We start from the raw sequence: 67,598 nt of genomic DNA, 5'->3' as shown, positions 1-67,598 counted from the left end.
GTGTCTCAATCTTCGACTACAAATTATTGCAAAACACAGGAACGTAAGATGTATAGTGAGTGTCCCGTAGCTCGATTGCTAGATCACACACTGGGGTCTGGGGGTCGATCCCCAGGCACGGCTGGAAAACATTAGGATGTGTTTCCTCAAGACATCTGCTGTCGTTGATAACCCATCAGTAAAATAGGTACCTGGATGTTAGTCGACTGGTGTGGGTCGCATCCTGGGGACAAAATAGACCTAATTTGCCCGAAATGTTCTGCATAACAAGCGGCTTTCTATATATTAGACTGTCATTAATGTCAATTAGGCCTGTGTACCTTATACATATACCTGTAGAAATAGATATTAAAGTAAGTAAAATTGTGTAAGATTTACTTATCAACTTGGTGAGTGTAGATGAGATGGAGATCAATCTGTACGGACTTTTGTATTCTCCTGTTAACACTAACTTCTGGGACCAGACATGTCTCAATCTTCCTACGACCCGTTTTGATCTAATTATTCGATTGGTGTGATAGTTTGCTGAGCAAGTCTTCATTATGACTTTGTGTCGCAGAGTGTTGAACTTGATTTAAAATTTCATGACTTGATGAAGGTCAGCACTTACCGAGGAAGCGTCCTAATAAGGACTTGCTTTGCAAACGTATTATTTACCATTCATGGATAAAGACAGATGCAGTATAATGTGATCCTTTGTTGACATCGTTTCGCCCACACAATGGGTTTTATTAAGGTATGAATAGATCGTATTATACTGCATTTGGCAGCACTGTATAGCCCTTGTGGTTTAGCGCTTCTTTTTTATTGTAATAATAATAATAATATACTGCATTTGTCTTTATCCATCGTGTATGTATTTAATTAACAATTTCTCTTCATTTACCCTTCATGTCGGCACGATGTTACTCAGACCGTCTGAGTGGTGTGATGGCTCCCAAACCCCATAATAGGATTGATATCCTTCAATATTAACCAGTGAACTCGTACATCGAAGTTGATAGTTGACAGGGCTTTTTCCCATGCGAATGGGGCCAGAGCTTCGAAGGAAACGTTTTTAACTCTGTACCCATCACTCTACCACCAGCACCTGACAAGCCATTACGTATTTCTTGCAAAATTTGAGTGCAAGACAACGGGTGTTACCACGTTACGGGTGGGGATTGAACGCGTAGCAAGTGAGTCACAAAACTCCAGGCCAGCGCATAAGCCACTGGGCCAGCTGGTTTTTTTATTTATTTATTTATTTATTTATTTCCAATTTGAGCACACATACAGAGGTACAAAAAAATACAGATAAGAGCAGCATGCCAAAGCCACTTATACTATGCATAGCATTACGGGCTGGCTTAAAATTAACTTAAGATTAACTAAGCAATGATGAAATCAGTGATAAAACATTAATGTAAACAGATTACTATAAAACACAAGTGAGTATTACAAAGACAGGTCATATGGTTGCATTCAGTCATATGAAGGATTCTGTTAGGTAGTGTATTTAGAAAATAATAAAGTTAGATTCGGTTTTAGGTTTAACATTTATGTGATATAATTGTGAGAAACATTTAAGATATACAATTTATAAGGTTCAGTTATTCAGTATTTATTTGGTTTTGGGTGAGTAAGTGATCTTTGAGAAGAGACTTGAATTTATAAACAGGTAGTGTTTCTTTTATATTTACAGGTAATGAATTCCAGATTTTAGGGCCTTTTATGTGCATTGAGTTTTTGCATAGTGTGAGATGGACACGAGGAACATCAAAGAGTGATCTGTGCCTTGTGTTATGGTCATGTGTTCTGTTGAGGTTGGCAAGGAGATGTTTGAGGGGAGGGTTAATATCAGAGTTAAGTGTTCTATGTATGTAATAGGTGCAGTAATAAGTATGGATGTTTTGTATGGTGAGTAGGTTTAGTGTATTGAATATTGGTGGAGTGTGCTGCCTGTAGTGAGAATTTATCATTCTAACTGCAGCCTTTTGTTGGGTAATTAGTGGTCTGAGATGGTTAATTGTTGTTGAGCCCCATGCACAAATTCCATAGGTGAGATAGGGGTAAATAAGAGAGTGATATAGGGCCAGGAGGGCTGACTGTGGAACATAGTACCGTATCTTCGATAGTATGCCTACAGTCTTGGAAATTTTCTTAGAAATTTGTTGTATATGTGTATGAAATTTGAGTCTATTATCAAGGTGGATTCCTAAGAATTTTCCCTCTGTTAGTTTTGTGATAGGTGATCCGTTTATCATTATGTTAAGAGGGACATCTGTAGCTCTGTTACCAAACTGAATGAAGTAGGTTTTGTCAATGTTTAGTGAAAGTTTGTTAGTCCTCATCCAGGTAGATATTTTCTGTAATTCGGTATTTACAGTATTGGCTAGCGTGACTGGGCTCGGGTGGGAGAAGACGTATGTAGTGTCATCTGCAAATAGTGTGGGTTTGAGTAATTGCGAAGCATTTGGAAGGTCATTTATGTATAGGAGAAAGAGAAGAGGGCCAAGGACACTTCCCTGTGGGACACCAACTGTAATTGGTTGCGCAGAAGAGTTTGCCCCATTTGCGTACACATATTGGCTTCTGTTGCTGAGGTATGACTTGAGGTAGTTGAGGGAGTGCCCTCTTATACCATAGTGTGACAATTTTACGTGGAGCAAGTCATGGTCAACTGTATCAAAAGCTTTACGTAAGTCAATGAAGATCCCCAGTGGGACTTCTTTTTTCTCTATTGCAGTGTATATATGTTCTAGCATGTGTATAATAGCATCATTAGTATTTTTATTAGGCCTGAATCCAAATTGGCAGGGGTTGAGTATGTTTTGGGAGATAAGGTAGGAGTAGATTCGTTTATGAATTAATTTTTCGAAGATTTTTGAGAGAGGGTGTAAGTTGGATATTGGCCTATAGTTATTCAACTCTGTTTGGTCTCCTTCTTTGTGGATCGGGGTGACCCTTGCTATTTTGAGTACTGTAGGGAAGGTGGAGGATTCAATGGATTTGTTAAAGAGTGTTGCAATGATTGGTGATAGCACTTGTGACACTTTTTTGTATATAAAGGGTGGTAAGGTATTTAAATCTCCTGCCTTGTTACAATAAGATTCATCCAATTAGTAATATTTATACACCAAAGGGGGGTTAGCATGGGTCCCACTGTGACCACAAATCCAAGTTCTACAGATGAATCTCCCGCTCGCACTTCACAGGACGGATTGGCTCAACGCCAGCATCCAGACGACCTAGACTTGTATTTGACGATCCAAATCTCATTACAAACATTCCTTATTGAGTTCCAAGCCTAAGAAATGTGCTACCTGGAAGCCTGCCACCTTCCCCACTTACCTGGAGTATACCTGGAGAGGGTTTCAGGGATAAACGCCCCCCCCCGTGGCTCGGTCTAAGAGAGGCCTTGTGGTAGATCAAGGTCTGATCAACCAGGTTGTGACTGCTGGCTGCACGCAAACTGACTTACGAACCACAGCTCGGCTGGTCAAGTACTGTCTTTAGGTGCCTGCCCAGTGCCTTCTTGAAGACAGCCTGGTGTTTATTGGTAATTCCCCCCCCTATGTATTCTGAGAGGCAGCTGAACAGTCTTGGGCCCCTGACGCTCATTGTGTTGTGTCTCAGTGTACTCGTGGCGCCCCTGCTTTTCATTGGGGGAATGTTGCATCTCCTGCCGAGTCTTTTGCTTTCATAAGGAGTGATTTTCGTGTACAAGTTTTGTACTAATCCCTCCAGGATTTTTAAAGTGTATATTATCGTGTATCTCTGTCGCCTGCATTCCAGGGAATACAAATCAAGGGACTTCAACCGTTCCCAGTAATTTAGGTGCCTTATCGTACTTATGTGTACCATGAAAGTTCTTTGTACACTCTCCAGATCGGCAATTTCGCCTACCTTTAAGGGGGCAGTTAGTGTACAGCAGTATTCCAGCCTTGAGAGAACAAACGATTTGAAGAAAATCATCATGGGCTTGGCATCCCTTGTTTTGAAGGTTCTCATTATCCACCCTATCATTTTCCTAGCAGATGCGGTAAATACATTGTTGTGGTCTTTGATGGCGAGATCCTCTGACATTATCACTCCCAGGTCTTTATGTATACAATTTAAACGAAAAAAAAAACACAGCTATACTAAAGAACAGAATAGAGAAACACAATGACCCATTCTAGGCCAGTTCTCATCAAGCTCAGCTCTTCTCTCTCCTGTTGAATGCCTATATGCAGAGGCAAATGTTCCTTCCTTGAACGATCACTGCGATGCCCATTGCCCTCATTATTTTGTCTGCTCTTATGACCTTCACGATCCTTCTACATACAGGATAGTAACTGATGTTAGCAGAGGTCCATTATTTGTTTCGTCTCTTTTCTCTAGTCTTCACTCTCTCCTGACTCCTTCAGTTACCCCCCTTCATATGTTCATCTACCATCTAACTTTTCTTCCCTGGGAGGTTCCGACAGTTCATGTCTGTTCTTCCTCACTGCCGTGCACAAAAGCTCAAATACCTACAGCTGCTTCTCACTCCCTTTTTCTTAACCACTTTCAGTCTTATTTTTATGCCATTGCAGTGTACTCTGATGGTTCTAAATCCTCTGACGGTGTCAGGTTTGTAGCAGTTTATTTGTTTATTTATTTAGTAATTTAAGCATACATACAGAGGTACAAAAAAAATACAGGTAAGAGCAGCATGCCAAAGCCACTTATATGCATAGCATTACGGGCTGGCTTAAAATTAACTTAAGATTAACTAAGCAATGATGAAATCAGTGATAAAACATTATTGTAAACAGATAACTATAAAGCACAAATGAGTATTACAAAGACAGGTCATATGGTTGCATGCATTGCTGTACATTCAGTCGAATGGAGTATTCTGTTAGGTAGTGTATTTAAAAAAATAATAAAGTTAGATTGGGTCCTAGGTTTAACATTTGTGTGATATAATTGTGAGTAACATATAGGATATACAATTTATAAGGTTCAGTTATTCAGTATTTATTTGGTTTTGAGTGAATAAGTGATCTTTGAGAAGAGACTTGAATTTATAAACAGGTAGTGTTTCTTTTATATTTACAGGTAATGAATTCCAGATTTTAGGGCCTTTTATGTGCATTGAGTTTTTGCATAGCGTGAGATGGACACGAGGAACATCAAAGAGTGATCTGTGCCTTGTGTTATGGTCATGTGTTCTGTTGAGGTTGGCAAGGAGATGTTAGAGTTAAGTGTTCTATGTATGTAATAGGTGCAATAATAAGTATGGATGTTTTGTATGGTGAGTAGGTTGAGTGTTTTGAATATTGGTGGAGTGTGTTGCCTGTAGTGAGAATTTGTTATCATTCTAACTGCAGCCTTTTGTTGGGTAATTAGTGGTCTGAGATGGTTAATTGTTGTTGAGCCCCATGCACAAATTCCATAGGTGAGATAGGGGTAAATAAGAGAGTGATAAAGGGCCAGGAGGGCTGACTGTGGAACATAGTATCGTATCTTCGATAGTATGCCTACAGTCTTGGAAATTTTCTTAGAAATTTGGTGTATATGTGTATGAAATTTGAGTCTATTATCGAGGTGGATTCCTAGGAATTTTCCCTCTGTTAGCTTTGTGATAGGTGGTCCGTTTATTGTTATGTTAAGAGGTACATCTGTAGCTCTGTTACCAAACTGAATGAAGTAGGTTTTGTCAATGTTTAGTGTAAGTTTGTTAGTCCTCATCCAGGTAAATATTTTCTGTAATTCGGTGTTTACAGTATTGGCTAGCGTGACTGGGCTCGTGTGAGAGAAGACGTATGTAGTGTCATCTGCAAAAAGTGTGGGTTTGAGTAATTGCGAAGCATTTGGTAGGTCATTTATGTATAGGAGAAAGAGAAGAGGGCCAAGGACACTTCCCTGTGGGACACCAACTGTAATTGGTTGTGCGGAAGAGTTTGCCCCATTTGCGTACACATATTAGCTTCTGTTGCTGAGGTAAGACTTGAGGTAGTTGAGGGAGTGCCCTCTAATACCATAGTGTGACAATTTTACGTGGAGCAAGTCATGGTCAACTGTATCAAAAGCTTTACGCAAGTCAATGAAGATCCCCAGTGGGACTTCTTTTTTCTCTATTGCAGTGTATATATGTTCTAGCATGTGTATAATAGCATCATTAGTATTTTTATTAGGCCTGAATCCAAATTGGCAGGGGTTGAGAATGTTTTGGGAGATGAGGTAGGAGTAGATTCGTTTATGAATTAATTTTTCGAAGATTTTTGAGAGAGGGTGTAAATTGGATATTGGCCTATAGTTATTCAACTCTGTTTGGTCTCCTCCTTTATGGATCGGGGTGACCCTTGCTATTTTGAGAACTGTAGGGAAGGTGGAGGATTCAATGGATTTGTTAAAGAGTGTTGCAATGATTGGTGATAGTACTTGTGACGCTTTTTTGTATATAAAGGGTGGTAAGGTATTTAAATCTCCTGCCTTGTTTTTCAGTGCGTTGATAATAAGGGAGACTTCGTATGGGTTAGTCGGAGCTAGGAACAGTGTGTTCGGGTAGTTGCCAGTAAGGTAGTCATTTGGTGGGGTATCTGAGCTTGGGATTTTATTGGCAAGGTTTTGACCTATAGTGGAGAAGAAATCATTAAGTCTGTTTGCTGTTTCTGTTGGTGGGAGTTGGGGTTCATCTGATTTTGCTAATTTTATTTCGCTATGTCGTGATATCTTTTTTGTTCCCAGAATTTCTGATAGGGTCTTCCAGGTCTTTTTTATGTCACCTCGTAAGTTGGATAATCTGTTCTCATAATACAATTTTTTTGCCCTTCTTATCAGGCCGGTTAGGATTGACGAGTAATGTTTTGTTTGGTCTCTGGTTATGTGACCCATTCTGTACTGTTTTTCATATCGGTGTTTTGTATTTATGGATTTGAGAATGCTGGGTGTTAGCCAGGGACTGTTCAGTCTCTTAGCTGTCATCTGTTTAGTTTTTTTTAGGGCAGTGCTTGTTATAAAGGTATTGGGTCTTTTTTAGAAAATTATTAAAACATTCGTCAATATCTGTATAGATTTCTAGCTCAGTATGCCAGTCAATGTTTGTTACTGCTGTTGTGAAGTTATTACTGGCTGCCTCATTGTGAAGTCTGAAGGTGACTTTAGTAGTGTCTTGGGGTATTTTACCAAGAGTTGTTATGAGGAAAGTAGGGTAGTGGTCTGTGGTATTATCTGTAATTATGCCTGATTTTAAAGGGGATATGGTGTTGGTCCAGATGTGGTCAAGTAGGGAAACACTAGTCTCTGCAACTCTTGTAGGTTTTGTTACTGTTGGTAGCAACATGCAGTTACTCATTGTGTTCCAAGACAGTGTTATGCAAGGGCATTTATTACTCGGCTAGCATTTTTACAGCTCAACTGCACTCGGTTCTTATTGCAATTATTCATATTGCATCTATGCATACCTCAACGTTTGTAGTAGTCTCAGATTCCTTTAGTGCTTTGCAAGCTTTTAAAAACTTTGATTTGCCTCATCCCCTAGTTCTTCGTATACAACTTTGGTTGCACTGCATTTCTAGCAAAAACAAAAGAAATTGCTTTCTGCTGGTTCTCTGGTCATGTTGATGTTTGAGGCAATGAGCAGGCAGACTGCTGTGCAGTCAACAGTGAGATATTCCACACTCACTATTTTGCTGTAATCTCCAAATGCCTTTGCAACTGTTGGCAACACCATCCGTCTGATATGACTCGTTGTTGTTGTTGTTGTCGTCAATGAGAAGCTCTAAACCTACAAGGGTATACAGCCAATATGATTCGTAATAAATTATTTTCCATCAAGCCAAGTTTAGGTTTCTGGCCTTCTCATTGATGCCAAGGTTGGGAGATTACACTCTGTCTTCAAATTGGACACACACATCTTACTCATGGGTATCTCATGAAGAGAGAACTATATGACATGCAGGAACTCTATGCACCTAACAGAGAGAACCTACCCAAACTATCGAACACGACCGACTACATGTACCGTTAGTACCCCCGTCCCCATAGATCCCAAAGAATGACCCTCCAACAAAGAGTCCGACGCTTCATCGACAAGAACTTCCCTCGATCAAAAATCCTAAGTGACCTCCCCGAAGAAGAATGGATACCACCAGAACCATTCTACGTCCAGTAACATGGATTAACGCTCCCCAATTCTGGGTGACCCACTTTTGTCAATCAACACCTTACAACTAACCTTGTAACATCTACAATCATCCTCCAGCAGGACACCACCTCAGAAACTGCTTAGCCAACCAACTCCAGGTGATCAACCAATCTTCATCAAACGACCCGCAACTACCACCTGCAGCTGCAGCCTTACGACCGACCTCTTGCGCAAAAAAAAAAATCAAAGGCAACTGCAAACAGTATGCATCCTTCTAATTCAGTGGCTCACCGGTATATACCTGATATAGCGGTGTGCAACTGACGGGCTGGAGGTATACCTATCCTATAAACATAACTTTTCCACGAATTACACAACACGCATGCACGCGCGTTCAAATTGCACCAAAGTGGATTGGCCACTTACCTTTAAAACCCCACCTCTCCCCCACCTCCCCAACACCTCCCCCCCCACCTAACCCTCCAACCTCCCCCACCCACCTCCCCCACCCCCACCTCCCCCCCACCTCCCCTAACCTTTCACACATTCCATCCTTACCCATCCTTCTTCCTTCCCCATCTCACCAAAGCTCTGGTCAGAACCCCACCGCTCGCCCTGTTATACTCTGAAAATTGTCAGGTTCCAACTTCAGTTTGCCATATTGTACTGAATTGTCCTGTCTTTCAGCAAGCACACAGAATTTGTCTCCGTTTTTGTCACTGAATCACTGCTGTAACACCTTCATTTTATTTTCCCTCCTTGCTGACAACCCTACCTTTGACTCAAGACTCCCTCTTTGACACCAACCGAAACTTTAATAATACTTCCTTAGCACTCCTTGCATCCTTTTCTAACTCTACCTCTCTTAGCCTCTTCAGCCCTGGCTACTACTCTGCTCCAACCACACCCCCTGTCCTGCAGTGCTGTATAACCCTGGTGGTTCACCTGGAGTTTACCTGGAGAAAGTTCCGGGGGTCAACGCCCCCGCGGCCCGGTCTGTAACCAGGCCTCATGGTGGATCAGGGGCTGATCAACCAGGCTGTTGCTGTTGGCTGCACGCAAACTGACGTACGAACCACAGCCCGGCTGGTCAGGTACCGACTTTAGGTGCTTGTCCAGTGCCTGCTTGAAGACAGCCAGGGGTCTATTGGTAATCCCCCTTATGTATGCTGGGAGGCAGTTGAACAGTCTTGGGCCCCTGACACTTATTGTGTTGTCTCTTAACGTGCTGGTGAGACCCCTGCTTTTCATTGGGGAGGATGTTGCATCGTCTGCCGAGTCTTTTGCTTTCATAGGGAGTGATTTTCGTGTGCAAGTTCGGTACTAGTCCCTCTAGGATTTTCCAGGTGTATATAATCATGTATCTCTCCCGCCTGCGTTCCAGGGAGTACAGGTTCAGGAATTTCAAGTGTTCCCAGTAATTGAGCTGTTTTATCTCAGTTATGTGTGCCGTGAAGGTTCTCTGTACATTTCCTAGGTCATCAATTTCACCTGCCTTGAAAAGTGCTGTTAGTGTGCAGCAATATTCCAGCCTAGATAGAACAAGCGACCTGAAGAGTATCATCATGGGCTTGGCATCCCTAGTTTTGAAGGTTCTCATTATCCATCCTGTCATTTTTCTATCAGACGTGATTGATACATTATGGTCCTTGAAGGTGAGATCCTCCGACATGATCACTCCCAGGTCTTTGGCATTAGTTTTTTGCTCTATTGTGTGCTTGGAATTTGTTTTATACTCTGATGAAATTTTAATTTCCTCACGTTTACCATGTCGGAGTAATTGAAATTTCTCATCGTCGAACTTCATATTATTTTCTGCAGCCCATTGAAGGATTTAGTTGATGTCTGCCTGGAGCCTTGCAGTGTCTTCAGTGGAAGACACTGTCATGCAGATTCGGGTGTCATCTGCAAAGGAAGACTTATATCCCTGTCTGATATGAGGATGAGGAACAAGATGGGAGCAAATACTGTGCCTTGTGGAACAGAGCTTTTCACCGTAGCCGCCTCAGACTTTACTCTGTTGACTACTACTATTTGTGTTCTATTTGTCAGGAAATTATAGGTCCATCTACCAACTTCTCCTGTTATTCCTTTAGCAAGCATTTTGTGCGCTATTACACCATGGTCACACTTGTCAAAGGCTTTTGCAAAGTCTGTATATATTACATCTGCATTCTTTTTGACTTCTAGTGCATCCAGGACCTTGTTGTAGTGATCCAGTAGTTGGGACAGACAGGAGTGACCTGCTCTAAACTTATGCTGCCCTGGGTTGTGTAATTGATGGGTATCTAAATGGGTGGTGATCTTGCTTCTTAGGACCCTTTCAAATTATTATTATAATCAAAAAGAAGCGCTAAGACCCTTTCAAAGATTTATATGATGTGGGATGTTAGCGCTATCGGTCTGGATTTCTTTGCTATTGCTTTACTGTTCCCTTTGTGGAGTGGGGCTATGTCTGTTTGTTTTTAGTAACTGTGGGACGACCCCCGTGTCCATGCTCCCTCTCCATAGGATGTTAAAAGCACGTGATAGGGGCTTCTTGCAGTTCTTGATGAACAGGGAGTTCCATGAGTCTGGCCCTGGGGCAGAGTGCATGGGCATGTCATTTATCGCCTGTTATACAGCACTGCAAGACAACTCGGCTACATATTTGTCCAACCAATTCTGAGAGATACTCAAGATGCTAGTCTCAATCACTCCATAGAACAGTGTACCACTCTTTAACAACTCTTCCCAAAGTGATATGTTCTTACATCTTTTCAAAATTTGAATTTCTCCAATTTGAATCCTTTGTTATTTAATGCTGATTGGATATCCTCAGTGTTCCTCGTGTCCATCTCACACTATGTAAAAACACAATGCACATAAAAGGCCCAAAAATCTGGAATTCATTACCTGTGAATATAAAAGAAACACTTTATCAATTCAACACTCTTCTTAAAAACCACTTACTCACCCACAACTAAATAAATACTGATTAACTGTATCTCATAAATGTATAACCTGTGACCCTATCAAACTGTTTTTTTTGTAATTACCTACAAATTTGTACAACTATTTATTTATTTATTTATTTATTTATTTAATAATTTGAACATACATAGAGAGGTACAAAAAATACAGGTAAGAACAGCATGCCAAAGCCACTTGTATGCATAGCATTACGGGCAGGCTTAAAATTAACTTAAGATTAACTAAGCCTCTTATCTGAAATACTCATTTGTACTTCATGTTGTAATTTGTTTACTGTATTTTTACCACTGAATATATAATTGCTTAGTTAATCTTCAGTTAATTTTAAGCCTGCCCATAATGCTCTGCATACAAGGGGCTTCTGGCATGTACACTCAACCACTGTATTTCTTTTGTACAACTATGTATCATGGATTTATGAAGGGTAAGGTTAATCATAGAATTGATGAGGGAAAAAAGGTGAGTGGTGCGTTGAGGTATATGTGGAGACAAAACACGTTATGGAGGCAAAGAAGGGAATGTATGAAAGTATAGTAGTACCAACACTCTTATATGGGTGTGAAGCTTGGGTTGTCAATGCAGCAGCAAGGAGGCAGTTGGAGGCAGTGGAGATGTCCTGTCTTTCATAAGAAGAACACTGTTGCAAAAACTGAATGAACAACCCTATGCCAAAGTACAGTTAGATATAGCTGGTTTTTTCCACAATTCTGGTAAACAGACATATGACCTAGCCAGAATCACTGTTGGTCTAGGAAACAGGAAAAAGACAGTAGAAACTGTGGTAGTAGATGATTTGCCTAAGTCTGTGCAGCTCCAGGGATTTAGAAACAGTTACAACACTGAAAGCAGCTAAGGTCAAGTTAGCCTGTCCTGACATACAGACGGACACTATTAGTCCAATTGATTTAATCATTGGAAGTGATTATTATCACTGTTTTGTGCAAAATATAGTAAGTAAACATGATGTCACTTGCTGAAAACAGCAGGAGGCCACATGATATGTGGTCCCATTCCCTCTCAAAGTGGGAAAGAAGCTGATATTGATTCAGTGGAAAATGTACTAGTTACGAGAATAACCGCTGATCATGTACCACAGCAAAAATTATCATTACTGGAAGAAATGAATGAACCAGTTGATAAGTTGTGGGATTTAGATGCGATAGGTATTGATGTAAATAAACCAAGCCCACAAGAGTCTCAGACTTATAACCAATATTTGGACACTGTCAAATATAAAGATGGACAGTATTGGGTTAGGTTACCATGGAAATTAAATCCACCACATCTGCCTAGCAATTATCGCATGGCTTTCGGACAGATGAAAGCACAAATACATGAGCTCAGGAAGAATCCAGAGCTACTGACTGTCTATGATAATATCATACAAGAACAGTTGGACAATAAATTCATTGAGGAAATAGTCGAAGGTAAGTTGAAGACAGAAGCTCATTATCTCCCGCACCATGGAGTCAGAAAAGATTCTGAAACCACTCCACTACGTGTTGTATATAATTGCAGCGCACGTACAAATAAAGATGTAGCAAGTCTTAATGACTGTCTGATGACCGGACCCTCACTAACTGAGAAGCTTGGAGACGTACTTATGATATTTCGCACAAACCCATATGCCTACACGGCTGATATTTCCAAAGCTTTCTTAAGAGTAGGACTACAAGAAATAGATAGAGATTATACTCGATTCTTGTGGCCTGAAAATCCACATGATCCTCAAAGTCCTGTTAAAACTAATCGTTTCAAATCAGTATTATTTGTTGCAACATCCTCTCCATTCTTACTAGAAGCTACTCTAAATACACATTTGAAGAAATCTGAAAGTCCCTTCAAAGAAATCTTAAAGAAAAGTTTCTATGTGGACAATCTTCAAGGTGCTGTGAATAAAGAGGATGATTTGAAATCCTTATACAAAGCTAACAAGGAGATGAAAGAAGCAAATGTGCCTCTAAGGATGTGGAATACAAATTCAAAGCAATTAAGGGAACTTATCAAAGATTTCCCTGAAGCTGAAATTACTGATTGCAACAATATGCTGGGACTTAATTGGAACACAGGAAGATACTTTGAGTCTCAAAAAGATAAACAATAAATCATGCAGTACACTCACTAAACGTAGTTTACTGTCAGAGGTATCACAATGTTTTGATCCTCTAGGACTCGTCTCACCGATTACCATAAAGGGTAAAATACTTATGCAAGATGCATGGAAACTCAAAATTGGATGGGATGAGAAATTGCCTCTAAAAATGAGTCAAGCATGGGATGAAATATCCAAGGAGTTTAAACAACTTCATCAAATTAAATTTCCCAGACAAATAGGTCAAGAGGGAAACAATTACACATTACATGTGTTCTGTGATGCGTCAACCAGAGGTTATGGCGCTGTAGCTTACATGAGTAATGCTGAAGGAAGTACACTAATTACTTCAAAGGCCAGGGTAGTACCCTAGGTCAGAACAGTACCACAATTGGAACTGACAGCACTCTATGTAGGTACAAAATTCGCTGTCTAACTCAACAAAGTACTTGATCATCTCACTATTGAGAAAACTGTGATCTGGAGTGATAATGAAGCAGTTCTCCAGTGGTTAAGAAATAATAAGAGTAAGTTGGTCTATGTACAGAACAGAGCAGCAGAAATAAAAGAGATGCAGAGAGACTATCTTTTTCTCCACGTCTCTACCCAAGAGAATCCAGCTGACATGTTGTCACGTGGTGTCCCACTCAAGAAATTTGAGGATAATAAATTATGGCTCCACGGACCGAACTGGCTCTCTAATGAAAATAACTGGCCTCGGCAAAAAGCTCACATTATGCTAGAAGAAACAGTCTGCTTGAACACAGCAGAAATAAGTTGTGTAAATACTGCAGACACAACAGAAATAGTCATTGATGGATCTAAATATGTTTGGGTAAACTCTTAAGAGTTACAGCTCTTGTCTTTAAATTCATTAAAGGAATAAAACCTAATTATGAATGTCTTGAACCCATTAAATACTGGGTGAAACTAATACAGAAAGATGTTTTCTCTTCAGAATATATTATTATTATTATTATTATTATTATTATAAAAAAGAAGCGCTAAGCTCTACATAATATAAATTTCTAGAAACACAAGATAAATCCCCAAAGAAACCTGTCATGATTAATTCTTTAGGACTTTATCTCGACTCAGAAAATATTATAAGATGTCGAGGAAGAATTCATAATTGTTCACTACCTAAAGAAGCCATACATCCAATATTGATCCCCAAGAATCATTGGCTAACGAAACTGATTGTTCAAAACGCCCACAGTAACGTGTTACATGGTGGGGTAGCTGACACACTTTGTCATATACGACAATCCTACTGGATACCTCAAGGTCGACAAAGTGTGAAAAAACAAATAAAGGACCATATTACTTGTCGTCACTACGATATGCGAGTATGTCAGTATCCAGGTCCACCTCCATATCCCTCTGAAAGAGTTTGTCATGTCACTCCATTTGAGGTGACAGGTGTAGATTACACTGGACCAATAATTTTAACCGAAACAGTTGACAAAGTTCCTATCAAGGTGTACATCTGTTTGTTCACTTGTGCTACGACAAGAGCAGTACATCTAGAAGTAGCCACTGACATGTCTGCTGAAACCTTTATCAAATTATTCAGAAGGTTTGCAGCCAGAAGGGCATGTCCCAGACTGATGATTTCAGATAATGCAACGAACTTTGTTGCTGGCGCTGCTTATATAAGCAAGATCTTTGATCAACCAGAAGTACAACAGATGCTGAATCGACGCAGTTGTCGTTGGAGATACATTCCTCCTAAATCTCCATGGCACGGTGGATTTTATGAAAGAATGATCGGCATTGTAAAACGTTGTTTAAGGAAGTCTCTTCATCGTCAGAGAATAGACTTCGAAGAATTCTGTACAGTTGTGACTGAAATAGAAAATAGAGTCAACAACAGACCTCTAACTTATGTTACCGATGATCTGGACAATTTAGAAGTGTTAAGTCCATCTCATTTACTCCATGGCAGAAGGCTCGAACCTGTTCCTCCCATGAATGATAAAGAAATCATAGAGGATCCTACTTATTTCGAACCTGAGCAACTCAGACGTAAATTCAAACACCTTAATAAAGTGATTGAACGTTGGGAGAAAATTTGGCGAGAAGACTATCTCACCTCATTGAGAGAACACTTCTATGGAGCTGGTGTTCCTGAAAATCATAAGTCCTTAAGACCTGGTGACATAGTGATTATTGACAATGATGGTCTGAGGTCCCAATGGCCAATTGGAAAAATTGTGACCATATATCCTGATGCAAATGGAATCATCAGGACAGTTGATGTTTTAAGCAAAGGTGTAGCGAATAAGCGGACAATAAATAAACTAGTGCCGTTAGAATTACACAGTGTTGAAAACAAAATTAGTGATTCTCCAGAAACCACACAGACTAAAGCTGTTCAGAAAAGACAAGCAGCAGTGGTGGCGAGTGAGAAAATCAAATTAATGTTAAGTGATGAATAGTTCACCTGCAGCGAACCTCTGCCGCCCTCCAGTGGAGAAATTTTCTCCAGGAGGGGGGTATCAGCCCCCTTCAGCCCCTTTCAGCCCTGAGGGGCCCAGCCCTCTCAGAAGGGGCAAATATCTTGTTTACTGCTACAGCGAGTAATTGATCCCAGATGCAGTCCCAGTATACAACCTGTGGTCAAGCGACCGCCGCTCCGTGCGGTCCAGTGTTGCCAAGTGTAGTTTAATAAGAGACAGTCCCTCTCTTACCTTAGCTTAGCAGGACAATTAAGGAAAATCCTGCTCCCACTTTATTATCATAGTAAAGATAGTGTATATTGTTGTCTATGCTTAAGATAGCAAGAATCAAACATTCTGCTTTGCTTCATCGAGGAAGTGGCAAGGAAGCAAAAAGTACTAGGTCAGCTTTTCCTTTGTGCTGGGGGCAGTGACGGCGTGGGGCGTTGTGGGGTCTTGAGATTACTTTTGACTCTACTGAGTGACACTGACGCCAGGATAACCAACAAAGAACGATCTGTGCGTTAGTGTGAACAAAGTGTCTCACAAAACACGATAAACACTTAGAGAAGTGTGATCAACTTCTTAGTGATATTGTGTGAACAATTATTGATGAACAGTGTAACAACGAGTGTTGCGATCCAACAGTGTAGTGCGACATTCTTCAAAGAACACTATTCTTCAATCAACTCACCGGATATCCGGGCGTAATTACGGGTCAGATACATATACCCAGGTAAGTGTTCTAACTCGTGATGTACTACTATTGACTGCGCAGTTGAGTATAAAGTCATGAGTTAGTCACTTATCGTAAACCCCGGTGATATGCGGACCTTTGAGTCCACACAAGTAAGTTTGTCAGCCATCAGTGAATGAAATATGCTGACATAACACCCCCTAGGGGTAATTTATTGTTTACAAATTATAACTCATTTCAGCCCGTTGAGGAATGCCTTCAACAGCATCTCAAGATCTCGTCTGCAGGGGCGGCTGTGCAGGCGATGAGCTGTCTTTCTAAGTTAAGTTTTCCCTATACAAAATGTATAAGCTTAGCTGGTAATACCATTTTTCAACAACACTTGTTGGCATATGAAAGAAGGAGGGGAGAGGGAGGAGAGTTTATTGTTTGGAAGGGGAATCCCCCTCCAATGGGACTTCAGGTATCAAAGCCCTCTCTGGGGTTACTTCCCTTCTTTGTCTTTTACTGCCACTAGGACCAGCTTAAGTCACTGTACCCCTGTTGCACAAAAACTGTCCAGAGAGGTCTATTTCTGGTGTCTCTTAAAGATTTGCCTGAAGTGGGACAAGGCTTTGTCACTGAATGTTGCAGATATGGCTTGGTCAGGGTGATATTTCTCCACAAAACTTTGCAACTCATTCCACTTTGCACACACATCCTTAATCACTGAAGGCACATTCTTCCCTCTCTCTTCCTCCTCCTCTGAAGCAATTTCCTTAGCTGTGGTCTGTTGCTGTTTCAGATGAAGGTCATGCAGCTCTTCAGTGGTTAGCTCTTCCCTGTGGTCCTCCTCCAACTCTTCCACATCCTAGCCACTCACATCCAACCCCATGGACTTCTCCAAAGCCACAATACATTCCACAACAGGCGACAGGGTCAGGGTCAGCCTCAAACCCTTCAAATTCCTTCTCTTGGACACATTCTGGCCACAACTTTCTCCAAAAAGAGTTCAAAGTCCTGGAAGTCACTCCCTGCCAAGCCTTACCTAAAAGGCAGTGGAGGATAGTGAAGAGAGTTAAGTCAGTGTTCGAGGTCACTTCAAAGCACCTTTGAAACATTGCTTTTGTGTAGAGTTTTTTGAAGTCAGATATGACCTGCTGGTCCATGGGCTGGATGAAAGGAGTGCTGTTAGGAGGCAAGAACTTCACTGTTATAAAACTTAACTCCACAGACAATTGGTCTACCAAGTTTGGAGGATGAGCAAGAGCATTGTCCAGTACTAGGAGGCACTTAAGTCGCAATTTATTTCCCTGGAAGTATTTTTTCACATCTGAACCAAACACTTCATGGACCCAGTCAATGAAAATTTGCCTTGTGACCCATGCCTTATTATTAGCTTTCCACAACACACACAATTTACTCTTGACGACATTGCTTTTCTTGAAAACACTTTACACGGGTAAAGGCTTCACTTTGAAATCCCCACTAGTGTTACCACAAAACAAAAGAGTAAGCCTATCCTTCATAGGCTTGTGTCCTGGCAGTGCCTTTTCCTCCTGCATGATGTAGGTCCCCTCTGGCATTTTCTTCCAAAAGAGTCCTGTTTCATAACAGCTGAACACTTTTTGGGGGAGGAATCCTTCAGCCTCTATGTACTCTTTGAATTTATGCACAAATTCTTCAGCCGCACTTTTGTCTGAACTTGGAGCCTCGCCATGCCTTACAGCACTGCGTATGCCACTACGCTTTTTAAATCTCTCAAACCAGCCTTTGCTGGTCTTTAATTCACTAACAGCAGCACTCATTCCAGGCATTTTCTTTACGAGATCAGAATGCAACTGCCTTGCCTTTTCACAAATGATTGACTCCACAATTTTATCTCCAAAAATTGTTTATCGTTGATCCACACCAGCAATAACGTCTCCACATCTTTGATTATTGGTAATCTTTGTTTCGTTAGCATGTTTACTCCTTTCGAAACATTAGCTTCCTTGATTTCTACTTTCTTTGACAGGATAGAAGTACAATTCCTTGTACAACTATGTATCATGTCCAAATAAAGTACAGTGGACCCCCGGTTAACGATATTTTTTCACTCCAGAAGTATGTTCAGGTGCCAGTACTGACCGAATTTGTTCCCATAAGGAATATTGTGAAGTAGTTTAGTCCATTTCAGACCCCCAAACATACACGTACAAACGCACTTACATAAATACACTTACATAATTGGTCGCATTCGGAGGTGATCGTTATGCGGGGGTCCACTGTATTATATTGTATTGTATTGTTGATTTGGATTTCCCATACATCTTGGCAAGCTCCAGGACACATACACCACTTTCACATTATTATTATTATAATCAAGGGGGAAGCGCTAAACCCGGAGGATTATACAGCGCCTGGGGGGGGGAATGTGGAAGGCATTCAGGCTTAATTCGGGGAACTGGAGCACAGATCCAATTCCCTAAATCAAGAGCCCCTCACCAACATCAAGGAACCTTCCTTGAGGGGACCACTTTCACAATTTGCTTCAATTTCTTTCTTGAATTCTATCATGTCTCTCACTTTTTTTTTTTTACCACAGGGCTGGCACTAGGAACTTTCTTTGGGCCCATGGTGGCTTATTTTGCAGTTGCACTCAATAAACAGCCACAAAAAACAATGGATTGTAATGAAATGTTTGGATGAATGCACAGTCTTGCTCACTCACCCAGAGACACAGCCAGACTAACTCATAAACGCAGCGGAGTAGTGGGTGTACACGTCAAATACTGCTGATTTCCGAGTTGCCGGACGAAATCCAGGATAGAATTTCGGCCAAAAAAGCTGCCGAAATCCGAATTGGCCGATATCCAGAACGGCCGATATCTGAGGGTCCACTGTATTTAGAAGAAAGCACTAAGCCCATAGGGCTTTTGAACAGTGCCCCTCTATCTTGTGTACAGAAATTCAGTCTGCTCTTCTATCTAGCTAGAGTTCGAATGGACGGTAACAAACTTTCTCAAAGATAGCAATCACTTTCCACTTCTTACACCTACCCTCTTACCAGTCGTGATGGAAAACTGAACATGGAGATTGAGGACTATATACATGTCATAATCCTCTTCCTATTAATCCTGGATTCTACCTCCACAGACAAGTTAGAGTAGACATTTTTAGATAATATGTATATCCTGGTGGTCTCTTGGACTACACTTGTGCAGTTCATTTGAGATGTACTGTGGGGAGGTAACTGTCACAACCATATGGTAGAACATATCTTGCATATAGGCAATCAAGAACACATGCACATTCTTATACAAGATTTTATTTTAATCAGGGGGGAGACACTAAACCCATAAGGGTCGTATAGTACATGGGAAAATAGGAGTCAATCCATTTCAATCCAAAGGGGGGGTAATGGCAGTTCCTTGGATCAAGAGCCCATCACTGGCATCAAGGCATCTCCCATGAGAGATCTTTTAAAAAAGCCCAATGGCCTTGTTGGCCATATAGGAATGTGTACAGGAATGAAAAAAAAATGCAGATACTTGCAGGCAAATCCTCCTTACCCAGCCTGTCATTAATGTTACTGGTGAAGAATTAGTCCATCCTGTTGATGTAGCTAATGCAGCTGGATATTAGCTTATGTTTCTCAATGGTAGAATTTCTCTCTCCTTTCTTAAGTCCAAATCAGAGCAAGTCTGTTCCACTGGAAATATCTTAAAAAGTTGCTTTCACATTACTTCAACTCACCTCAGTGCTGTCAAGGTGCAAATCAGTAGTGGCTGGGCCTGATGTGAAGTCTGACTGTCATAGCCCTTACATCCTTTGACACTAGACTTGAACATCTTCAAATAGATTTTGTGTTCAGGAATCTTACCTCTTCACTCGAAGACTACACTAAACCTATAGGGGTTATACAGTGCCTGTGGGCATTAGAAAGTATTCGGGTTCAAACAAAGGAAGGGGAGCACAGATCCAGTTCCTTAACCAGATTCACCAAGATGCTACACTTTCCATAATAAACCAGTGCTCTTACCAGCTCTATTTGTAAGTTGTTGAAATTTATGGTTAACATAACTTGTGTGGTAGTCAGACCTGTAGTTATGTTCCCTCATCAATTTGGTTTTTAAAAGGGACTGTTCTGTCATTGTCTTGAGGTGTACATTGACAATAATTTTCTATTGTCATTGATAGGGAAGGGGTAAGGGGCTAAACCCATGATAGTTGTGTAATGCCTGGGAGGCAACTAGGGTCACTAAAAGGAGAGGTAGTCCAATTCCTTGGATCAAGAGCCCCTCACTAGCATCTAGGCACTGCCCTTGAGAGGCAATGAATTTGCTAATTAGATATTCATTAGGAAGTGCTTAACCCACAAGGGTCATGCAGAAACAGGGGAATGGGAAGTACTAGTTTGATCCAAGGAAGACATAATTTGTATGTCTTTGCTGAGCGAATGTTATCGCTAACTTGTTCACCCTAGAGAAGGCATGCACTCAGTAGTGATGTAACATCTTTTCTCAAGTTTATTCCTTAGGCCTATGATGCAAACTATGCTTTTTTCTCAAAGATTTCTTAATACACACATTAATTAATAAAACCTTTTGCCCTGACTAGGTTCAAATGGAAAGCATTACCTTGTACCTATTAGCCATTAATAAACTTTCCCAGGTGTCAAGTTGTCCCTGTTAGGTGATTTTGCTATTATTTGTGTTGGCACTCGGATCATAGCAACTGTGACTACACACTTGACTGGTAATGTTAGCAGTACTGTAGTGGGTTGCACAGCTGCTGTTCTGACAAACAGCATAATTCCAGCTTCAAAAGTCAATACTACCAGCTATTGCTTTGTTGACTGCTCAGTTTGCCTAACTTAATGCTGGTGAGGGGGCTCTTAATCTAAAGAATTAGACTATGCTCTCCTTTCTTGGATCAAACCTAAATATCTCCCATTCTCCTTACAGGTTCAGTGCTCCACCATCAATGTAATAATAAATATGGTTACATGCAAAAGAATTTTTATAGTAACTTTTGTTTCCTTCCTGGAACTTGTAAATTACTTTCTGCAAATTAGTTATACTCTTGATATTTATCAGATACACATTGTTATTTTAATTTACCAAGCTTATACTTGAATACAGGAAACCATTCAGCGATTAGAAACTATACAGGAGGGGCCCTGTTTTTATGACTCTTAGGTTCGCAAACCCCGTTGATAAGCAAAAATTGCCAGCATGTGGAAAAGATATTTTTTTTTCATTTTTGAATGCATCTAAAATGCCTGATTATGTGTTTACATTATCATACATTAAGTGTTCAATACAGATAAGCATAAAAAATAGATAAAATGTCAAATAAATACACAATACATACAATACTCAATTTAAAATATTGCGCTGGTCACCCTTCCTTTGCACAGCTGTTGTGCACAATGACGGAAAAATGGAAAAAGCACCAAATATAATGAACAATGATTTGACTGAAAACCAACAAAAATGTGGAACACCAAAAAGAGGGTACAAAATAAGCAAGGCCCTTCCATAATGCCTGCCTCAGCTTTATAGCCTTGGTGGACTTGTGTAAAATTAAATTTCTGCTTTGAAAGAGGAGTTTTTCACACTTTCAAACAATGTTCTGACTCCAGGATGGGCAATCCCTTAAATGATGTCCTAGCCAAATTCTTCGTGAAAAACCTAGAAACTGAAGGCTTTTATACCACAATCTTGACTACCATGAAATAATTACTTTCCTACTGTACAACTATGATATACTACTCTTTAGTATTAAGCAGAATGTAAGCCAATAATGTTAAGTTGGCCCATAATGCCAAGGCATAATAGAGGCTCTTTGCATTGCAACCCACTATTGTATATACACAATCTCAATGTACTGTTTGCAAAGACATTAAATAAATAAATAAATAAATAAATGGCTCTGGTACACGGAAGCTATCCAACTCCTCTACCCCAGATGTCTAAACATACAAGATCTACATAAAATCAACAATGTAGAACCGACCATCAAGTTTATACTCAAACTCAGTTAAGCTTTTTTTCCCCAACACACTCCCCTGCAGAACACCCAAGAAAAATACAGTATCACCTCAAGATTTATAAGCTTACCAACAAAGATAACCTCACATACTCTTCACACCACAATTCTCACACCAAACAATGAATGGTCATAGGATTCTTCCTGAGGGCTCTATATATCTGTATCCCAGAGATCTTAGAAGAAGAATCCACTTACATTCGACAGTCATTTGCTCATCTTCGTTTCCCTTTCATTTTATTCAGGCTTGCAGATACAAAACTCAAACCAATTTACACAATCTACTGACTACCAAAGATAACCAAAAGTTTCTTGTTACCTTGCAAGAGATATAAGTACACCACACACTCTTGCCAAAAGTAACATGCACATTGCCACTATGGCCATCATATCAACTGATAACTTAACCAGGAAAGTCTCCAGTTAATGCTTTCTCTAAGGAAATAAGAATACAGAATACACTATCCTCATTGAGCGGTATAACAAGGTTTACATTAGGGAACCAAGAGAGACCTGCCCATGAGAATTTATAAGCATAAAAATGCCTGCAGAAGGGATGATGCTAACAGCTCATGACATATATAGAAGCACCAAAGAACATCTCTTGCATTGGCAAGATGCTAATTTGGTCTAGTAAGAACTGGATTAAAAACAAAGATGCCTTGAGGCCTTGCTTATTGCCACCTCCAACACCATCATTCAAAAAGCTAGCAATTATATATCAGAACATGTTTCCACAGGACTGACACGTCAGACAGACATCACCAAGAGCCTACAGAAACCACTACCTCTATAACTCCCAGTTACCATTAATAATAATACCACTACCACCACCACCTCTACAACCAATACTACATGCTCCTGCCTCCTGCCTGTCTCCTCTCATAGTCCTTACATAATTGAAATGATCAAGTTCCAAGGACCAAAACATCTTCAATAAAGTATCCCAAGTAAATGTAAATGTATTAGTGTCCACTTTCCTCAATAATTAAGCATCATTTAAAACAATGTAAGAAGCAGCAAACTCGTATATAAAATCAGTACAGTGAGGGGCATATTTTCTTTGAATTATAATTTGCTAATAAGAGCCATGACCTCGAGCTCAACGAAACTAGTTTGATCTGAATTCTACAATACTTTAAGCAGCTCAAAGTAATCTTGTTTAGTGCTTGGTTTTTATTATAATAATAATCAAAGTAATCTTGCACCATCTTGCCTAATCTTACAGAAATTTTTGTATAATATCTGAAACTTAGCCACATATCCAAAATTACCAAATATAATGCAAAATTTCATAATACAGTGGATCCCCGGTTTGCGAAGTCATCGGTAACCGATAAATCCGGTATCCGAAGCATTATATCGCAAAAAAATTGCCTCGGTTCCAGTTACAAAACCCGGTACACGATACGATTCGTACGAGACGTGTCCACGTGTGGCCTGAACTGCCCCGTGTGTGCCAGTGTTTACAAGCCAGCCAGTGTGTGCGCATCTAAGAATACATTCGGTACATTCCATATTATCCATATTATCACTGTTTTTGTGCTTGTTTCTGCAAAATAAGTCACCATGGGCCCCAAGAAAGCTTCTAGTGCCAACCCATCGAGACCAAGGGTGCTAATGACTATTGAAATGAAGAAAGATATAATTGCAAAGTATGAAAGTGGAGTGCGTGTGTCGGACTTGGCCAAGTTGTATAGTAAATCCCGATCAACCATCTCTACTAAAGTGAGCAGGAAAACAGCAATCAAGGAAGCTGTTCTTGCAAAAGGTGCAACTGTGATTACAAAACAGCGATTGCAAGTGTTAGAAAATGTTGAGAGACTGTTATTGGTGTGGATAAATGAAAAACAGATAGCTGGAGATAGCATCTCTCAAGCGATCATTTGTGAAAAGGCTAGGCAGTTGCATGAGGATTTAATTAGAAAAATGCCTGCAACTAGTGGTGATGTGAGTGAATTTAAGGCCAGCAAAGGTAGGTTTGAAAGATTTGAGAATCATAGTGGCATACATAGTGTGATTAGGCATGGTGAGGCTGCCAGTTCAGACCAAAAAGCAGCTGAAAAATATGTGAAGGAATTCAAGGAGTACATAGAGCCTGAAGGATTGAAACCTGAACAAGTGTTTAATTGTGACGAAACAGGCTTGTTTTGGAAGAAATTGCCAGGCAGGACTTACATTACTCAGGAGGAAAAGGCACTCCCAGGACATAAGCCTATGAAAGACAGGCTTACTCTGTTGATGTGTGCCAATGCTAGTGGTGATTGCAAAGTGAAGCCTTTATTGGTGTATCACTCAGAAACTCCCAGAGCATTCAGGCAAAAGAATATCCTCAAGGCTAATTTGTGTGTGCTGTGGAGGGCAAACACTAAGGCATGGGTCACTAGGGACTTTTTCTATGACTGGTTACACCATGCATTTGCCCCCACTGTGAAAAATTACCTAATTGAAAAGAAATTAGACCTTAAGTGCCTCCTGGTGTTAGACAATGCCCCTGGTCATCCTACAGGCTTGGCAGAGTGACTTTCTGGGGACATGAGCTTCATTAAGGTCAAGTTTTTGCCTCCTAATACCACTCCTCTCCTGCAGTCCATGGACCAGCAGGTCATTTCCAACTTCAAGAAACTGTACACAAAAGCTATGTTTGAAAGGTGCTTTGAAGTGACCACAGATACTCTATTGACTCTAAAGGAGTTTTGGAAGGATCACTTTAATATCCTCAATTGTGTAAACCTTATAGGTAAGGCTTGGGAGGGAGTGACTAAGAGGACCTTGAACTCTGCTTGGAAGAAACTGTGGCCAGAATGTGAAGACAAAAGGGATTTTGAAGGGTTTGAGGCTAACCCTGGGAATCCTATGCCAGTTGAGGAATCCACTGTGGCATTGGGAAAGTCCTTGGGGTTGGAGGTTAGTGGGGAGGATGTGAAAGAGTTGGTGGAGGAGAACAATGACGAACTAACCACTGATGAGCTGCTAGATCATCTTCAACAACAAGAGGCCAGACCTGAGGAAACTGCTTCGGAGGAGGGGATAGAGAAATTGACGTAGTTGCCTACTTCAAAGATTAAGGAAATGTGTGCAAAGTGGCTTGAAGTGCAAACCTTTTTTGATGAAAATCACCCTGACACAGCTACTGCAAGCCGTGTTGGCAACCTGTACACAGACAATGTTGTGAACCACTTTAGGAAAGTCATAAAGGAACGAGAGGTACGGGCCTCTATGGACAGATATGTTGTGCGACAGAAGTCCAGTGACTCTCAAGCTGGTCCTAGTGGCATTAAAAGAAGAAGGGAAGTAACCCCGGAAAAGGACTTGCTACCTCAAGTCCTAATGGAGGGGGATTCCCCTTCCAAACATTAAAAACTTCGACACTCTCCCCTCCTCCCATCCCATCAATCATCACCAGATCTTCATTAAAGGTAAGTGTCAATTATTCTATTGTTATTATTGTTATTGTAATTATTCTGTTGCATTAAACTTTATGACTTAAGAAATCGTAATGACACGATTGCAAATAAACCATACCCCCGGCCGGATTGAACCCGCGGTCATAGTCTCAAAACTCAAGCCCGTCGCGTTAGCCACTAGACCAGCTAGCCACAATAAGATTCATCCAACTAGGTATATTTCTACACCATACGGCCGGGGGTATGGTTTATTTGCAATCGTGTCATTACGATTTCTTAAGTCATGTTGACGGCAGTGAAGGGACTTGAGCTAGAGTTCGTCACGGCCACGCTAGCTGGAGATTCGTCTGTAAAAACTTGCATTTGTGGTCACAGAGGTGCCTGTGCTAACCTTCCTATGGTGTAGAAATATACCTAGTTGGATGAATCTTATTGTGGCTAGCTGGTCTAGTGGCTAACTCGACGGGCTGGAGTTTTGAGACTATGACCGCGGGTTCAATCCCGGCCGGGGGTATGGTTTAAACTTTATATTTCATGTGGTAAGTTTTTTTTTTTTCATACTTTTGAGTGTCTTGCACGGATTAATTTGATTTGATGATAAATCAAATGACAAGAAACAGATGATTGCTGATGTTATGAATGAAAAGAAGTTGGATGTCCTGGCCCTAAGCGAAACAAAGCTGAAGGGGGTAGGAGAGTTTCAGTGGGGGGAAATAAATGGGATTAAATCTGGAGTATCTGAGAGAGTTAGAGCAAAGGAAGGGGTAGCAGTAATGTTAAATGATCAGTTATGGAAGGAGAAAAGAGAATATGAATGTGTAAATTCAAGAATTATGTGGATTAAAGTAAAGGTTGGATGCGAGAAGTGGGTCATAATAAGCGTGTATGCACCTGGAGAAGAGAGGAATGCAGAGGAGAGAGAGAGATTTTGGGAGATGTTAAGTGAATGTATAGGAGCCTTTGAACCAAGTGAGAGAGCAATTGTGGTAGGGGACCTGAATGCTAAAGTAGGAGAAACTTTTAGAGAGGGTGTGGTAGGTAAGTTTGGGGTGCCAGGTGTAAATGATAATGGGAGCCCTTTGATTGAACTTTGTATAGAAAGGGGTTTAGTTATAGGTAATACATATTTTAAGAAAAAGAGGATGTAGGGCGAAATGACAGTAGTTTGTTGGATTATGTATTGGTAGATAAAAGACTGTTGAGTAGACTTCAGGATGTACATGTTTATAGAGGGGCCACAGATATATCAGATCACTTTCTAGTTGTAGCTACACTGAGAGAAAAAGGTACATGGGATACAAGGAGAATAGAAGCATCAGGGAAGAGAGAGGTGAAGGTTTATAAACTAAAAGAGGAGGCAGTTAGGGTAAGATATAAACAGCTATTGGAGGATAGATGGGCTAATGAGAGCATAGGCAATGGGGTCGAAGAGGTATGGGGTAGGTTTAAAAATGTAGTGTTAGAGTGTTCAGCAGAAGTTTGTGGTTACAGGAAAGTGGGTGCAGGAGGGAAGAGGAGCGATTGGTGGAATGATGATGTAAAGAGAGTAGTAAGGGAGAAAAAGTTAGCATATGAGAAGTTTTTACAAAGTAGAAGTGATGCAAGGAGGGAAGAGTATATGGAGAAAAAGAGAGAGGTTAAGAGAGTGGTGAAGCAATGTAAAAAGAGAGCAAATGAGAGAGTGGGTGAGATGTTATCAACAAATTTTGTTGAAAATAAGAAAAAGTTTTGGAGTGAGATTAACAAGTTAAGAAAGCCTAGAGAACAAATGGATTTGTCAGTTAAAAATAGGAGAGGAGAGTTATTAAATGGAGAGTTAGAGGTATTGGGAAGATGGAGGGAATATTTTGAGGAATTGTTAAATGTTGATGAAGATAGGGAAGCTGTGATTTCGTGTATAGGGCAAGGAGGAATAACATCTTGTAGGAGTGAGGAAGAGCCAGTTGTGAGTGTGGGGGAAGTTCGTGAGGCAGTAGGTAAAATGAAAGGGGGTAAGGCAGCCAGGATTGATGGGATAAAGATAGAAATGTTAAAAGCAGGTGGGGATATAGTTTTGGAGTGGTTGGTGCAATTATTTAATAAATGTATGGAAGAGGGTAAGGTACCTAGGGATTGGCAGAGAGCATGCATAGTTCCTTTGTATAAAGGCAAAGGGGATAAAAGAGAGTGCAAAAATTATAGGGGGATAAGTCTGTTGAGTATACCTGGTAAAGTGTATGGTAGAGTTATAATTGAAAGAATTAAGAGTAAGACGGAGAATAGGATAGCAGATGAACAAGGAGGCTTTAGGAAAGGTAGGGGGTGTGTGGACCAGGTGTTTACAGTGAAACATATAAGTGAACAGTATTTAGATAAGGCTAAAGAGGTCTTTGTGGCATTTATGGATTTGGAAAAGGCGTATGACAGGGTGGATAGGGGGGCAATGTGGCAGATGTTGCAAGTGTATGGTGTAGGAGGTAGGTTACTGAAAGCAGTGAAGAGTTTTTACGAGGATAGTGAGGCTCAAGTTAGAGTATGTAGGAAAGAGGGAAATTTTTTCCCAGTAAAAGTAGGCCTTAGACAAGGATGTGTGATGTCACCGTGGTTGTTTAACATATTTATAGATGGGGTTGTAAGAGAAGTAAATGCGAGGGTCTTGGCAAGAGGCGTGGAGTTAAAAGATAAAGAATCACACACAAAGTGGGAGTTGTCACAGCTGCTCTTTGCTGATGACACTGTGCTCCTGGGAGATTCTGAAGAGAAGTTGCAGAGATTGGTGGATGAATTTGGTAGGGTGTGCAAAAGAAGAAAATTAAAGGTGAATACAGGAAAGAGTAAGGTTATGAGGATAACAAAAAGATTAGGTGATGAAAGATTGGATATCAGATTGGAGGGAGAGAGTATGGAGGAGGTGTACGTATTCAGATATTTGGGAGTGGACGTGTCAGCGGATGGGTCTATGAAAGATGAGGTGAATCATAGAATTGATGAGGGAAAAAGAGTGAGTGGTGCACTTAGGAGTCTGTGGAGACAAAGAACTTTGTCCTTGGAGGCAAAGAGGGGAATGTATGAGAGTGTAGTTTTACCAACGCTCTTATATGGGTGTGAAGCGTGGGTGATGAATGTTGCAGCGAGGAGAAGGCTGGAGGCAGTGGAGATGTCATGTCTGAGGGCAATGTGTGGTGTGAATATAATGCAGAGAATTCATAGTTTGGAAGTTAGGAGGAGGTGCGGGATTACCAAAACTGTTGTCCAGAGGGCTGAGGAAGGGTTGTTGAGGTGGTTCGGACATGTAGAGAGAATGGAGCGAAACAGAATGACTTCAAGAGTGTATCAGTCTGTAGTGGAAGGAAGGCGGGGTAGGGGTCGGCCTAGGAAAGGTTGGAGGGAGGGGGTAAAGAAGGTTTTGTGTGCGAGGGGCTTGGACTTCCAGCAGGCATGCGTGAGCGTGTTTGATAGGAGTGAATGGAGACAAATGGTTTTTAATACTTGACGTGCTGTTGGAGTGTGAGCAAAGTAACATTTATGAAGGGATTCAGGGAAACCGGCAGGCCGGACTTGAGTCCTGGAGATGGGAAGTACAGTGCCTGCACTCTGAAGGAGGGGTGTTAATGTTGCAGTTTAAAAACTGTAGTGTAAAGCACCCTTCTGGCAAGACAGTGATGGAGTGAATGATGGTGAAAGTTTTACTTTTTCGGGCCACCCTGCCTTGGTGGGAATCGGCCAGTGTGATAATAATAATAAATGATATTTCTTATGGGGAAAATTTATTCGCTTTCCGATAGTTTTGCTTTACGATGAGCTCTCAGGAACGGATTAATAACGTGAACCTGGGGTCCACTGTATATGCAGAAATTTCAACAAATCCTATGACGAGTATTCTGAATATTGCATGTGTACTAGTTAAGTGACTTCATGGTGATTACGTAATGTCACTTTCTCCAATAGCCCTATGCAATCAATGTGTATTAATTATATACACCAGTAGTGTATATACAAGTTAACTAATGAGAAAAATGTGTGGTGCAAAATGGCATTCTGGCCAACAGTTCCTGGTGCCATGACCCTGGCTTGGAGGGCCTACTCGGCAATTATCATTGTGTGCCATGACTAAGGCCTACAATCCTTGGCAATGACCAAGTCACTTGTGAAGCATTTTACAACTAATGGCATACACAACAACCAGTGAAGCATGAACAATATTATCTTAGGACTTGTGGTAGATAGTCTTCAAACAAATGTAATTCCCCACAAGTAGGCTTGCCATACTGGTTGTGTTTGTTGGCACCATTACTGTCTTTCAATGCTGCCTCAACAACAAATTCAAATTTTTGGCTGTTTTTTTTTAAATATCTGTGATGTATTCAGCTATTTTCAGCACAGTCCAACATGCATGGGGATTTTAAAATAATTTCAATCATTTGTCAATATTAAACCCCATAAACTGCTACATCCAAACGACACTCGTTGACTATCGTTACACTTGGTTATCTCCAGGTTGCTTGAGCAGCAGGAAGCACTCGAGCTCTACTTTACAAGAGCTGACCTCAGTGAGAAGCTCCTCTCATGTGAAAGTATCCTGCAGGAGCTCAATAATCCCTTCACAAAGCTGTATCTTCAGTTTGTAGATTTTGTTCTAACCATCTTCAATAATCTGAACAAGCACATGCAGTCAAGAGCATACAATACAAGTTCATACAATACAAAAATCATTGTCACAGTCTTCCAGAACCTTGCTTGAGTGTTACCTCAGTTACAATTACATAGCAAAGGTTTTTTTTTTTTTTTTTTCAACAAGTCGGCCGTCTCCCACCGAGGCAGGGTGACCCAAAAAAGGAAGAAAATCCCCAAAAAGAAAATACTTTCATCATCATTCAACACTTTCACCACACTCGCACATTATCACTGTTTTTGCAGAGGTGCTCAGAATACAACAGTTTAGAAGCATACACATATAAAGATACACAACATATCCCTCCAAACTGCCAATATCCCAAATCCCTCCTTTAAAGTGCAGGCATTGTACTTCCCATTTCCAGGACTCAAGTCCAACTACATGAAAATAACCGTTTCCCTGAATCCCTTCACTAAATATTACCCTGCTCACACTCCAATAGATCGTCAGGTCCCAAGTACCATTCGTCTCCATTCACTCCTATTTAACACGCTCACGCACGCTTGCTGGAAGTCCAAGCCCCTTGCCCACAAAACCTCCTTTACCCCCTCTCTCCAACCCTTTCGAGGATGACCCCTACCCCGCCTTCCTTCCCCTATAGATTTATATGCTTTCCATGTCATTCTACTTTGATCCATTCTCTCTAAATGACCAAACCACCTCAACATCCCCTCTTCTGCCCTCTGACTAATACTTTTATTAACTCCACACCTTTTCCTAATTTCCACACTCCGAATTTTCTGCATAATATTTACACCACACATTGACCTTAAACAGGACATCTCCACTGCCTCCAACCGTCTCCTCGCTGCTGCATTTACCACCCAAGCTTCACGCCCATATAAGAGTGTTGATACTACTATACTTTCATACATTCCCTTCTTTGCCTCCATAGATAACGTTTTTTGACTCCACATATACCTCAACGCACCACTCACCTTTTTTCCCTCATCAATTCTATGATTAACCTCATCCTTCATAAATCCATCCACTGACACGTCAACTCCCAAGTATCTGAAAACGTTCACTTCTTCCATACTCCTCCTCCCCAATTTGATATCCAATTTTTCTTTATCTAAATCATTTGATACCCTCATCACCTTACTCTTTTCTATGTTCACTTTCAACTTTCTACCTTTACACACATTCCCAAACTTATCCACTAACCTTTGCAATTTTTCTTTAGAATCTCCCATAAGCACAGTATCATCAGCAAAAAGTAACTGTGTCAATTCCCATTTTGAATTTGATTCCCCAAAATTTAATCCCACCCCTCTCCCGAACACCCTAGCATTTACTTCCTTTACAACCCCATCTATAAATATATTAAACAACCATGGTGGCATTACACATCCCTGTCTAAGACCTACTTTTACCGGGAAGTAGTCTCCCTCTCTTCTACACACCCTAACCTGAGCCTCACTATCCTCATAAAAACTCTTTACAGCATTTAATAACTTACCACCTATTCCATATACTTGCAACATATGCCACATTGCTCCTCTATCCACTCTATCATATGCCTTTTCTAAATCCATAAATGCAATAAAAACTTCCCTACCTTTATCTAAATACTGTTCACATATATGCTTCAATGTAAACACTTGATCTACACATCCCCTACCCACTCTGAAACCTCCTTGCTCATCCGCAATCCTACATTCTGTCTTACCTCTAATTCTTTCAATTATAACCCTACAGTACACTTTTCCTGGTATACTCAGTAAACTTATTCCTCTATAATTTTTACAGTCTCTTTTGTCCCCTTTCTCTTTATATAAAGGGACTATACATGCTCTCCGCCAATCCCTAGGTACCTTCCCCTCTTTCATACATTTATTAAACAAAATTACCAACCACTCCAACACTATATCCCCCCCTGCTTTTAACATTTCTGTCATGATCCCATCAGTTCCAGCTGCTTTACCCCCTTTCATTCTACGTAATGCCTCACGTACCTCCCCCGCACTTACATTCTGCTCTTCTTCACTCCTAAAAGATGGTATACCTCCCTGACCAGTGCATGAAATTACTGCCTCTCTTTCTTCCTTAACATTTAAAAGTTCCTCAAAATATTCTCGCCATCTACCTAATACTTCCATCTCCCCATCTACTAACTCCCCTACTCTGTTTTTAACTGACAAATCCATACTTTCCCTAGGCTTACTTGTTCAACTCACTCCAAAATTTTTTCTTATTTTCATTAAAATTTCTTGACAGTGCCTCTCCCACTATCATCTGCTCTCCTTTTGCAATCTCTCACCACTCTCTTTACCTTTCTTTTACTCTCCATATACTCTGCTCTTCTTATAACACTTCTGCTTTGTGAAAACCTCTCATAAGCTACCTTTTTCTCTTTTATCACACCCTTTACTTCATCATTCCACCAATCACTCCTCTTTCCTCCTGTCCCCACCCCGCTATAACCACAAACTTCTGCCCCACATTCTAATACTGCATTTTTAAAACTATTCCAACCCTCTTCAACCCCCCCACTACTCATCTTTGCACTAGCCCACCTTTCTGCCGAAAGTCGCTTATATCTCACCCGAACTTCCTCCTCCCTTAGTTTATACACTTTCACCTCCCTCTTACTTGTTGTTGCCACCTTCCTCTTTTCCCATCTACCTCTTACTCTAACTGTAGCTACAACTAAATAATGATCTGATATATCAGTTGCCCCTCTATAAACATGTACATCCTGGAGCCTACCCATCAACCTTTTATCCACCAATACATAATCTAATAAACTACTTTCATTACGTGCTACATCATACCTTGTACATTTATTTATCCTCTTTTTCATAAAATATGTATTACTTATTACCAAATCTCTTTCTACACATAGCTCAGTTAAAGGCTCCCCATTTACATTTACCCCTGGCACCCCAAATTTACCTACTACTCCCTCCATAACATTTTTACCCACTTTAGCATTGAAATCCCCAACCACCATTACTCTCACACTTGATTCAAAACTCCCCACGCATTCACTCAACATTTCCCAAAATCTCTCTCTCTCCTCTACACTTCTCTCTTCTCCAGGTGCATACACACTTATTATAACCCACTTTTCACATCCAATCTTTATTTTACTCCACATAATCCTTGAATTTATACATTTATAGTCCCTCTTTTCCTGCCATAGCTTATCCTTCAACATTATTGCTACTCCTCCTTTAGCTCTAACTCTATTTGAAACCCCTGACCTAATCCCATTTATTCCTCTCCATTGAAACTCTCCCACCCCCTTCAGCTTTGTTTCACTTAAAGCCAGGACATCCAGCTTCTTCTCATTCATAACATCCACAATCATCTCTTTCTTATCATTTGCACAACATCCACGCACATTCAGACTTCCCACTTTGACAATTTTCTTCTTCTTATTCTTTTTAGTAATCTTTACAGGAAAAGGGGTTACTAGCCCATTGTTCCCGGCATTTTAGTTGACTTTTACAACACGCATGGCTTACGGAGGAAAGATTCTTATTCCACTTCCCCATGGATATAAAAGGAAAAGTAATAAGACCAAGAACTATTAAGATAAAATTAAAGGTACCAATAATTAATACTGAATTTAAGAATCCTGGTAAGTCCGAGTAACTCTCATCCATCTACCTTGATGTTACTATTGGGTTATCACTCACTCAGCAAACATTACCATCAAAAGTAGTGCAAATTTTTCATTAATGCTGCCAAATATTTTACATCAAAGCAGCAAGTCAGATATGAAAATGATTTATATTTGCTGATGCTATATTTAAAAATCTCATGGTGCTGGATCCTTTGATTGTTAAAGTAAATTAGTGGAGTCAACTGCTCTACTAATGGTTTCATTTCCCTTGCTGGTAACATTATCTAATGTTCAAGTTCCTGACACAGAATTGAGGCTGCTAAGAACGACATAATCCAATCTGATTCAAGTCCAATTTCCTTTCAGATTAAAGTGCCTGAGGTACAGAGAGAGGATAATGAACCTATCTATCTGCATCTAGCATCTTTCATGCTCAATTTGTTGTGCCTACCACTTTCCAGCATGACAGTGGAGTGTGTTGTCCACTGTAAGCAAATTTGCTGATGACACCAAACTAGGCCGTCCAATTCATTCTAATGAGGACACTAGAGCACTCCAGGATGATTTGAATAGACTGATGCAATGGTCAGAGAAGTGGCAGATGCACTTTAATATAGACAAATGCAAAGTTCTAAATGTTGGACAGGAAAATAACCATGCCACATATAAACTAAATAATGTAGATCTTAATACTACTGATTGCAAAAAGGATTTAGGAGTTCTGGTTAGCAGTAATCTAAAACCAAGACAACAGTGCATTAGTGTTCGCAATAAAGCTAACAGAATTCTTGGCTTCATATATAGAAGTATAAATGATAGAAGTCCTCAGGTTGTTCTTCAACTCTATATATCCTTGGTTAGGCCTCATTTAGACTATGCTGCTCTGTTCTGGTCACCGTATTACAGAACAGATATAAATGCTCTGGAAAACGTACAGAGGAGGATGACAATGATGATCCCAAGTATCAGAAATCTTCCCTATGAGGATAGACTGAGGGCCCTGAATCTGCACTCTCTCGAAAGGCATAGAATTAGGGGGGATATGATCGAGGTGTATAAACGGAAAACTGGAATAAATAAAGGGGATGTAAATAGCGTGCTGAAAATTTCCAGCCAAGACAGGACTTGCAGCAATGGCTTCAAGTTGGAAAAATTAAGATTCAGGAAGGATATAGGAAAGCACTGGTTTGGTAATAGGGTTGTGGATGAGTGGAATAAACTCCCAAGTACAGTTACTGAGGCTAAAACATTGTGTGGTTTTAAAAATAGGTTAGATAAATACATGAGTGGGTGTGGGTGGGTGTAAGTTAGACCTGACTAGCTTGTGCTGCTGGGTCTGGTGCTGTGCTCCTTCCTTGAGTGGAGGTGACCAGACTGGGTGAGTCATTGGGGTAATCCAGGGGGGGGGGGGGGACATGAACCTGCTCCACATGGGTCAGTAGGCCTTTTGCAGTGTTCTTTCTTTCTTATGTTTATGTTATGTAAACATGAAAATAAAATGAAGTAACAGGCTCTAATCACATACTCAGAGTGGAATACCTCACACCAGAAGGGTTGCCTCTGGGAAGAGTTATGATAGTTTCAGACTAATTAGGGAAATGCTAAGCAGAATGAATGGTGGAGAGTAGTGTGGGTGTGGGGAGTGTGTGGGTGTGGGAAATACATGAAAAAGAATATATAGAGGAATAAGCTGCTGCTGATGAGGATTAAGTTCATATGACTTGTATGTTATGAAACAAATCATTGTATTTTACCATGTGTTTATCATTTTTACCAGTGTCGTGTGCCAACATCACTGTATATTGTGACATAAATGTATAATTTACAACAAAACTTGTTTAATATTTTTATTAGAATAAAATTAATGCTTAAATATGTCAGTAATACAAATGTGCCTTACATATCCACCATAAAGATACTTACAAAAACAAACTTTTACTAAATATATAACATTTACATATTTTATAAAAGAGGATAAATAAGTATACAAGATATGAAATACCACATAATGAAAATAGTTTGTTAGCTTATGTATTGGTAGATAAAAGGCTGATGGGTAAGCTTCAAGATGTACATGTTTATAGAGGGGGCAACGGATATATCGGATCATTGTCTAGTTGTAGCTACAGTTAGAGTAAGAGGTAGATGGGACAAAAGGAAAATGGCAACAGTAAGAAAGAGGTGAAAGTTTGTAAACTAAGGGAGGAGGAAGTTAGGGTGAGATGTAAGCAACTATTGGCAGAAAGGTGGATTAGTGCAAGTATGGGTAGTGGGGAGGGGGGAGGTTGAAGAGGGTTGGAATAGTTTTAAAAATGCAGTATTAGAATGTGGGGCAGAAGTTTGTGACTATAAGAGGGTGGGTGCAGGAGTAAAGAGGAGTGATAAAAGAGAAAAAGGTAGCTTAGCTATGAGTGGTTTTTACAAAGCAGAAGTGATATAAGAAGGGTAGAGTACATGTTGAGTAAAAGGAAGGTGAAGAGAGTGGTGAGAAAGTGCAAAAGAAGACTAAATGATAAAGTGGGAGAGGCACTATCAAGAAATTTTGCTGACAATAAGAAAAAATTTTTGAGTGACATAAATAAGTTAAAGCCTAGGGAATGAATGGATCTGTCAGTTAAAAGCAGAGTAGGGAGGGTAGTAGATGGGGAGCTGGAGGTATTGGGTATATGGCAGGAATATTTTGAGGAACTTTTAAATGTCAATGAAGAAAGGGAGGCAGTAATTTCATACACTGGCCAGGGAGGTATAACATCTTTTAAGAGTGAAGAAAAACAGGATGTGAGTGTAGGGGAGGTGCATGAGGCATTACATAAAATGAAAGGGGGTAAAGCAGCTGGAACTGATGGAATCATGACAAATATTAAAAGCAGGGGGAGTTATAGTGTTGGACTAGTTGGTATTTTTGTTTAATAAATGTATGAAAGAGGGGAAGGTACCCAGGGATTGGCAAAGAGCATGTATAATTCCTTTACATAAAGGGAAGGGGGACAAAAGATATTGTAAAAATTATAGGGGAATAAGTTTACTAGTACAGTGGAACCCCGGTTTTCATATGGTCCGTTTCTCGTACAATTCAGTTTTCGACCTCTTTTCTCGGCGAGATTTTCCCCGTTTTCGTACATCTGCTCGGAAATCGTCCATACCAGACTTGTCCGCCTGCCCGTGGGATGCAGCCTCTCGTACATTCGTGACTCAGTCTGCCTTTGTTACTCGTAGAGGGTGGTAGTGATGGTAGAGGTTGGTAGTGATGGTGGTAGAGGGTGGTAGTGATGGTGGTAGAAGGTGGTAGTGATGGTGGTAGAGGGTGGTAGTGATGGTGGTAGAGGGTGGTAGTGATGGTGGCAGAGGGTGGTAGTGATGGTGGAAGAGGGTGGTAGTGATGGTGGAAGAGGGTGGTAGTGATGGTGGAAGGTGGTAGTGATGGTGGAAGAGATAACCTCTCCTCCCTCTCCCCTCCTCGCCGTCTTCCATGTGCCAACGAGTCTTCAATAAACGTAAAAGTGACTAAATGTTCATTTATCCATATCATTAGTGCTTTATATTTATTTCTCATTGTTTTCTTATGTAAAACTATAGTTATTCTCAATAAAATGTATCTTTTGTTAATATTTCTGGGTGTCTGGAACGGATTAATTGGAGTTACATTATTTCTTATGGGAAATATTACTTCAGTTTTCGTACAAATCGGTTTTCGGCCGACCTTCTCGAACGGATTAAAGACAAAAACCGGGGTTCCACTGTATACCTGGTAAAATGTATGGTAGGGTTATTACTGAAAGAATTAGACAGAGAGCAGGATTGCAGATGAGCAAGGATTCTTTAGAATGGGTAGGGAATGTGTAGATCATGTTTACACTGAAGCATACATGTGAACAGTAGTATTTAGATAAAGGTAAGGAAGTTATCATTGCATATATGGATTTAGAAAAGGGAGCAATGTGGCTGATGTTTCAAGTGTATGAAATAGGTAGTAAGTTAGTAAATGCTGTAAAGAGTTTTATGAGGATAGGGTCAGGTTAGGGTATGTAGGAAAGAGGGAGATTACTTCCCAGTAAAAGTAGGTCTTCGATAGGGATGTGTAATGTCGCCATGGTTTTTAAACATATTTATAGATGGGGTTGTAAAAGAAGTAAATGCTAGGGTGTTGGGGAGAGGGGTGGGATTAAATTATTGGGACTCAAATACAAAATGGGAGTTGTAAAGTAAATGGACACGAGTGCAACTAATGTGACATTTTATTGTGGCAATGTTTCGCTCCCCAGGAGCTTTGTCAAGCCGTTGACAAAGCTCCTGGAGAGCAAAACGTTGCTACAATAAAATGTCACATTAGTTGCACTCGTGTCCATTTACTTTACATATTGTCAATATTTCTACCAACATATATACAAAATGGGAGTTGACACAGTTACTTTTTGCTGATGATGATGTGCTTTTTGGGGTTTCTAAAGAAAAGTTGGGAAGGTTAGTGGACAAGTTTAGGAGGATGTGTAAAGGTAGAAAGCTGAAAGTGAAATAGATAAGAGTAAGGTGATGAGGATATCAAATGATTTAGATAAAGAAAAATTGGATAACCCACTGGAGGGAGGGAGTATGGAAGAAGTGAATGTTTTCAGATATTTGAAGGCTGACTTGTCAGTGGATGGGTTTTTGAAAGATGAGGTTAACCATACAACTGATGAAGGAAAAAAGGTGAGTGGTGCATTGAGACATCTGTGGAGACAAAGAACATAATCCACGGGGGCAAAGAAGGGAATGTATGAGAGTATAGGTATGCCAAAATTCTTATATGGGTGTGAAGCATTGGTTGTAAATGCTGCAGTGAGGAGGCGGCTGGAGGCAGTGGAGATGTTGTGTCTAAGGGCAGAGAATTCGTAGTGTAGAAATTAGGAGGTGTGGAGTTACTAAAAGTATTAATCAGAGGGCTGAAGAGGAGCTGTTGAGGTGGTTTGGTCATTTAGAGAGAATGGAACAAAGGAGAATGACTTGGAGAGCATATAAATCTGTAGGGGGAAGAAACATTGGGGTAGGGGGTCATCCCCAAAAAGGTTGGAGGGAGGGGGTAAAAAAGGGGCAAGGGGCTTGGACTTGCAGCAAGCATGCGTGAACGTGATATATAGAAGCGAATGGAGATGAATGGTTTTTGGGACCTGATGAGCTGTTAATGTGTGAGAAGGGTAATGTTTTGTGAAGGGCTTCAGGGAAACAGGTTAGCCAGACTGGAGTACTGGAAATGGGAAGTACAATGCCTGCACTTTAAAGGAGAAGTTTGGGATATTGGCAGATTGGAGGGATGTCCAAGCTATCATATCTGAGCACCTCTGCAAAGACAATGATTATGTATGAATGATGGTGAAAGTGTTGAATTATGAAAGCTCTTTCTTTGTTTTTGGGTCACCCTGCCTCAGTGGGAAACAGCCAATGTGTTAAAAAAAGAAAAAAAAAATTACTGGAGGTAGTAGGTTGGTAGACAGCAGTAGACAGCAAACCACCCAGGAGGTACTACTGTCCTGCCAAGTGAGTGTGAAGCAGAAACCTCATAATTGTTTCATATGATGGTAGGATTCCTTGTCTTTTTTTTTTGTCTCACAAGCACACAGGATACAAGGTATATCTTGCTACTTCTCCTTGCACTTGGATCACACTATACATGCATGTACAAGCATATATTTACATACCCATCTGGGTTTTCTTCCATTTTCTTAATAGTTCTTGTTCTCCTTTATTGCCTCTTATCTCCATGGGGAAGTGGAATAGAATTCTTCCTCCATAAGCCACGTGTGTCGTAAGAGGTGACTAAAATGCCGGAAGCAAGGGGTTAGTAACCCCTTCTCCTGTATAAATTACACCTACCATCCGACTTACGACTGAGTTCAGTTCCGAGAAACCGGTCATAAGTCGAAATGGTCATAAGTCGAACTTTACTACTGAATATCAACAAAACATTTTTGTAATGACTTTATTTTATTGTTTTATTTTGGTATTTCATGTTTTACTTTACTTTTTATGTTGCTAGCACTGTATTTTATACTGTAAGGTTTAGGATAAACACTGTGTATAACACAAATAGTTGTTTATTTCCCAGAAATTTGGCATAAAAAACACGGTCGTAAGTCGAGTGGTCGTAAGTCGAGCAGGTCGTAAGTCAGATGGTAGGTGTACTAAATTTGAAAAGAAAAACTTAGATTTTTTTCTGTTTAGGTCACTCTGCCTGGGAGACAGCTGGTTTGTTAAAAAAAAAAAAAAAATGTTTTCACAAAATTTTAACTCGATCCATATAAAAAATCGGTCCACACTGTAGATGAACCAAGTTAAGAAGACTCATGTTCAATATGATTTACATCACAAAACACTGATTTATGAAGTTTTTCCCAGTACATCATTACAAGTCAAGAGCATTGCTATTAAAAATAGTTTTGGCCACATATTAAAGTTTAGTATTGAAACCTTAAATATAAAGAGAAAAATATATCAATTTACAAAAAAATTTACAGTATATAATTATACTGAAACTATCTGTAAATGAAATAACATGCATAAGGTAATTTAAATTTTTTACAGTAAGTGAAAATTGTTTATTTCAGAATAAATAAAAATATTTCAATGCTACTGAAACTATTTCTTTAATTTGCTTCCCTGTTTGGTGGGCGGCCCTGAGAGAGTAACTTTTCCAGCTATTAACATCTGTAGAAATATTACAAAACAAAACTTCTTAAAAAGAAAGTTCATCCATAACTTCCAGTATATTGTTGCAGCTGAAAAGAAAGGTATTATATTCTTTGAGTTTGATGCTTGAAAGTTCTGTTAAAAAATTCCACAGTATCTTACTACTGTATAAGAGCAGACCAAGATATTTATTATCATCTAAATTATAAATGCTCTCTATAAAATATACTTTCTCACCTTCCTATTTCTGCATATATTTCTCAAAAGCAATATTTGTTACTTCAGTCTTTATAATATTGACATTCATAAGATGGTATCAAATACACAATAATTTTTCTTAAATGGTAGAGAATCTTTTTATGGTAATGACAGAAAAACACAAAATCTGATGGATAACTAACAGAATTATGCAGGCACAAAACTGGCAGACTGGGTGCAGTTTATGCAGCAGCAATTTCACCCACTTTGAGTCAATTAAATTGCTCATTTCAACCAAATTCTTAGCTTTTCAATAGTATGCCTTCTGTTCTATCAACTAAGCACCAAGTGCCTATTCGACTATCATAACTAACCTATAAAGTGCATAGAAGTCAGTAATTTGGCCACTTTCATACAAAATTCAGCAAAATCAGAGTCCAAAATAAATACAGTACACATTCCAGCCACTAAAGCAGCATATCCTCTGCCAGGAGCAGTGACTCAACCCCTGCAGTTATATATAGGTAAGTACATCACAAGGCTTCTCCTATATTACACTTGCCATACATTTTGAAGCCATCACACACAAAAAAATCTAAGTTTTACACTACTTCTCAGATAAAATATAAACAAGAATGATTGGGCATGTGATTCTTAACCTATTTTGGGTTGTATCCCCTACTGCAGTGGGTTTTCACCTACATGCTGCCCTCCTTCTTTCGTATAAAATTCTAAATGAAAAAAAAAAAAACAGGGTAAAGAGGCCTTGCCCTTCATCATCAAAATCATAAAAAATTAAATATTTTTATTTCTGCTATTTTTGAGCCTTATTTCAAGCTACTTCCAGTCCTGACTGACCAAAATCATCTCCATTTCAATAGTTTTTCATTCTATCAATTGATATCAATGAAACCATAAAAACTATCCTCAGTCATAATTTTCAGCCAAACAACGTCCTGAGGTTTGCTCTTCCCATCATGCACCACGTGAGGAAGGATTATTTTTATACTCTTTGTGCACACTGTACAGATCCACCCACTCTTGTCTAGGCCAACAATTACTGCTCACAGTATATTTAAGGGTGCTGTGCTTAAAATTCAGATCTACGTGAGCAACACTGTAAGAGTTTATAAATTAGATATTACAAAACATTGAGTTTAATCATACCTTTTGCAGTTCCTAAACTATATGAGAGTTTCAAATCTCTGCATATCTGAGAAAATGCCATCCATTATCCACACTCAAAATTTTGTAACATAAGGAGACTGCAAGTTATCCAGGTCATCTCCAATTTCCACAACTTCAAAGGATTGAACTTTGTTGCATAGATGCATCTTGCAAGTAGTAATCCTCTTGAGCCTGAAATGAGAAGAAAATAGACTACTGTATTACTTTAAACTCCACTTTTCCCACATGCACGTGATACCCCCCAGCCCTTGCCTGTTGACCATCTGGTCACTCAGGCTGTTAGTGCTAGCAACCCACATAGCCATCTTTATATAAGGTAGCAATACAGCTTCTTGAAAACTTCTACCTTCATTTGGTAGTATTTCTGATATCTAGAGACTTTTTTTTTAACACACTAGCCATCTTCCAAGGAAAAGAAAAATCACTTTAACAATCATTCATTTAATTACTGTCTTGCCCAAAGTGAGTTAACATCAGGGTTCAGAAGACCATCCAAACTGCAGCATCCCCACCCATCCTTCAGAGTTAAGGCACTGTACTTCCCACCTTCAGTACTCAAGTCTTGCTAAGAGGTTTCCCTGAATCCCATCATAAATGCTACCTTGCTCACACTCTAGCAGCACATCTTTCTTTCAACAAACTGACCATATCCCACCAAAGCAGGGTGCCCCCCCCCCTTAAAAAAAAAAGTTTCTCTTTTAAACTTTAGTGTATACAGGAGGAGTTACTAGCCCCTTGCTCCCGGCATTTTAGTTCCCTCTTATGACATAAATGGTTTACAGAGGAAGAATTCTGTTCTACTTCCCCATGGAGATAAGAGGGAATAAATAAGAACAAGAACTAGTAAGGAAATAGAAGAAAACCCAGAGGGGTGTGTATATGTATGATTGTAAATGCATGTGTAGTGTGACCAAAGTGTAAGTAGAAGTAGCAAGACACACCTGAAATCTTGCATGTTTATGAGATTGAAAAAAGACACCAGCAATCCTACCATCATGTAAACCAATTACAGGTCTCCATTTTACATTCACTTGGCAGGAAGGTGGTACCTCCCTGGGTGGTTGCTGTCTACCAACCTACTACCTAGGTCCAACAGCACATATAATAAAAACCACTTGTCTCCACTCCAGTATAACATGCTCACACAAGCCTGTTGGATGTTCAAGCTCCTCACACACAAAATCCTTACCCCTCTAACCTTTCCTAGGACGACTCCTGACCCTCCTTACCACCACCCCAGATTTATACATCCTCCTAGTCATCCTATTTTACTCCATCTTTAACCCTTAAACTGTCCAAGCAGATCTACGTTCACATGTGTAGTGCTCCAAAAGTAGATCTACGTTTTTTTTACATATTTTCAAATATAACAAAAACAAAAGTAGATCAAAGTTTTTTTACACGTTTTCAAATGTAAAAAAAAAAATCTACTTTTTTTACATACTTTCAAATGTTGAAAAAACGTAGATCTACGTTTGGACAGTTTAAGGGTTAAATGTCCAACCCACCTCAACAATGCCTCCTCAGCCCTCTGAAGAATATTTTTGGTAACTGCACACCTCCTAATTTTCAAGCCACAAATTCTCCGCATAATATTCACACTACACACTGCCCTCAGTTACATCTCCACTGATTCCAGCTTCCTCCTTACTGCAACATTTAAAACCTATGCTTCATGCCAATATAAGTGTTTGGTGCCACTATACTCTGGTACATTCTCCTATCTGCCTTTATATATAAGACTGTTTCTACAGGTGCCTTCATGCACCACCCTTTCCCTGCCACATCAATTCTGAGTTGCCTCATCTTTTATAGACCTGTCCACTGACAAGCCTACTCCCAAATATCTGAACACATTTGCTTCCTCCATACTCCCTTCTTCTAATGTGATACTGAATCTTTTATTACCTAATTTTTTTTTGTTACTTGCATCACCTTGCTCTTTCCCTGTGTTCACTTGTAATTTGGAAGAGTATATATACCCTTCCAAACTTGTCTACCAACCTATTCAACTTCTCTTCAGAATTTTTCAAAAGAATACAGGAGGGCCCCAGGTACACTGCACCCTCTTTTCAGTGTTCCACATTTCTGTTGGCTTTCAATTGTGCTATTGTTCATTATATTCAGTGCTTTTACCACTCTTCTGCAGTTATTGCCATTTTCATACAATAGTTGAGTAAGGGAAGGGTGCCTGGCTCTGTATTTTAAGGTAAATATTGTATGTACTGTGTATTTATTTTACTTTTTATCTTTTTTATAACATAGAAAAGATAAGGGCAAAGATAAGGGCTTGTACAATGAGTAATCCTAAGTGTAACAGTGAAAAGAATGAGGAACAGTCCCACAGCCAAGTTCTCCACTTGCTGCAACATGCTAAGCATCCTGAACCTGACTTGAAAGATAAGCAACAAATAATGCATACCATTAATGTAACCAGTTTTTAGCTAATGTATACTCCTTTAATTCCATGGGGAAGTGGAACAGAGTTCTTCCTCCGTAAGCCATGCGTGTCATAAGAGGCGACTAAAATGTCAGGAGCAAGGGGCTAGTAACCCCTTCTCCTGTATAAATTACTAAATGTAAAAGGAGAAACTTAAGTTTTTTCTTTTGGGCCACCCTGCCTTGGTGGGATATGACTGGTGCGTTGAAAGGGAAAGAAGTCACAGAAATCATTAGTAGCCCAGTTTTCAGGAACCTAAACCCACGCAAACTGTGATCGTCAACTGTACATAGACACTGATGATGTATATTTACATTAATGATATAGATTGACAAAAATCTATACAGTATACGTATATAGGAAGAAAGCACAGAAGAATTATCAACATTTTTAAGAGAAAGCAAGTGAAAATTAGGCTAAAGCAACTCCGTTGATGCTGACTCTGAAGGCAACACTTTGTTGGACTAGCAGCTTCGATTTTAGGATGCTGTTGATCTTTTCAGCAACCTATTTTTGAAAAAATACAAGGAAAATGTCGTTATTTACCCTAGCTGCTCAGCAGAAATGAGCCATTTACATTTTTTTAGTATACAAGCAATATACCCAAATCCAAGCTCAAACTGTTATTTTAGTAGATAGTCACAAAAAAACTTTCTAAAGAGGGAGACCGTATGTGGCTTATTGCCTGATGAACCAGTCACCACTAACGATATCTTGTATTATCCTCAGTTTATAAAAACATAAGCCACTTTTTTAACATTCCAGCCATCTACCATCAAGGTAGGGTGACCCAGCAAAGAAATCATTCATTGTTACTCATCCAATCACTATCTTGCCAGAAACATGCTGAAATTACAGTTCAGATGACCCACCAAACTGCAAACACTATACTTCCAACATCCAGGACTTCAGTCCAGTTACCTGGTTTCCTTGAATCCCTTTATTAATGTTATCTTGCTCACACTCCAACAGCATATCAAATCATAAAAACCACTTGCCACTCACTCCTACCCAACTTACTCACATAAGCCTGTTGGATGTCCAAGCCCCTAGTACCCAAAACCTTTAACCCCCCCCCCTCTCTCCAACATCAAGGACAATCCCTACCCCTCCTTCCTACCTCCCCAAATTTATACGTCCTCCTAGTCATCCTATTTTACTCCATCCTCTCTAAATATCCAAACCACCTCAATAACCCCTCCTCAGCCCTCTGGATAATATTTTTAGTATACAGTGGACCCCCGCATAGCGATATTAATCCGTGCAAGAGAGCTCATTGTTATGCGAAATTATCGTTATGCGAATGAATTTTCCCCATAAGAAATAATGGAAATCAAATTAATCCGTGCAAGACACCCCCAAAGTATGAAAAAAAAAAAAATTTTACCACATGAAATATTAATTTTAATACACACAAACTGAAAAAGGCATGCACAATTACATGACACTTACTTTTATTGAAGATCTGGTGATGATTGATGGGATGGGAGGAGGAGAGAGTGTTAGTGTTTAGAAGGGGAATCCCCTTCCATTAAGACTTGAGGTGTCAAGTCCTTTTCTGGGGTTTCTTCCCTTCTTCTTTTAATGCCACTAGGACCAGCTTCAGAGTCACTGGAGTTCTGTCGCACAACATATCTGTCCATAGTGGCCTGTACCTCTCGTTCCTTTATGACTTCCCTAAAGTGTTTCACAACATTGTCAGTGTAATAGTCACCAGCACGGCTTGCAATAGCTGGGTGAGGGTGATTTTCATCCATGAAGGTTTGCACTTCAAGCCACTTTGCACAGATTTCCTTAATCTTTGTAGTAGGCAATTTCTTCAATTTCTCTCTCCCCTCCTTCGAACCAGTTTCCTCAGGTCTGGCCTCTTGCTGTTGAAGTTGATCTATCAGCTCATCAGTGGTTAGTTCTTCATTGTCCTCCTCCACCAACTCTTCCACATCATCCCCACTAACCTCCAACCCCAAGGACTTTCCCAATGCCATAATGGATTCCTCAACTGGCATAGGATTCTCAGGGTTAGCCTCAAACCCTTCAAAATCCCTTTGGTCTACACATTCTGGCCACAGTTTCTTCCAAGCAGAGTTCAAGGTCCTCTTAGTCACTCCCTCCCAAGCCTTACCTATAAGGTTTACACAATTGAGGACATTAAAGTGATCTCTCCAAAAGTCTCTTAGAGTCAGTTGAGTTTCTGAGGTCACTACAAAGCACCTTTCAAACAGAGCTTTTGTGTACAGTTTTTTGAAGTTTGCAATAACCTGCTGGTCCATGGGCTGCAGGAGAGGAGTGGTATTAGGAGGCAAAAACTTCACCTTAATGAATTTCATGTCCCCATAAAGTCGCTCTGCCACGTCTGTAGGATGACCAGGGGCATTGTCTAACACCAGGAGGCACTTAAGTTCTAATTTCTTTTCAGTTAGGTAATCTTTCACATTCGGGGCAAATGCATGGTGTAACCAGTCATAGAAAAAGTCCCTAGTGACCCATGCCTTACTGTTTGCCCTCCACAGCACACACAAATTTTCCTTGAGGACATTCTTTTGCCTGAACGGTCTGGGAGTTTCAGAGTGATACACTAATAAAGGCTTCACTTTGCAATCACCAGTAGCATTGGAACACATCAACAGAGTAAGCCTGTCTTTCATAGGCTTATGTCCTGGAGTGCCTTTTCCTCCAGAGTAATGTAGGTCCTGCTTGGCATTTTCTTCCAAAACAGGCCTGTTTCATCACAATTAAACACTTGTTCAGGTTTCAGTCCTTCAGTTTCTATGTACTCCTTGAATTCCTGCACATATTTTTCAGCTGCTTTGTGGTCCGAACTGGCAGCCTCACCATGCCTTATCACACTATGTATGCCACTACGCCTCTTAAATCTCTCAAACCAACCTTTGCTGGCCTTAAATTCACTCACATCATCACTAGTTGCAGGCATTTTTTTAATTAAATCCTGATGCAACTTCCTAGCCTTTTCACTTATGATCACTTGAGAGATGCTATCTCCTGCTACCTGTTTCTCATTTATCCACACCAATAAGAGTCTCTCAACATCTTCCATCACTTGCGATCTCTGTTTCGAAAACACAGTTAAACCTTTGGCAAGAACAGCTTCCTTGATTGCCTTTTTGTTGCCCACAATAGTAGCGATGGTTAATTGGGGTTTACTATACAACCTGGCCAGCTCGGAGACACGCACTCCACTTTCGTACTTATCAATGATCTCTTTCTTCATCTCTATAGTAATTCTCACCCTTATTGCTGTAGGGTTGGCACTAGAAGCTTTCTTGGGGCCCATGGTCACTTATTTTGCAGATAAAATCACCAGAAACACTGTAATAATACGAAATGTTCCGATTGTATGCTTGGATGTTACCGCGGAGGTTGGCTGGTAAACAATGCCACTGGCGGAACATGTGAGGCTGGCTAAGGGCGCACATTAGACGCATCTCGGACGAACAGAGTTGAGCGGGTTTGTTAGCGGTATGCGAGGCAAAATCTTGGCGATAAAATGTAGCGGTATGCGGATTTAACATTATGTGATGCCAACGGTATGCGGGGGTCCACTGTAATAATTATATATAATAATACTAATAATTAATTTAAAAAGAAAAACTTTCGTTTTTCTAACAAGAAAAACTTTCGTTTTTCTTTTTAGGTCACACTGCCTCGGTGGGATATGGCCAGTCCATTGAAAAAAAAGAAAAACAGTGGTAGTACCACCACCACCACTACTACTACTATACTACTATTAGCTAATTACATCTCCAACATAGAATAAGACTTAACCATAAACTTATGAATCACTATAAGACTACTAGCCAAGGAAGTACTATGGGAAGCCAGACATTATTAATAGCTTATGTACTCTCAGTAAAATAAAAACTGAAATACTAAGCCTTAGACTCAAATTTTTAACATGTATATGGAAACCAAAACAAGAATTCAACTTGAAAGCAAGGAATCCCCAATATCAAGACAATGATTTCCAGCAAAAATGCTTTATACAAGGTGTCATTATATCAACCATCACAGAGCCTTCGTAACCTATAGTATCATGACAGTAGACCAACATCCATAAAAACTTAGCCAAGAATGAGGACATCATCATCATCATCAACCAAGCAACCTTTAACTATAAGATATTAAATCGGCTAAGTAACTTTAACACATAAGAACGTCTGTCTTGCAAACCAGTAAATAAATTCAGCAAATGTTTTCTATCAAGCCAGACAGATTTTCAGGTGAACAAAACAAGAGAAGACACCTCTATACCTTATTCCCAGTAACCCCAAACCATCAAGTATCTATGGGCTTCTTAAGATGCAGAGAACTGTGCCTCTTAAGCCCATCACCTTAGACACTGGGAGTGCACCTCAGAAACTAACCCATACATCGAAACTATCGAAACTCAAACCCTAAAATACATGGTTTTATGGCTATTCATTCCAAGACTCCTGGACTTGAAAAGTTGGTGTATCAGTGGGGAAGAGAATGGAAAGGTGGTTACTGGTTGGAATTAGAAGTTACCTCTAACCAATGCCTTTTGAAAAAAGTGTCAAGAGTTGTTTGTTCCTAACACTTTCTTTTAAAGCTCTTAAGAGAGAATAAAACTCAGTTATCCTAACTCAAGGGATCACTGTAGTTGCAAGTTTTTATATAGTTTTCCTATTTACCACTGTTCCCACAGAATAGGCTATAGATATTTTTTGAGGCATGGTCAACTCCAGCCTCGACCTCTCCATTCCAGCCAAGGACTTTGCAGATTTGCCTAAATTTAGCAGCAATTTAAACTTTTTTTTCCTATGATAACCTTACATGGTATTCTGGGATGGCAATAGATCACCAGTCAGTGCAATGCTAGTCAATCTGCACATGGAGTACTTGGAGGAAAATTAAAGTTAGAATAGCTAACCCTTCCTTGGTAAATGTCTGTGAAAAGATGGTGGCAAACCATCTTTCCAAGTACACTGTAACTCATAAGCCTGCAAACAAAGATGACCTGATGCACCTCTACTATGACTAATGAAATGAAAAGTGGATTATTAATTGGATTCTTAGGTGGTTAAAAGATCAGTAGCCCTAAATTCCTAGAAGACTAAAGAATCATCCACAAGATTTTCTCAATTTTTTCCTTTCTACCTCACGCACAACTGAAGACAATTGGCACAACACAATAAAAAACCCAAAACTGATAAAGCCCCAGTTTGCTTTATGGTCATACCTAATAGCAAAGTAGCAAGTAATACAGAATCTTCAGTGCATTTACTCTGGGTGGACTAAAAGTGGCTATTACCTCTAGAACCCCAATCAAAGATCTCTCCAACAAGAAAGCCCAAAACCTTGTCAATATTAAAGGAGGAATATCTATGATACCATGCAGGGGCTGAATAAAATGTTATATGAAAAAAAACCAAGATTAGAAACACATTGAGGAACACTAATAAGTTTGCCATAAAATCTCAAAACATGCATGTATAAGTATGAATAGCCACAACCATCTAATGAATTAAGAGTCCAGACTTGTCTACAAAAAAAAATCAACAGATGTTAGTGCCTTAATAAATCAGTAATACAGCTGTGTAGAACACCATGGGTTTTAATATAAGAGCATATGAATGAGAAACACTACAACAGGTCTATAGGCCCATGCTAAGCAGATCCTTCTCAAATGCAAAACTTCTTGCTCACATGTTTATCCAAGCTATTTCTAAAGCTACTTGCTGTACACATTGTTTCACTCGTCTACAACTCTTTTTGCTAAAGCAGAACTTTCCAATGAAAGTAGAATCCACTGTAATTTGTATTTGAATGCATTTATTTTCATTCTGCTGGGGTGAGATAAGAACTGAGCTGTGTTTTGTAAGGCCTTACTAATGATGTACAGAGCTGTATAATGAAACCTGAATTCCTCTTACTTAACTACAATGATCAAAGGTTACCAAGATGCAGCTGTCAGATGAAATTACAGTACCCCACATGCCTAGCCTACAAACCAACTGTTTGTCTTTACTATATTTGCACAAGTTTTCCTCACTCTGTATTGAAAAAGCTCCTGGTAAGCAAAACATATCCTAGTAAGTTTCCAAGCATTGCATAGGTCTAATTTATGTTACCCTTATTTCTGCTATAGCTACAACTCAAATATTTCATCAGCAATTACCTCACCTTTAACAGTTTAGCAACTGGCACACCAACTTATCTTAGATTTGTGAAGATCTCTGGTGACAACCGAAGTAAGTTGAAACAATGCACAAGCACTTTCGTCCATGGGCTTTGTGGAGCTGTCATAATATCTGTGCATAAGATGAACACCAGTGAATCGTGAATGTTAACTTTCTGTGGAAAATACAGATGAATTAGATATGGTTAATTTGCATTACTACAACTGATGAAGGTATCCCAGGTCAAATCCCAGAATACCTCAATGCAATTTTATGATGTACATTAATTTTGAAAAAAAATATCTTTCCCTCCAACACCCCAAAGAGTGTTGAAAACATTATTAAATTTATTTTTAACACCTTTATTTATCTTTAAAAGCTCATTGAAACTTTAAATTATACCATGTTGTAACACAGACTACAAACTCCAATTTTTAAATGTACTCTCTCTAAACTTGAAAAACTGATCCACACAAAACATTGATTTAATAAAGCATCCATAATGCCTGTCTGTTCTGCATACAGTAAGGTCCCGACTTACAATATTTGGCACTTATGACATCAACATTTTGGAACCAATTAACTATTTATGAACACTGATCTGTAATTATGATCACTGCAAATATTAAAAAAAAATTTAAAATTTTTTTACCAAATGCAAACGAATTAACATTTTATGTATGTCTATTTATGTATGTATGAAGCACCTACATTTATATGAGAGATGGGTCAAGAACACATAAATTTCTGATTTTCTTAAAGAATGCATGATGAACATATATTTTTCTTGTATAATTTTCTACCAAATGCATTCATACTTTATGTACAAATAAAAAGGAGTGTGGGGTAAAAGAGGTTTTGATTGCCTGGGAGGTTTGAGCATCCAGCAGGTTTGTGTGAGCATGTTAGACTGAGATGGAGTTTGAAACAAATGGCTTTCATGGCCTAATGTGCTGTTGTAATGTGAGCAAGGTAATATTTATGAAGAGATTCAGGGAAACAATTTAGCTGGACTTCAGTCCTGGAGGTGAGAGGTACAAAGCCTGCACTCTGAAGGGGGAGGTGAAGATGTTGCAGTTCGGAGGGTTACCCGAATTACATTGTCTACGTATTTTTGGTAAGACAAATGGAGAGTTCCAGATCAGAAGTGACCTGAAAAGTGCATTCCAGAAGTGGGAAAATGGTTGATTTTTGGCAGTTTTCCTAGTAAAAATATGGGCCCCCACTATACTTCCCAGTCTTTTTTTACTAAGTTATTTATTTATTTATTATCACACTGGCCGATTCCCACCAAGGCAGGGTGGCCCGAAAAAGAAAAACTTTCACCATCATTCACTCCATCACTGTCTTGCCAGAAGGGTGCTTTACACTATAGTTTTTAAACTGCAACATTAACACCCCTCCTTCAGAGTGCAGGCACTGTACTTCCCATCTCCAGGACTCAAGTCCGGCCTGCCGGTTTCCCTGAACCCCTTCATAAATGTTACTTTGCTCACACTCCAATAGCATGTCAAGTATTAAAAACCATTTGTCTCCATTCACTCCTATCAAACACACTCACGCATGCCTGCTGGAAGTCCAAGCCCCTCGCACACAAAACCTCCTTTATCCCCTCCCTCCAACCTTTCCTAGGCCGACCCCTACCCCGCCTTCCTTCCACTACAGACTGATACACTCTTGAAGTCACTCTGTTTCGTTCCATTCTCTCTACATGTCCGAACCACCTCAACAACCCTTCCTCAGCCCTCTGGACAACAGTTTTGGTAATCCCGCATCTCCTCCTAACTTCCAAACTACGAATTCTCTGCATTATATTCACACCACACATTGCCCTCAGACATGACATCTCCACTGCCTCCAGCCTTCTCCTCGCTGCAACATTCATCACCCATGCTTCACACCCATATAAGAGTTGGTAAAACTATACTCTCATACATTCCCCTCTTTGCCTCCAAGGACAAAGTTCTTTGTCTCCACAGACTCCTAAGTGCACCACTCACCCTTTTCCCCTCATCAATTCTATGATTCACCTCATCTTTCATAGACCCATCCGCTGACACATCCACTCCCAAATATCTGAATACGTTCACCTCCTCCATACTCTCTCCCTCCAATCTGATATCCAATCTTTCATCACCTAATCTTTTTGTTATCCTCATAACCTTACTCTTTCCTGTATTAACTTTTAATTTTCTTCTTTTGCACACCCTACCAAATTCATCCACCAATCTCTGCAACTTCTCTTCAGAATCTCCCAAGAGCACAGTGTCATCAGCAAAGAGCAGCTGTGACAACTCCCACTTTATGTGTGATTCTTTATCTTTTTACTCCACGTCTCTTGCCAAGACCCTCACATTTACTTCTCTTACAACCCCATCTATAAATATATTAAACAACCACGGTGACATCACACATCCTTGTCTAAGGCCTACTTTTACTGGGAAATAATTTCCCTCTTTCCTACATACTCTAACTTGAGCCTCGCTATCCTCGTAAAAACTCTTCACTGCTTTCAGTAACCTACCTCCTACACCATACACCTGCAACATCTGCCACATTGCCCCCCTATCCACCCTGTCATACGCCTTTTCCAAATCCATAAATGCCACAAAGACCTCTTTAGCCTTATCTAAATACTGTTCACTTATATGTTTCACTGTAAACACCTGGTCCACACACCCCCTACCTTTCCTAAAGCCTCCTTGTTCATCTATCCTATTCTCCGTCTTACTCTTTATTCTTATTCTTTATTACTAAGTCTGCTTCTATTATTAGGACAACCTAAACCATGAACAAGCTTTCTTCATTATGGTTTATTAGCCAGGAAAATTTTAAATTTTTTTTTTTGCGATTAATGAACAGAGGAAAAGTTTTTGTGACTGCAATGCATAGTGTTTACTTGGGACTCTTTCTAAACTGGAATTTGTGGCAAATAATGTAAGACTGGCCAAATCACTGACTTCTGGATACTTAATAAGATACATAAAGTGCTCCCAACTCTATAAGTAATCCATCAAATTTTGTAATTATGTTGTCAAACTTTAAACAAAGTTTCTCTACCATTTCAAAAAATAAAAAAAAATATATATAAAAAAAAAAATTGTGACACAGAAGGTGCTTTCAATTTGGGGGGTGTTAACAGTGAAAGGGATGAGGCCTCTGGGATTTCACCCAGACTGAGAATAGGATGAACAAAGTGGTGAATAAATCTGGGCTGGAAAATAGGAGGGGTAGGAGACATCTCAGGAAGAGTTAGAGTGGATGCAGATGGTTTAAAGTGGGACTTGATCATTCAGAAGAATTGTATAAGCATGTCAGATGGAAGTGAAGATCAGTGATTTTTAGGACATGCATTATTGGAATGTGTAAGAAAGGTAACATATGTGAAGGGATTCAGGGAAACTGGTTTCTCTCATTTTAGTCATGATGGTGGGAGTGCAGTGCCTGTACTCGAGTGAGAGATAGAGATGTAGTTCCAAGGGCCACTTGAACTGTGGTAGCCAGGCACCTCTCGCAAGACAGATTTTAACCCGTAAACGGTCCAAAAGTATATACAGGAAGGCCCCACTTATACGGCGGGTTAGGTTCCAGGCTACCGCCGTAAAGCGGAAATCGCCGTAAAGTGGAACACCCTTTTTTTCCACTTATAAATGCATACAAACACTAGATAACAAGTTTACACTAACATATATTAAGTTAGCAATAGAACCAGGCATCAAAAAACAATAAAAAGGTACAATACACACATAGTGCACTCATTACTTACCTTAAAATATTTATAGTCTTAATCTAGGGTGAGACAAGTAGTATTTATTGTAAGAAATCAAGTGTGGTATGTATTGTAATAGCCTCACCAGGCCACCCCACCCACACATACTATTCTATGATATTTAAGCATCCCAGAGCGATAAAATGTATATACAGTTCACTCATTACTTACCTTAAAATATTTGTAGTCTTAATGTAGGGTCAGGAGTAAGTAAATGAGATAAAACGAATAAATGAGAGAGAGAAAGAATGAATACATGAGAGGGGGCAGGCGCAGTTATGTAAACAAACCAGGCGAAGGTAAGTTTTGTAAACAAACGAAGTGTACACATCTGGTTTGTGTACAAGTTACATTGTGTACAGGTTGTCTCTACATTGATACGGTAGAATTAATAAAGAAGAACACTCCCATTCTCATGTAACATCATTTTGAGAAGAAATGAAGCTCTGAGTGAAGGCAATGGAAATAAGTCACACTGACTTTTTTGGGTTATCCTAGGTTCTCTACACGTATGTTGTTATGTATGATAATCTATGTAACTGTATTTGTGTATACCTGAATAAACTTACTTACATACATACGAAAGGAATAATTTTCTACAGTTACCCCCAGTAACACATTTACTCTTATGTTAGATTAGAGAAAATGTTATTCTTGGCGTCACTTGTACAAGTTATGTGGCTCCCACATCTTATATTTATGTTTATTTATTCTATTGTGGGGTGTATTTATCATCTTTTTATGTTATGTATCGTGTTTATTATATAATTTTGAAAAAAATATCATGGATGGATTAATGAAAATGTGTATATTACCGTAATATACGACATTTAATGAGACTCGGTATTGTTATTATCACCACTTGTGCAAGTCGTCTGCTACGACATCTCACATTTGTTTATTTATTCTACTGTGGGGTGTATTTATCTTATTTATATGTTATGCATCGTGTTTATTATATGATTTTGAAAAAAAATATCATGGATGGATTAATGAAAATGTGTATATTACCGTAATATACGACATTTAATGAGACTCAGTATTGTTATTATCACCACTTGTGCAAGTCGTCTGCTACGACATCTCACATTTGTTTATTTATTCTACTGTGGGGTGTATTTATCTTATTTATATGTTATGCATCGTGTTTATTATATAATTTTGAAAAAAATATCATGGATGGATTAATGAAAATGTGTATATTAACGTAATATACGACATTTAAATGACTCGATGTATGTAAGTTTATTTAGGTACAGGTATACATAAGTATAATTATCAGAGTATATATAAAATATGAAATAACTTTTAAAAACATTTGAAATTTTGGAGTTTCCAGACAAAATGGAGAGACTTAGTGCTTACTGAGCTCATGGAGAATGTAAACAAACAGGGTGGGGCACGGTGACCGTATTAGAAAGTCAGGTGGGGGGAGCCGTATAGTGAGTTTTGGTCATAATTTGAAATGTCCGTATTAGCGGAATGCCGTAAAGTGAAACGCCGTAAAGCGGGGCCTTCCTGTACATGTATACGTTTTTTCAACATTTGAAAGTATGTAAAAAAAAGTAGATCTTCTTTTTGTTTTATTACATTTGAAAATGTGTAAAAAAACTTTGATCTACTTTTTTTTATTATATTTGAAAATATGTAAAAAAAACATAGATCTACTTTTGTAGCACTACACATGTGAACGCAGATCTGCTTGGACCGTTTACGGGTTAAATGAATGATGGCGACTGTGTTTATTTTTTTGAGGCTACCAGATGGCTAATTACAGCTGGGACAGACAACAAATTTAGTCTATTATTGCTAAAATGCATGCCCATGAGGGGCTTTACATGGCATTTGATAGTTTATGGTAGGTTCATTCATATTGCTGTAAATGACAAATTTTCAGGAAGACACTCCTGATATTTATGAGAATCTTGTACTTATTTCTGATGATAAAGACAAACATTTTTGATAACACATACCCATCCTGCAGCCTTCCTAATACTTCATTCCTTAGCCATAAGACCTATAAGAACTTTCAAGAGGATACGTTTTTCTTACTGGATCCTGTTAGGATGTGCCTAAAGGAAAGGAAAAATCTTGGGTAGACATCTGGCAGCCTGGGCCTAAGAATTTTACCTTTGTTTGGTTTTCATCATTTTTCTCTACTTGTTATACCTGTGCTAAGTTTGACAAATTCTTTAGATTCCTCATGAAATTTCCTATAAAAAAAATATATGCTTATGGAAAAGTGTGTTTCTAAAAGATATAGAGATGTATCGGATATCCGCATCTGCATCCACGGAACATCCACACAATTTCTTGCATCCGCATTTTACTGTAAACAGACATCCGCATCCGCAAAATAAGTAAGACATCCCCATACACATCTGCATCCGTGGATATCTAAATTTTCACATCCGATACATCTCTACTGCCTAGTACTGCCTAGTAAAACATGTATCGGATATCCACATCAGCGGAACATCCGCACAATTTCTTACTTTCATATCTGCATTTTACTGTAAACAGATATCCGCATATGCATCTGCATCCGCAAAATAAGTAAGACATCCTCATACACATCTACATCCATGGATATCTAAATTTTCACATCCAATACATCTCTAATTCATGGTCCTCAAGGACCAAAATTATAAAAAAAAAAAAAAAATATTACACTTTTAAATAAAAGGGAAACAAAGCCTTGAAGTAAAATTATTTCCAATACTGTGTTCTCGAATTTATTTTTTCTCAGTTTTAAGATAATAAAAAGAAATAAATTCTATAGACTTTTATTCTATATAACAATTATATAAAAATTAAATGTATAATACAGTATTTCTATACTAGTACTATAATGACATACAGTACAACAATTATTATATACATAGTTTGATCATCTTCTATTGCCTCAATAATCTTTTAAAGATAAAAAAGTGTAATATGAAAAGAAAGATAATTAATCTGATTTTTAGTGCAGAACCAAAAAAGGAATCAATCTACTACTGGCAATAACATTATTTACAGTACCTTTAGATATATCTTGCTCAAAGCTTTTATAAGTTTAAGGCATGAGGCTCTTGTTCATTGACAGTCTTCAAAATGTGCTCTTACTCAATCTTGAACATCTGTAATAGAGAATTATACATAAAGTATAGAATATCAGACAGTATACAATACATAAACCAACAAAAATAATCCCTTAAGACATGGGGTAATAAATCAATGCTAAATACATAATGAATACTGCATGCAAGAGAAATAATTACAGCAAATATTTCTATGAAAGATACAGCACTTTTAACAAGCGACTACAGTGAATTTTGTTTGTGTACTGCTCAAATGTGCAGTACAGTATAGTATATGAAAATTTATGTAAGTGTGTATATGTACATATTTTATAAGCAGCAGTAGGAACAGCTTGCTTCAGTCCACACCTAGATTAAGGTGTTTACATTGTTCCCAATCCATTTTCAGTTTTTCTTGTAAATTTCCATATTTTAATAATCCACCTAAAAGATGGATAACTGTTTCACCTTGTGAGATCTGTTAACAGATTTTTCTTGTTTCACTCATCATTATTTTATTAGTTTATATGATGTTCCCACTATGCACTGTACCTACCTGGAATTTATATAACAAGTGCTCTGAGGGGTCAACAGCCCCATGGCACACTCCCATCTATAGGTGAATCAAGGAGGTAGTGCCATCTTATTGAACAATACACTCAATTTAAGAGATCTGAAAAAAAAAATCAATCCAATGTGTTTCTTTCAGGTATATAAGAATTAGGATAGGTAAAAGATAGGCCTACTTCATTGTAACTCGTTTCTGCTTACTATTAGTGAAAAAGAAATGTGTACCATTTTCAACACTTTGTCTTTGTTTTTTCACAAGCAAAACCCAAAAATCAATAATTATACAGGTCAGGACAAAAATTATGCAGTATCAAAGTTACTACTGTAGTGGTAATCTCACCAGAAGATGAGCTGTTTTAAAGGACCACAGGAAGGAACTTAACAAACCGTCTTTTCAACAGATCACTACAAAGGTACCATACCGGATAAGTGGTAAATATTATAGCTAACATTTATGAGGCAGGAGATAGGTCCTTCGCTTTAAATTATAAACCAATCAGCCAAGCCTCAATTGTGGGGAAGTTGATGAAATCAGTAACTGTGGATGCAATTCGAAGCCAACCTGAAAGATGTAATTTGATCAACAAGTCTTAGCACTTTTACAAAAGGGAATTCTTGCCTTACAAATTTACTATCTTCATTACAGTAATCAAGACAGAAGACCAGGTTAGAGAATAAGATATTGAGTATAGGGCCTTTGATGAAGCTCCACATAGAAGACTGGTGAAGATAATTTAGCAAACGGAATAGGAGAAATTATGTCCTGGGTCGAGGTATGGCTGACGACCAGACAGTAGTCCCGTGGTCTGGTTGGCAACACACTTGGCTTACAAATTGAGTGTTGGTGGTTCGAGCCTGGGATGGGTGGAAATGTTGGGCATGTTTCCTTACACCTTTCCCTATTCACCTAGCATTAAGTAGGTACCAGGGTGTTAGTGGACTGCTGTGGGTCAGATCCTGGAGAGTGATAGATCTTAGAGGGCAGGGCTTTGGAACAAGTAAATAAGTAAGTCTATTCAGGTACAGGTTTTACATGGAGTTTACCTGGAGAGAGTTTCGGGGGTCAACGCCCCCGCGGCCCGGTCTGTGACCAGGCCTCCTGGTGGATTAGCGCCTGATCAACCAGGCTGTTGCTGCTGGCTGCACACAAACCAACGTACGAGCCACAGCCCGGCTGATCAGGAACTGACTTTAGGTGCTTGTCCAGTGCCACCTTGAAGACTGCCAGGGGTCTGTTGGTAATCCCCCTTATGTGTGCTGGGAGGCAGTTGAACAGTCTCGGGCCCCTGACACTTATTGTATGGTCTCTTAACGTGCTAGTGACACCCCTGCTTTTCATTGGGGGGATGGTGCATCGTCTGCCAAGTCTTTTGCTTTCGTAGTGAGTGATTTTCGTGTGCAAGTTCGGTACTAGTCCCTCTAGGATTTTCCAGGTGTATATAATCATGTATCTCTCCCTCCTGCATTCCAGGGAATACAGGTTTAGAAACCTCAAGCGCTCCCAGTAATTGAGGTGTTTTATCTCCGTTATGCGCGCCGTGAAAGTTCTCTGTACATTTTCTAGGTCGGCAATTTCACCTGCCTTGAAAGGTGCTGTTAGAGTGCAGCAATATTCCAGCCTAGATAGAACAAGTGACCTGAAGAGTGTCATCATGGGCTTGGCCTCCCTAGTTTTGAAGGTTCTCATTATCCATCCTGTCATTTTTCTAGCAGATGCGATTGATACAATGTTATGGTCCTTGAAGGTGAGATCCTCCGACATAATCACTCCCAGGTCTTTGACGTTGGTGTTTCGCTCTATTTTGTGGCCAGAATTTGTTTTGTACTCTGATGAAGATTTAATTTTCTCATGTTTACCATATCTGAGTAATTGAAATTTCTCATCGTTGAACTTCATATTGTTTTCTGCAGCCCACTGAAAGATTTGGTTGATGTCCGCCTGGAGCCTTGCAGTGTCTGCAATGGAAGACACTGTCATGCAGATTCGGGTGTCATCTGCAAAGGAAGACACGGTGCTGTGGCTGACATCCTTGTCTATGTCGGATATGAGGATGAGGAACAAGATGGGAGCTAGTACTGTGCCTTGTGGAACAGAGCTTTTCACCGTAGCTGCCTCGGACTTTACTCTGTTGACGACTACTCTCTGTGTTCTGTTAGTGAGGAAATTATAGATCCATCGACCGACTTTTCCTGTTATTCCTTTAGCGCGCATTTTGTGCGCTATTACGCCATGGTCACACTTGTCGAAGGCTTTTGCAAAGTCTGTATATATTACATCTGCATTCTTTTTGTCTTCTAGTGCATTTAGGACCTTGTCGTAGTGATCCAGTAGTTGAGACAGACAGGAGCGACCTGTTCTAAACCCATGTTGCCCTGGGTTGTGTAACTGATGGGTTTCTAGATGGGTGGTGATCTTGCTTCTTAGGACCCTTTCAAAGATTTTTATGATATGGGATGTTAGTGCTATTGGTCTGTAGTTCTTTGCTGTTGCTTTACTGCCCCCTTTGTGGAGTGGGGCTATGTCTGTTGTTTTTAGTAACTGAGGGACGACCCCCGTGTCCATGCTCCCTCTCCATAGGATGGAAAAGGCTCGTGATAGGGGCTTCTTGCAGTTCTTGATGAACACAAGAGTTCCATGAGTCTGGCCCTGGGGCAGAGTGCATGGGCATGTCATTTATCGCCTGTTCAAAGTCATTTGGCGTCAGGATAACATTGGATAGGCTTGTGTTAATCAAATTTTGTGGCTCTCTCATAAAAAATTCATTTTGATCTTCGACTCTCAGTCTGGTTAGCGGCTTGCTAAAAACTGAGTCATATTGGGACTTGAGTAGCTCACTCATTTCCTTGCTGTCATCTGTGTAGGACCCATCTTGTTTAAGTAGGGGCCCAATACTGGGCGTTGTTCTCGATTTTGATTTGGCATAGGAGAAGAAATACTTTGGGTTTCTTTCGATTTCATTTATAGCTTTTAGTTCTTCCCGCGATTCCTGACTCCTAAAGGATTCTTTTAGCTTAAGTTCGATGCTTGCTATTTCTCTGACCAGTGTCTCCCTGCGCATTTCAGATATATTGACCTCTTTTAGCCGCTCTGTTATTCTTTTCCGTCGCCTGTAAAGGGAGCGCCTGTCTCTTTCTATTTTACATCTACTCCTCCTTTTTCTTAGAGGAATAAGCCTTGTGCATACATCGAGTGCCACCGAGTTAATCTGTTCTAGGCATAAGTTTGGGTCTGTGTTGCTTAGTATATCTTCCCAGCTTATATCGGTTAGGACTTGGTTTACTTGGTCCCACTTTGTTTTTGTTATTGAAGTTGAATTTGGTGAATGCTCCCTCGTGACTAGTCTCATTTTGTCGGTCTGGGGCTCCTCGCATACATGTCTGAACCTCAATTATGTTGTGATCTGAGTATATTGTTTTTGATATGGTGACATTTCTTATCAGATCATCATTGTTAGTGAATATGAGGTCTAGTGTATTCTCCAGTCTAGTAGGCTCTATTATTTGCTGGTTTAAATTGAATTTTGTGCAGAGATTTAAAAGCTCGTGTGAGTGTGAGTTTTCATCAGAGCTGCCTCCTGGTGTTATTACTGCAACAATATTATTTGCTATATTCCTCCATTTTAGGTGCCTTAAGTTGAAATATCCCAGGAGCAAGATGTTGGGTGGAGGAGCTGGAAGATTTTCCAGACAGTGGTCAATTTTTAACAGCTGTTCCTGGAATTGCTGGGATGTTGCATCCGGAGGCTTGTAGACTACCACAATGACTAGGTTTTGGTTCTCGACCTTTACTGCTAAAACTTCCACTACGTCATTTGAGGCATTAAGCAGTTCTGTGCAAACAAGTGACTCTGCAATGTACAGGCCAACCCCCCCCTTTTGCCTGTTCACTCTGTCACATCTGTATTGGTTGTAACCTGGGATCCATATTTCATTGTCCAAGTGATCCTTTATGTGGGTCTCAGTGAAAGCCGCGAACATTGCCTTTGCCTCTGCAAGCAGTCCACGGATGAAAGGTATTTTGTTGTTTGTTGCTGGCTTTAGACCCTGTATATTTGCAAAGAAGAATGTTATCGGACTGGTGGTATTGTTGGTACTGGGGGGTACACACAAATACAGTTACTGTACATAAATTGCCATACATGGCAGCATGTGTGTAGGTTACCTAGGATAACCCAAAAAGTAAAAGTGACTTGCATGTATTTCCATTGGGTTCCTTGAGCAGAGGTAAGATAAAGAGCTCTTTACCTGAAAGACTGATTTATAATAAAAAATCAGAATGGGAACCCATTACAAGTTGGGTCAGTGTTGGGTTCCTTGTTTCCCGCAATCTACCCACAACACAAATGAAGGTATAAGTAGCAACTTAAGTTTGTTAATGACACTAAAACAGGCAGTTAAATAATTCGTGTATTAGACACTACAAAGCTACAAGATGACTTAAATAGGTTGATGTTGCCAGAGACATGGTAAATGCAATTCAGTACAGACAAGTGTAAGGTTCTAATCAGACATAAAGAATAAAATTATTCCAGTTATAAACTAAATAATGTAATCTTAGATGATAGAAATATAAAACAGAGAGGATCGACAGGTACACAAAGGTAGTGTAATGAGATTCTTTATACTATCTCTGTGTCTTCATCCATGTTAGAATCCTGATGTGGGCTGAATTACAAAGGTATCTGTAAATACCTTTATAACTTGTCATGATTGTGACTAGACCTACCTGGAGTTCATTACCTTTGTAAATTGTGAGTTCATTACCTTTGTAACTTGCTCAGCTATCAAAACTTTGGAGTCCAGTCCCTGGACCAATTATGTATCTCTGTAATCTTTTGACTACCACCCACAGGATGGGTATGGGGTGCATAATAAACATATTGAATGGCTGAGAGATAATAATAGTAAACCAAGTGTAAATTACCTAGGATTCCCAAAAAGTCAGACATTGTGACTTATTTCCATTGGGGTCCTTGTACTGTAATATATTATATATGGCCTAGCTATAAGATACAGTAGCAATGAGTAATGATTTTAAAACTTAAAATAGCTAAGTAACTAAACCGTGTAAAAATCAGTTTCTATAAAAAAAAACTAGGTGCAATAAGAATAAAGTGAACTGAGTTATTAACATGAACATTAAATAGAGAGGATCAGTTTAAAATAATAGGTACATGAATGTTAACTATACAAGATATCACTCTGCTGCCTTTGTGTAGCTTCAACTGTGTGTAGTTCACTCACCTCACACACAGTGCCCGTGGTTGGATCCCTGGTACAGGTGGACACATTGAGCATTTCCTTAAGACACCTGCTGTCCCTGTTCACTGAGCAGTAGGTAGGTACCTTGGTGTTAGGCGACTAGTGTGGGTAGCATCCTAGGGATAAAATTAACCTAAATTTCCCGAAATGTTCTACATAACCAGGGCTTTCTACATAGAATAGTATGTCATTGAAGTCAACAAGGTCTGTATAACATGTAGAAATTATTATTATTATTTATTATTATTATTATTATTATCTTTTATTTCTCTTCCTGGTAGGTGACACTGCCACTAGGGTCCTACCACTGCGCCATTTATTTATTTATTTATTTATTTAATAATTTGAACATACATACAGAGGTACAAAAAAAATACAGGTAAGAGCAGTATGCCAAAGCCACTAAGTAAGTTTATCCAGGTATACACAAATACAATTACTACATAGATTATCATACACAGCAGCATGTGTAGAGAACCTAGGATAACTCAAATAAAAAAAAGTCAGTGACTTCCATTGGGGTCATTCTTAGTTCATAAATTTGACACAAGAATCACTCCAAGAATTACAACACTGTGATAAATTACAGTCAAAGTGAATCATTTTCAGGAGTTATGAGACAAGTGAGGAAGACACTACTGTCCAGCTTGTTCACGTTCTCATGGCCACCTCAGTTCTCAGACTCCAGTTGAAGCTTGATGCTTCTTTAATTTATAAATGCTTTATATAACCGATAAGTTGATAATTATATAAGACACTTCAGCAACTCTTGAGCTTCTTGTAATGGTGAGCATATGGACATGAGCTGCTACATACAAATATCACTCCACCTTTTTGTTTGGGTTATCCCAGGTTCTCTATACATATGCTGTTATGTATTTATTTATTTATTTAGTAATTTGAGCATACATACAGAGGTACAAAAAAATACAGGTAAGAGCAGCATGCCAAAGCCACTTATATGCATAGCATTACGGGCTGGCTTAAAATTAACTTAAGATTAACTATGTAACTGTATTTGTGTATACCTGAATAAACTTAAGAACTGCATGATTTGAATGAATAAACTAAAATATACAAGGCGTCCTGCAAGTCTGAAACCATAGAAAACTGAAAACGCTATTAATAGAGGCTCTTATTTATAGAAGGTTCAATATTTCCATTATTATTTATATATAAATGTAAAAGAGAGATCCACCCAAGTTTTGTTACCTGTGGCCTGGTGGCAAAGGCTCTCGCTTCACACGGTGAATTCGGGTTCGATTCCCGACGAGGGTTAAAACATTACGCGTGTTTCCTTACACCGATTGTCTATGTTCACCCACCAGTATAAAATGGGTGCCTGGGTGTTCGTTGACTGGTGTGGGTCGCATCCCGGGACAAAATTTACCTAATTTGCCCGAAATGCTCTGCATAACAAGCGGCTCTCTATATAGTAGTACATCATTGATGTCAGCTAGGCCTGTATACCTTGTACATGTACTTCTGTATAGTCCTTGTGGCTTAGCGCTTCTTTTTTATAAGAATAATAATAATAATAATAATAATGTACATGTACTTGTAGAAATAAAGATATCTGGAGGGTGTTCCGGGGATCAACGCCCCCCCACGGCTCGGTCCATATAACCAGGCCTCGTGGATCAGGGCCTGATCAACCAGGCTGATACTGCTTGGCCGCACGTAAACCAACATACGAACGGTTGGTCAGGAACATTCTTTAGGTGCTTGTCCAGATCTCTCTTGCAGTCAGGGGATCTATTGGTAAGCCCCCTTATGTATGCTGGAAGGCAGTTGAATAGTCTTAGGCCCCAAACACTTATTGTGTTGTCTCAGCCTACTCGTGGTGCCCCTGCTTTTCATAGGAGGGATGTTGCACTGCTTAATTCAATTCAATTCAAAGTTTATTCTCAATAAGGATTACAATGTTGGATTTACAGAATTTGGTTATTGTGTGGTTTACATGTAGTAAAATAATGATTACAGAGTGTACCACTAGAACGCCTAGCATGGCTAGGCATTTCGGGCAGACTTAGTTTACTTCTTAATTTTAAAATATTACAAATTATGAGGTACGTTGGTATTATGGCTAAGTGACTAAATACTAGTTTGTGAGTTTAGCAATGTGAATGCTTTTGTTTTGGCACAGTACATAATTTCAGTATTGGAGTATCACAGGATTCATTATTTTAAGATCGAGATTAATATTTCTGTTTATGATCAAATGGGTGAGTGAGTGTAAGTGTGAATCACCAGGTGGTATTCGTGTAGTTAGTTGACGGGGTGTATCAGGGAGATAAGATGTTTTCTAATGGTAGTTTTGAAGGTGATGAATGTGTCTGCAGTTCTAGAGTTCTCAGGTAGGGTGTTCCAGATTTTAGGGCCTTTGACATACATTGAAGTTTTGTGAAGGTTTAGTCGGACACGGGGAATGTCGTAGAGATGTGTTTGTGTCTTTTGCTTTCATAGTGATTTGTGTGTGCAGATTTGGTACTAGTTCCTCTAAGATTTTCTAAATGAATATTACCATGTATCTTTTTCGCCTGCATTCTAAGGAGTACAAATCAAGGGACTTAACTATATACATGCAGTGAAAGTTCTCTGTATATTCTCCTGGTCTACAATTTCGCCTGCCATGAAAGGGGCAATTAATGTACATCAATATTCCAGCCTAGAAAGAACAAGCGATCTGAAGAGAATCATCATTGACTTGGCATCCCTAGTTGAAGGTTTTCATAATCCATTTTCCTAGATGTGGTAGAAACAGTGTTGTGATCTTTGAAAGTGAGATTCTCTAACATTATCACTCCAGGTCCTACACATCAGTCTTTCGCTTTACTGTGTGGTTGGAATTTGTTTTATGCTCCAATCCCCCTCAAGGAAGGTTCCTTGATGTTGGTGAGGGGCTCTTGATTTAGGGAATTGGATCTGTGCTCCAGTTCCCCGAATTAAGCCTGAATGCCTTCCACATCCCCCCCCCAGGCGTTGTATAATCCTCCGGGTTTAGCGCTTCCCCTTGATTATAATAATAATATGCTCCAATCCATTAACACAAAGCACAAATATGAAAAACAGTATAGAATGGGTCAAATAACTAGAGAACAGTCGAGAAATTACTCGTCAGCACTTACCAGCCTGATAAGGTCAAAAAAACTGTATTATGAAAATAGATTACATAACATCAAAGGTAATATGAAAAAAAAAAATGGAGAACTATCTGAAATTCTTGGAACTAAAAAGTTATCCAAAAACAAAGCAATCATACTAACAAAATCAGACGAACCCCTTCTCCAACCGAAACAGCAAACAGACTTAATGTTTTCTTAAACCATACCCCCGGCCGGGATTGAACCCGCGGTCATAGAGTCTCAAAACTCCAGCCCGTCGCGCTAGCCACTAGACCAGCTAGCCACAATAAGATTCATCCAACTAGGTATATTTCTACACCATAGGAAAGTTAGCACAGGCACCTCTGTGACCACAAATGCAAGTTTTTACAGACGAATCTCCAGCTAGCGTGGCCGTGACGAACTCTAGCTCAAGTCCCTTCACTGCCGTCACTGCAATCGTGTCATTACGATTTCTTAAGTCATGTTGACGGCAGTGAAGGGACTTGAGCTAGAGTTCGTCACGGCCACGCTAGCTGGAGATTCGTCTGTAAAAACTTGCATTTGTGGTCACAGAGGTGCCTGTGCTAACTTTCCTATGGTGTAGAAATATACCTAGTTGGATGAATCTTATTGTGGCTAGCTGGTCTAGTGGCTAGCGCGACGGGCTGGAGTTTTGAGACTCTATGACCGCGGGTTCAATCCCGGCCGGGGGTATGGTTTATTTGCAATCGTGTCATTACGATTTCTTAAGTCAAGTTAATGTTTTCTTCTCCACCATAGGAAAAAATCTAGCAAACAAAATTCCAAGCACAAACGCCGTCCATCAGACTACCTCATAGGAACCTACCCAAATACGCTATTCCTAGCTCCAACCAACCCCACTGAAATTATGCTCATCATAAACACCCTTAAAAACAAGGCAGGAGACATAAACAACTTGCCTGCTTTTATGTACAAAAAAGCTTCTCAAGTATTGTCACCAATTATTGCAACGCTCTTTAACAAATCCATTGAATCATCTACCTTCCCAACAATCCTCAAAATAGTGAGGGTCACTCCGATCCATTAAGGAGGTGACCAAGCTGACTTGAATAACTATAGACCAGTATCTAACTTACCACTGCTCTCTAAAATCTTTGAAAAATTAATTCATAGACGGATCTATTCCTACCTCGTTTCACACAACATATTAAACCCTTGTCAGTTTGGATTCAGGAATAATAAAAGCAC

The 67,598-nt window shown here is 39.5% G+C and overlaps 1 long non-coding RNA gene across 2 annotated transcripts; it reads right to left on the bottom strand.

Annotated features, from left to right (window-relative positions):
• Positions 1-42,035: 42,035 nt before the first annotated feature.
• LOC138852985 (uncharacterized) lies at positions 42,036-64,066 on the bottom strand. 2 transcript variants are annotated; one of them, XR_011392224.1, is made up of 4 exons: positions 63,244-64,066; positions 57,392-57,489; positions 50,633-50,773; positions 42,036-42,171 (listed from the first exon to the last, which is right to left on the bottom strand). It is a non-coding gene; the product is annotated as an uncharacterized lncRNA (long non-coding RNA). The 2 variants fall into 2 exon arrangements; XR_011392223.1 differs by having other exon boundaries at positions 42,039-42,171; positions 50,603-50,773.
• Positions 64,067-67,598: the final 3,532 nt, after the last annotated feature.

This window comes from Cherax quadricarinatus, chromosome 20, assembly GCF_038502225.1.
Source record: "Cherax quadricarinatus isolate ZL_2023a chromosome 20, ASM3850222v1, whole genome shotgun sequence".
Lineage (NCBI taxonomy): Eukaryota > Metazoa > Arthropoda > Malacostraca > Decapoda > Parastacidae > Cherax > Cherax quadricarinatus.
Note: the sequence above shows the minus strand (reverse complement) of the source record. Positions and strands in the feature narration are given on the sequence as shown.